The 71427-nt window shown below is 41.2% G+C and overlaps 4 protein-coding genes across 8 annotated transcripts in view; all 4 read right to left on the bottom strand.

Moving 5' to 3' along the window:
• Positions 1 to 20247: 20247 nt before the first annotated feature.
• Positions 20248 to 22159, bottom strand: LOC131878633 (cysteine-rich motor neuron 1 protein-like). The gene is made up of 3 exons (XM_059224697.1): positions 21026 to 22159; positions 20724 to 20953; positions 20248 to 20659 (listed from the first exon to the last, which is right to left on the bottom strand). Exons 1-3 carry the CDS (start codon positions 21331 to 21333, stop codon positions 20319 to 20321), a joined length of 879 nt encoding a protein of 292 aa, XP_059080680.1. The 5' UTR covers positions 21334 to 22159; the 3' UTR covers positions 20248 to 20318.
• A 193-nt stretch (positions 22160 to 22352) lies between these two features.
• Positions 22353 to 44036, bottom strand: LOC131878629 (ras association domain-containing protein 8-like). 2 transcript variants are annotated; one of them, XM_059224690.1, is made up of 10 exons: positions 43635 to 44036; positions 38603 to 39207; positions 25738 to 25848; positions 24413 to 25168; positions 24242 to 24331; positions 23552 to 23946; positions 23303 to 23459; positions 23063 to 23192; positions 22987 to 23007; positions 22353 to 22770 (listed from the first exon to the last, which is right to left on the bottom strand). In XM_059224690.1, exons 2-10 carry the CDS (start codon positions 38672 to 38674, stop codon positions 22670 to 22672), a joined length of 1833 nt encoding a protein of 610 aa, XP_059080673.1. In that variant the 5' UTR covers positions 38675 to 39207; positions 43635 to 44036; the 3' UTR covers positions 22353 to 22669. The 2 variants fall into 2 exon arrangements, with proteins under 2 accessions (XP_059080673.1, XP_059080674.1); XM_059224691.1 differs by lacking the exon at positions 22987 to 23007 and having other exon boundaries at positions 43635 to 44023.
• Positions 44037 to 51427: 7391 nt separating this feature from the next.
• Positions 51428 to 53354, bottom strand: LOC131878634 (uncharacterized). Its single transcript, XM_059224698.1, has 5 exons — positions 53080 to 53354; positions 52736 to 52847; positions 52476 to 52654; positions 51703 to 51778; positions 51428 to 51636 (listed from the first exon to the last, which is right to left on the bottom strand). The coding sequence occupies exons 1-5, from the start codon at positions 53139 to 53141 to the stop codon at positions 51586 to 51588; spliced, it is 480 nt and encodes a 159-aa protein (XP_059080681.1). The 5' UTR covers positions 53142 to 53354; the 3' UTR covers positions 51428 to 51585.
• A 7250-nt stretch (positions 53355 to 60604) lies between these two features.
• The window catches only part of LOC131878630 (glycoprotein 3-alpha-L-fucosyltransferase A-like), a 24812-nt gene continuing 13989 nt past the window's right edge, over positions 60605 to 71427 (bottom strand). For 2 of the 4 annotated variants that reach the window (XM_059224693.1, XM_059224694.1), the window contains exons 2-4: positions 66602 to 67966; positions 63347 to 63518; positions 60605 to 61530 (exon numbers count right to left, since the gene is read on the bottom strand). In XM_059224693.1, the coding sequence (XP_059080676.1) occupies positions 61186 to 61530; positions 63347 to 63518; positions 66602 to 67809 (1725 nt within the window). In that variant the 5' untranslated portion in view covers positions 67810 to 67966 and the 3' untranslated portion in view covers positions 60605 to 61185. The other 2 variants (XM_059224695.1, XM_059224692.1) reach the window with 2 other exon arrangements.

Below are 71427 nucleotides of genomic sequence, written 5' to 3'. Positions count from 1 at the left end.
TTGGTGATTTTGTGCCCTCTTCAACATCTGCTACTGTTGAAGAACATCTGCGACGCCTTCGTGATGTAGTTGGACCTTTTTCCCCGTTGCCTACTAGCCGCCACTCGCCGGTCATTGAACACCGTCCAAAAGACCTTAACAACGCTCAATACGCATTTGTACGAAGTGGGCCGCATGCAGGACCCCTCCAAACACCATATCTCGGCCCATTTAAAGTTCTGAAGAATGGTTCAAAGCATTTCACCATGGATTACAACGGGAAACGAGAGGTGGTCTCCGTCGATCAATTAAAACCTGCCCATGTTGATTTCTCCATTCCCGTCCCAACGGTAGTTCCTATTCCCCCTGGCCGTCCTCCTAATTCCTGCAAACCCAATGCAAACCCTAATACTCACCCGGTTACAACCCATACCAAACCACGACGAAACCCTCATCGCAAGGCTCGTCCTAATGACTATGTTGATCCATAAGTTTTTGTTGTCTTTTTGTCTTTGCTTGTTTTTACTTTTTGTTCACGTCAATGCCCTCTCTAGTATTATCGTTTGAGGCCACTTTCTTTTCTTTTATCTGCCGGCGGCCTCCACACTGAGGGGGCTTGTGTGGCGGCAACCCTGGAGAGGCTGGTGAGAATAAACAGATAGCTAACTACTCTTCAAAGGTATCTCCCTCAATGACCGCACCTCCAAGTATTTTTGTCAATATATGGCTCCCACCCTTGCCACACACAAGAGAGTTGTAGCCAGTTCCATCTTGTTTCCCAGGCATGCTTCAGAACTTGCTGTCAATGGCATTTCTGATCAAAACTTGTATTGGCATTCTGGAAACACTTTACCTGGGGGTGAATGGATTTCGGTTGACCTTGGACAAGAGCATATGATATCACGTGTGTTATTCTTGGGCAGATTAAGTGCTATTCATCGAAATAATTGGATCGACGTATGGATTGGAGGAGTGGAACCGAAGGAACGAAAATCCCTAGACACTACTGGGAAATCACTTCGTGGCTTTTTTCCCTTTCAACAGCACAATTCGCAACTGAACGGAGTGACCTGTTCAAGTGCAATACTGGGGCAACTTGTTACCTTACATAATTCGCCCATTAATAAGTATTTTCAATTAAACGAACTAGCAATTTACGGGAATAGATAAATTTTGATACTTTATTGAAAGAATATGGCTTTTCTTTTATTTTGGGCCATGTTTGTTGTAAATTAGATGTAATTGCGCGAAAAAATAGAATTTTATTGGAAAAAAGTTGACGCAGAAAAATATGGCGTGGCATCAAAAGAACCGGAACTAATCAATAGTAAACGGTGCCTGTGACCAAAAATGCCAACTCAAAACAATTACACATAAACCCTTGACAAAGTTAAAACATTTCGACGATAAGGGTAACTTCTCACAGATTAAAGGCAAGTTTTCTCAACGCTGGCATCTCTGAGAAACACCTTCAGTTAGTAAATTTTCATGCAGTATGGCTTCGAAGCATCTAGCTCCGAGATAAAAAAAATCTTGCCACAATTTGTTTTCTGCTACATGAACAACTGGATACTAGTCTTTGTCAAATGGAAGTGACCTCTACCATTGCGTTTTCAAGTAAAACTTTGGCTTCATCAAACGAGTATTCCATAGCAAGATGGTTTTAACTGCTGATTAGACTTCTTTTTTCGACAAAATATTTTTTGGGGCTTTTTGAAAATCTGCCCCTCACTGAAAAACTGGAAAACCGAAAAGTTTTTCGATTTATTTCCCGCCTATTCAACGGGCTCAAGCACTCCTTGAGTTCCATAATGAGAAAATGTCGCACTCAAGGCTGTGATTTAACATTAGGAAAAGGATTAAAACGAAAAGGACAGAAATATTAACATTAATGTATATACGGTTTTGCTATCCAAAACATGCCCTTCAAAAAGTCAATTAATATTAAGGTTTACGGAGTGCCGGATCTGTCTTTTTTTCAAATATCGTTGAAAAATGAAAAAAAATGTAAAAAAGACCATTATCGGCATAGATGAAATGGTCCTCCATACCGAAGTCAACTAGAAATAGGTAGAACTATAGAACTATGGCACTAGGTTTTGCAACGGTCTGAGAACAACGTGTGGTTGTGGCAGAGACTCGCTCGCATTATTGAAGTCAGCTATCTTAATTTTACATTTGAAAGCAAGCAAAAGTATATGAACGGCAAAATGAGGTGCTCTTTCAAGCGGCAAGGGCTTTAAGGTCCCAGTGAAGTACCCAACACACTTCCCTCTACTCTGATAAATTTTTAGGTAATTTTTCGCAAAAGCGAGAAGGGGCCCCTTTTTTCGTTTCGTTTTTTTTGGTTTTGTATTTTTCGGAAAAAAATAAAACATATGTTTGCCCCTCAAATTGATCAATATGTCTGAAAGTGACAAAGTTCTTGTTGCTTTCTTAAAAATGCACGCATGAAGTTCAGCTTGTCCAAGTTCAATTAGAAAATCGTTGAGAATGCGGCTTCAAGACTAATCTTCATTAAGTCCAATTTTGACACTTGAGATTGCAGATCCCACTTCAAGCTCGAATTGACCGGCCCTAATCTTAAAATGAGGATACTTACTTTCCATTTTCACCTTTGACGAATCAATCACGAATTATGAAGCTTCAAAGTGGCGGCCGATTTAAATGCCCCACGCTGTAAAATGCAACCTCGAAAACTTGGGAGGGATGCTGCCCGAAATTTCAAGAGCCACCTTACCTAGGGGGATTATTTTCATACAAGGACAAAATGTCATGGATGCAAGCTTAATTACAATGGCATTCTTTAAGCTTCCTTGTTTGTAAAAGCAATATTGATGAGCCACTTGAAAAAGTAGACAGTGAATTAACATTTAACTGAAAAATTGCGACAGTGCGTCAATCAAAATAAAATATTTTCTTCATTTCATGATACTTTCCATGTTTTGACTATTGATGCTGGGGTGAGTCTGGGATAAGTTAAGTCAACTTTTACGATTTATTTAATATTTCAACCTTTTAGTGGACTTGAGTGCACCAAAAGCCTAGTCCTTTGACTATTTATAAATATATTGAACGTAATAAAAGACCCAAAATACAAGTCATCAGATACGACATAAAAAATTCCTTAGGTTTTGAAAAACATTAGTAAAAATAGAAAACTTTGAAATAGTAAGGGTTTTTTTAAACGATTTTCTGATTTTCCGCCGATACAAGCAATGGAATCCCTAGTAAAAAATTATAAGATATGAATTGACCACGGGATAGTTGTCAAGGTCAAGCACGGTAAAATATCTGATCTTGCAATGAATTAGAATTGGCAGATCGAGATAGGCCTTGAACGTAAGGCTGGTCTGGAATTGTGTTTAAAAACTTATCTAAGTCGGCATTGCATTAAAAGATGGCATTGGATCATCTAATCAGTAGAACTGCGGAAGGCCGGAGAGAAAAAGCTCATATGGGCTAGGAACTCTATATAGAATAAACGAGGATTTCATGGTTTTGACCCATCTAGTTTCATTATGACTAGACTGTACTCTCATCTCACCCATTATACCCCTACAGTCATTCTCGTTAGAATTTATTCCCGGATTTGGGCATCATTTATGAATGCATTTAAAAACATATACAAGATAAGATAAAAATGTATCTTTCACATCTTCGTTGAGTACTATAAAGTCCTAACTGTTTTAGCTTCTCCCAATAGGAGAAGTTATGCATGTCACATATACTTCGTGTAAAACTTCGTTGAACCATCTCTATTCTTTGAAGTCCTGCAGAGCTCATTCATTGGTGCCCGAACAGGAGATGCATGGTACCCGAACATGGGGTTGGACAATCGATTTTTAAAGAGCCAGCTAAAAGGCCAAAAACTACTTTTTATGTTTTAAAACATGTCTTGTGAAAATAAAACTGTAGCTTTTATCCAAATACATTGTTAGCTGAACATTTCTCTTCAGCAATAAATGACCTGGGAGTGTAATTCAATCCCTTAACAAAGAACTATCAAGCCCAAAAGTTCTAACGACCTCCCAAAAATGTGAAGACGACATCTTCTTTTCCTGCTTCAATTTCCCATCATCTTGGAAAGCACCGCAAGCGATACCAATTGTTGTCTCCGAGTCAAAATGAGCTAACACTGTCTCTTTACCCAGAATCTTTGCTCTATCGAAGGTACATTACTCCAGCTCTTCACACTTCCACTGTTCTTTCTTGTCAGTTTGTACAACGATTTGAATTCTGTGGAGATGTTTGACAGTAATTTCCCTTGGAACTACATGGATACAAAGAAGTTGCTCATAGCACAAAACTTGTCATGTAATGAATAGTAGGGGAGCACAAAAAGCATAACTTTACAAACCAGTTTTATTTCCACCGTAAAAAAAAGAATCACATCTTCATTCTCCAGTAAGCCCTTGAAGACGACCATGTTCGCCTACCCTTCTGGCTTTTTTTCAAATTCTTAATGGTACGGTTAACCATGTCGTTCACATCAATGTGGGTCTCTCTAGGAAGGTTACAAGCAATATCACAGTGCTGCGGTCAATTCCATTCAATGTTCATATCGCTATGATCAGTAGCACGCCATTTGTCTCTGCCATAGAATGTCAATAACCATGAAATGTTAATCAAGTGTAAGTCATTGCATGAGCAAAAGTACGCCAAGCTTTTTTCTCTTTCAGAACATGCCTCGTTTAACAACTTCGTTAATCAGTCAATAAGTGGAATGAAAACCTATGAATTCAACTCTCTTACACTTAGAGTAATAAATCAACCTGATTTATTGGCTTGAAATATATAAAGAGTCACCCTAGGGTATTGATATAAGTAGTCAAGGAGAGGAATTTGTTTCTATTCTGCAGCAATCCCCCAGGGCCTGCCTTAAATGAATAATTTCTAATAAAAATGTAAATACTTGCTTGGGGTTTTTTCTAAAACCATTGAAACACAAGTTACTAATTGGATAGGTTTCTTCAATGATACGATATTTATCGAAAGAAAAACTCAATTTAAAAAAAAAGGTTGCCAAACCAATGTATTTTTTATAAGGATATGTTTTTTTTAAAATGTCAATTTTACGAATGCTGTCTTTGAGTATAGTCCTCAAACCAGGGGGCGCCATGGGGACGTTTAGGCAAGCTCTGGCAGGTTCGTTTGTTTGCTGGTACCAGTGTCAGCGATGCAAGTTTGGAGCTTCAAACATGTTTTTGAGAAGCTGACCCTTCTTTCACATTACTATATGAGGAACGGTCAGCTTCGTTAAAACCAGTTCGAAACGCCAATTTTGCATCACTGGCTTTGGCAGGCAAGTTTGTTTGCTGGTACCAGTGCTTGCCTAAATGTCCGAATTGAACAACACAGTGACTGATATTTTCGTTAAGTTCTGCGTCGATCGAAATTCTCAACACTGATTGGTTGAAGCATAAGGCAAAGCGGCCAAGTTGTCAAGAAGATAAGCCACGAAAATATCTGCTAGCTATTTACTCCTCACGGGAAAGATAAAAAAAAGGCGAATTTGTTTTTAAATTTGCTTTAATTCAATATTCAACATGGCAAGAAACGTTTATCAGAGTGGCTTGTCATTATCCCAGTCAACTGGATTATGTAAAAATAAGATCAATAAATAGTAAAATCTCATTTGGGACTGCGGGACTTTCATTCAATTGTTGTCGGAAACAATTTGAACATGGAAATGACTAGGGCTCGGACAGAAAAAATCTTTTTGATGGCCAAATAATCAGGTATTTTTTTAAAAAGCATTACGTGATATTTTTTCATAGGAAAAAAATTCTCAAACGCAAAGAGCTTGTTAAAAAAGGAAAAAAGAACGTAAAAATACAACACAAAACTAATTTTGAAAAAGTTTGAAGCAATTACTAAAGGCTTCAATATATTTCACAATTTCAAAATCTTTGAAAATTAGAGTTGTCTCCAAGCCTGCACCCCCAAATTTGTGCCCTAAACCCTGCAGGCTTCTAGATCAAATTGGGTTGCCTGTGGGTTTTTATTTTAGCTCTCTCTCAGAGTGAAGCGACCTGACCTAAAATACAAATATCTTTATATTTACTTTTTGTGTGTAAAGTATTGGACTTGTGTTGTATTTTCAGAAAAACTGGAGCTTTTGCCAAAAAAGCAAGCAAGAATAATGTGAGAGTTAGAGAACTACTACTTTATTGCAAGAAACCGAAAAAATTGCAACAGAACAGTATTGAGAGGAGGTGCAAATGGTATCTTTTACAATACATCTCTATATGTATCTATGAGCTGTTTCTTCAACCAGGTTTTTGAGTCAGTTGTAATGAATGTCAAGGTTCACGCTTTTGAGCCCTCCAAAAAATCCAGGTTAGTCAAAACAATGAAGTACTTAATCATCTTACAGATTCCTTCAATGTTCAGTTGCCCCTCTCCCCCCTCACACACACACATGCAATTTTTCATCACAGTTCCAAGAAAAAAATGTTTGCCAAATAAAAACCTCCAAAAAGTTTAAAATGAATATAAAATATAAAACAAATTTCTCCGAGCCCTAGAAATGACAAATAAGGAAGAATCGATTCGAAGGTAATTTTGCCGCGTATGTTGTAAAAAATCTTCAAAAAGTTCTTGAAAATATGCAATGTGTTGTTCCTTTATGAATTCAAAATTTTACGATTTTTTTTGTAGATACTTTTGCTAATCGTTTATACGTCGCAAATATCTGGATATCGAATCTGAGCGCAATGTAAAACATAATTCTTTATTGATTCATTGCGAACCTGCGGTATCAGAATCTCAACAACTTTTAACTACAAAAACATAATGACCTACCATTGAAATCGCGAGTCCTCCAGACTTCCATTGGTCAAGAGTTACAAGCAGCAAGCATTTTTTCTACAATATTTTTTTTCTGCTGTATTATGCAACTTCTCTTTCATTTTCAAGACACAAAGTCACAAAATATCACTTAGATTCAAATATACTTTTTTTTATCGGAACTTTATCTACAAATTTATTCACATTAAAAATGTATTTTGACGAAACGCAAATTTACCTAAATTTCTTTCAAAACTCAAAAGGGCAAAAATTCGTTCAAACTTGTTCAAATTGCAAAAAGTAGCATAAATCCCGTATCCCTAGAGTCAAAAAGTCTCTCGGCAGTGAATTAACTCCGTGACGAACCTTACTTCAAAAGAGCAGACCATTAAAATCAACGGCATTGATTCAATAAATTACTTCAGTGCCTGATATCAACTCCAACCATGAACACTGACCTCTTGTGTACAATTGGTGTCTTTTTCTTCGTCCAAATTTGGTCAAAGGCTGCAAGTATGGTAGGCAAAAGGTTGACCCGTCTCTCTGAAATTCATTGTGCCCTAGCTTGCCGGGTGGACCCAAACTATTTTGGCTACTATTTTGAAGAGTTTAACGCGAGTCTTCATGATGAAAAACTCAACCAGAGTGCTTTGGGGAATTGTCTGCTTCTTGAGCGCCAACATTTTGATACTCAAACACCAATCACCTACCCTAAGTTAGCCAATTCCATCATCAGATGTGTGATCCAAATTGGAGCACAAATTTACACCACGTCTCTGACACCTTCCGTACGCAAAATTGTCGAAGTTTCGAAGATCGGCTTTGACAAAGTCATCAAGATGGGCAAGGATATGGTTTTCTTCAAAGAGATCGTGTCTCAAACCGATTATTTTGGGGCAATGAAAGCATGCCTAAGTGAAGGAGGAATACTTCCGATGGAGGACAGCGATGAGTTTGTGGACCAAATGTCGATCCTCTATGGTTATGCCATAACCCCTCGCTTCATATCCTTGGCTCAAGAAGTAACCTTAGATAACACAACCAAGAGCTTGGTTTGGACGTTGGGAAAGAGGGCTTGGACCGTCGGAGAATCCGTCTCAAAATGCCCACAATGTGTAAATTGGGATTTCGACGGTCCTCGCTATCCAGGCGCCAAAATTGACCCCGTCAGCAAACTATATGAGCCTTTGACCTCCAATGATGTGGTGGCAAAGTTCTTTTGTCAGTACCTGGGTGGAAACTTGGCACTTGACAAGAACGTTATGACGAGTTCTCAAGTAGATGGTGACAATCGCGGTGGGAAATGGGTTGTGGATGGGATTGTTGGTGAAAGTGAACCCTTTTGGCATTCGGATGCTGGATATGGGCAATGGATAACTATCGACCTTGGAGCGGTGTTTGTTGTGAGGAATGTCGTTTTTCTTGGTAGATTGGACGTAGTTACCTTTCGGAATCGGAACATGACAGTGTGGATGGGCCAAGCATCTACAAACTCAGGAGCCTCATTGAATACAACATCGAGAGTCTTGTGTGCCTCATATCCGTACGCTCAACTTGAAAAGCAGCTGAGTGGGGTGACATGTACATCCATTTGTAGGGGACAATTTCTTACCATTCAGAATGACCAGCAGGCATTTGATTTCATGCACTTCGCCGAAATTGTTGTTTTTGGATCAATCGAGAATTGACGCGGTAGGTTTTGTATTGCCATCTTGCCACAATGCCTTACCTATCGTTGCAAATTTTCAAACATCTTCAGCATTTGATACGGTACTTTTTTTTTCGTTGATCCATATCGCTTATTTCTTTAAAAAAATTGTCTGATGGCATAGATGAACAAAAACCTAGATGTCTGAGTCTATCGCCTACTTTGGTCACTATCAACCATTTCGGCCAATGTTCATTTTTTGCGGACTTCCTCACCGCTGCTGGAAACAATGCCTAGGGGGATCAAATGAAATGAAAAATGAAACGTTGATATTCTTTTTATCGACATGTTTTATTAGCATTTACTATGCTTTGGTTTACGATTGTTGTCTCAAAGTTAAAAATAAATTCAACCAAGCTTGATGTTATTTTGAGATATCAAAAGTTTGTTAATCTTGCGTACAAAACATGCGGCTACTAAACATTGTGAACTGTTATCAACAGTCTTAGCCAAGGATCTGGTCGGCTTTGAATTCGTACGGGAAACAATTGATACCTACTACTTTAGCTACCACTTCCAAAATAATCGACTTGAATTATAAGAGGATCAGCTAACCTTTTACATTACGATGGATAGGGTGGTGCTTTGACTTTCTTGATTTTGTAAATTTATTTGATACCATCACTACTACATCCACCCTACGAATATTTGAGGGCAGCAAATTAAACAATGAGGGAGCCCGATAAAGAAGAGAGTTGGACTTCATTGTTTTAACTAGCCTGGATTCTCGAGGGCTTGAAGGTGCTCTCAAAACGCACATTAAGCCTCTACGTTCACTAAAATTGACCCTAAATCCTGGGTTGGGACAAAGCTCATGGATGTTTTTGAAACGTACAGTATCAGATACCTTTCGTACCTTCTCTGAATACGGTACAGTCCCAACCTTTCAAGCCTCTGCCAATACGAGAGCTCTCTCATACCCTCAATGCTCATGGTACAACATCTTTGGACCTGCTTGAGCTTTTGCAAACCGGCTGAACTCATTGGAGCCCAGATGGGCAAGGCATTTGTTAGCATCGTGATACTATCTCTGGACGTAGACGTGCGACATATCCAACCACATGATTGAAAATCTTTGCCAACTTTCAACGGGATATGCTCATCGAACTTTTCTTCACCTAAATCCTTCATGGATGAGACTTGTTGAATGCCCTTACCTTCATCATCAAATAGTGGAAGTCGACCCAAATGTCATTGAGCAGAATTTCATTCCATTCAGTGCCATGTTACTCGCAGCAACCCAGGAGTAGATTTGGTCTAGGACCTCTACCATACAACCGGAATTCTAACCATTCCTTCCATACACTATTTTTGTGTCATCAGCACAGTAAGAGATACTAACATTACTAATACTAAGCTACTGGAGCGGAGCAATGAAGATGATGAAAAGGAGAAGACCCAAAATGGAGCCCTGAGGAACACCCGACATGACATCATGCATGTCACTAACGGATACCTCAAACTTAAGCAATTGCTTCCCACCATTAATAAAACATCTTAACCAATTGAGAACCTTGCCTTGGATCACAATCTCATGGAGTCTGTTGACTAAAATGCCATTATCGATCTTGTCAAAGGCCTTGGCAAAGTCAAGATAAACTACATCAACTGACTCATGTCTCTCTAATTCCTCAATAATTAAGCATTATGATCAAATAAAGATGAATCGGCCCTATTGACCCCATATTTGATGGAGGCTAACTCACAAAACGCCCTCTGAATTGCGTAACGGAAACCATTTTTTTGCAGCGCAAGATGCCTATTCAAATGATTTCAGTGACGCCAAAATTAGCTCAAATCCTACATCCTTTACACCAATCACAGCACTGATGGGATCAATCTGGATGCGACGCAAACTTTCAAACCAGTGCTGTCAAGTTTGATCAGCAATGGATTGAAAGTTTGAGGCGCTGGCAGATTCAAACGGACTTTCAGAGCCCGATTTTGGTACTTTAGTTGCGTGATTTTCAATTTGGAGCATTGCGTTACGGAATCATCACTGCCATCCTCAACACCAAGATTCACCCAAAGAACATCACGGACTTTTTTACCCTTGCCTTACATGCGTCTCGTTTTTTGATTAGATAGGAATGGATTGAGTAGGGCTCTGAATCTAGAAGAGAACAAAAGTGAGATCAGCGCACCATAGGAATTTAATTTTAATTCCTTGACAAAACAATAAGTTTAACTGGGCCCCAGATCCAAATCAAACGCGGTTACATAATATTCTCTGATTCTACTTGTCAAATACGGCTTTGGCTACCCTTCAGGCACCCTTTAACGTACTTTTAATGTTGCAAATGCCAGTTGTTGAGCCACTTTCCATATTTCTATTTGAAAAACACTTAGTTTGAATCTGGCGTTGCTGTGATTGCAGATAAGGATGCCTGAAAAGTAACTTCAACCTTAGAACTAACTCTTAAAGCAGAAACATTTACAAAAATGTGTTTGGTTTGGATCCGGGATCCATGTAAACTCAATGTTTTGGAACAGAATTGAAGGTTCAAAATTAACTGCAATGGTGCTCTGACCTCACTGTTGCACTCTTTTAATACAGGGCACTAGGATTGAGGGCAAAGAGAATGAAACTATGTAAGACCAATATTTAAATGAGTGAAACAGGCCAAGCTGAAATTTCTATGAGATGTTGTAAAATGTGACAAGCACCATTTTCACATTTGTGAATTAACTTGAATGAAGTTTTACTCATTTCACAAACTTAGAATAGTTGATAGCTTATCAAAAATCATTGACCAATGCTACATGAGCAAACATATCTAAAGACCTTTGTCTTAGGAACCAGGTGAAGAAAACCCTTTTCATAAGTCCACAGGGCTTAATTGTATGGCTCTTGTGCATATACACATGCATGAAACTGAACATGCCATATTCAGCTTTAAACAAAATAATTGTCCATAATCAAGGAACAAGTTATTGACCCCTCGGTTCCTTTTAGCCTGTGGCTGGTTTGGCTTCGTCGTGTTATATTGAAAGTAATAAAGGTGGGGCTTCATGAAAACTGTTGAGGCGTGCATCAAAACCATCCATCAAACGTAAAGCCACGTTTTTGCAATCACGTGACTAAAGTACCAAAATCGGACTCTGAAAGTCCGTTTGAACTGGCAGATTGTGTGGGTAAACTTTGAGGTTTTGACCAAATAATTATGTTCGAAACCCTGAGGTAAAGGCGGTGCTTGAATCCTCGGGATTAAGTTCAAGCTCTCCAGCAGAAAACAATTCCCTGCCCAATTGACATCATTTCCGTCGTCAAGAAATGCCTCTAAATCTTTGAAATATCCTGAACAACGAGGGCTTGTGTGACAAATTAATGAGCACAATGGTTCAGAATGAGCCATCAAGGCACTTGACTCCACCTTTGAAAAGGTTAAAAACGAAAATAGAATGGGCATCTGCCTTGTTAGTATTGTTCAAAATTGCAAGGATCAATGATTGTCACTTTTTGTTAGGTGAGGGAACGAAGTAGGAAAGAAGAAAAAAGGTAAAAAATGAGGTCCCATTACATTGAGTCATATTAGAGATATGCAGGGCAAGGTTCCAAGCCAAAATACTGAACGTTCCAATCTTGACCCTATTCAATTCACCAAAGAATTCATTTTCAGAGAGAGTTCCAGAAGGAATATTAGCACAAGTGGGGGCTTGGTGGTGTCGTGGTTACCACAGTTACCTGCCATGAGACCCTCCTTCCAGACATTTCTGTGGCATATTGTTAGACGAACATATATTCCTCACGAAACAGACTGAGAACCGATATAAAACAAGAATCCCTTTGCTTACTTGAAATGTTTATGAATAATCTTATGGCTGGCTTTGTTTACCAGACGAGTGTCAACAATCGGACATTAGCACCTCCATGGTAAAAAAAATTGGGAACAAAAACTCTTGTTAGCAACAATCAAAGCCTTATTCAACCCTTTTTTATTGCACTCTTCATGTACAAGTGAATTGGAATATGAAATGTAAGTATAATCTACAGGAACCATGCAGGTTATAAAAGAGATATAAAATTTTCTTGGGTATGCGCTCTTTTCTAACCACTACAGAGAATTCATTTTCACTCAATTATCATTTTCTCTCAATTAGGTTTGGTTTTTCACGGCTCTTTGGTAAGACGTAATTACTTTCAAACCTAATAAGTTTATTGCTCATTTATGTTTATGTCTAGCTTTAGCAGTTTCTTTCTGATTTGTAGTGTAGTTTTTCTAGTTCCAAATCGTTATGTGTAGTTCTTTAGTTTGATTGTATTGGTCCTTCAGAGTTAGAATTTATTGTTCATTACTGTATTGATTTTATTTTGTGTTAGACCAGTTTGTTGAGTTTATTTCTGTGTTTTTGTGTGGTTTTCCTAGGTTACGTATGTTCTTGATTCCTTGCTTTTCTCTGTCCCTTTCTTCTTGTTTACTATCTCAATCTTAGATTTGTATGTTTAGTTTGATGTCAAGTAGTTCATTCCTATTTTGCTTTCTTATCCTATACATCAGGACAAGATTGCACAACCCTTTAGTTCTTTTCATTCTCTTGGTCTCTTGATTTTGCTGCTCATAGATAGTTCCGCCTGCATTCATCATGGAAGCTATTTTTGGAAAAGTCAGCAAAGAGACTAGACAATGTTTGGACCTGGTCTTAGCTGGGAAGGATCCTTCTTTAGTCAATAAGCCGTTTATTATAGAGGCTTTAGTTGCTCTGGTCAATGAAACCAGGGTGCTGCTTGAAGAACAGGATCACGCAGTAGTTGAGAAGTCGACTACTTAACTAATTTGACCAACGTAGAGGTTGAAGTAGTATTTCCTCTTGAAAAAGCGCAGGAAAAGACAGTTATGGAGAAAATAGTCTGTCCTGTTTATCGAAAGCAGCCTTGTCCTGAAGAAGGAAAAGGCTGTCAGTTTGACCACCCTAAATGGTGTCAAACACTTCTTAAGTTCGGCCTTAAGAAGTACAATAGGGAAGAAGGGATGTTCAAAGGTACATTGTCCTTTTTTTCACCCATACATGTGCTGTCAGTCCATGAGACTTAAGACGTGCTTTAATGTACGGTGTACCTCCGTCCATGTAGAAGGGACGCAAAGAAAGGCGAGAAATAGGATAGCTCAGTTTCGTAGTTTTAGAGCTGACCCTATTCCTAAACCTAATCCCACCCCACCCCCTTCCTTAACCCATTTAGCTTCCTCCCTCCCTCTCCTCCTACCCACCCTCTCTCCCAATTCCCTCCTCTTCCTTCAAATACCCAATCCACCCCTATTCCTATAAAAACTCTCCTCCCTAATATTCCTTGCCCCACCCCTATTCCCAAAATACGTTCCTATTCAAATGTAGCTGCCCAACCCATTCCACAAACTCAACCATCCCCATTAGCTCATGCTTTGCCTCCAGTAGAACGTAGCTTTGTTGATAAGAGGGATTTTTTACGGTTGGAGAGGATGGACCAAGATCTTGTGAACTTGGTCCGTCAAAAGAGAGGCCCGTAAAGGGGCCATATTTGAACGTGCATTGTCTGATTTCTAAAAAAGACAGCACAAAAGTTAAGATCTTAGAAGAACTAGCCGTTGTGAGAGAGATTGCATTCATCTCTATAACAGAAACCTGGCTTCGGCCAGGGGTCTTAGATGACGAACTAACTAACCATAGTTGGTTTCAACTTAGTTCGTTGTGATAGGATACGCCCCTGATAATCCCATATTCCCACATGGGGCGTATGCCTATATGTTAGGAATGATTTGCACATTAGTCATGTACAAATGTCGAATGGAGAAGTAGAGGTCTTAATTTGTCAAATCCGAGGGCTTGATCTGTCTATTGTGAAAATGTATAGACCCCATTCTTGTTCAGTAAGCTCTTTTACGTCAGCTCTCCAATTCACTGGAAATGAGTTGGATCTGGCAGTTTGCTCGAAGGTTTTCTTTGTAGGGGACTTTAATTTTTCTGCTAGCGTTGTAGAGTGGGAGGTTAGTCCTGATGGGTATATTCCCATTTCGAAATCGACATCTCAGTCGTTCGAAAAGCTGGAAGAATTCGCGATCTTGCGCAATTTCTCCCAGCACGTTGGTGTAGCCACTAGAGAGAATAGCGTTCTCGACTTGGTCTTTTCCAATGACCCTGATCTGATCCAGTATGTCCATGTGACACCTACTAATCTGTCAGATCATCATGTTCTTGAGATAGGGTCGACCATTACTCAAAAGCCGGCGTGCTCTAGAGTAAAACCGGCCAAAAAGGTCGGTTTGGCTAAGTTCAAGTTCAAAGATGAACATTGGCCGTTGATTATAGAAAGATTAGAAGAACTTGACCTGATTTCAATTCTGAAACAGGAATCGTCCATAGATGCAGCCATTGATAAGTTAGTTTCAGTTTTTAAGGAAGTTTGCTCCAGTTTAGCAATCTCTGAATGTGTTCCGAAAGGTGGTACACGGACAAAAATTCCAAAATATAGGAAGACTTTGTTCAAAAAGAGTTGCAAACTAGCAAAAAGGCTGAAGAGCACTTCGAATCCAGTAATTGTGGCTAGTCTCCAAAAAAAGTTGGACGTAGTTCAGGGTAAGATTAAGGCCTCCATCGAATATGACCAGTTACAAACTGAGAGTAAGGTGGTTCAGGAGGTCAGGTCGAATCCGAAGGCATTTTTCTCTTATGCGAACTCTAAGAGAAAAATGAAACACTCTGTTGGGCCTTTTGAGGTTGATGGGGCAGCCATTAGCAATGTAGAGACTATGGCTAACATGCTTGGAGATCAGTTCTCTAGTGTGTTTTCAACCCCACTGAGTTCGGAAGCAACAGCTCATTGCTCTGAAGATGAGTCTGTTGAGATTGACATGGTTAGTCAAGCTGAGCGTTTAGATGATCTTGTAGTCACAGATCAAGATGCTTTAGAGGCCATAAGGGACTTGAGGCTTTCCAGCTCTCCTGGTCCTGATGGTGTGACATCTCAGTTTCTGATGAGATGCTCACTGGTTCTCGCTCCTGTTTTCTCGTACTTGATGCGCTGCATCTTGGATCAGGGCAAGTTTCCATCTTCACTAAAGTTAGCTCATGTTGTTCCAATTTTTAAAGGGGGAGATAAGTCGCTCCCCAGTAATTACAGGCCGATTTCTCTCACTTCGAATATTGCGAAGGTGTTTGAGAAGATCATGAAGTTCAAACTTGTTGAATTTCTTGATATTCATGAAGTCCTTCCTCCTAGCCAGCATGGGTTCCGAGCACATTTTAGCACGGTTACCCAACTGATTGAACATATTGAGCGGGTTATTGAGGGACTAGAGAGTCATGAATCAGTTGATGTAGTTTATCTCGACTTTGCCAAGGCCTTTGACAAGGTAGATCATGGGCTTTTAGTTAACAGGCTCCATGAAATTGGGATCCAAGGCAGGGTTCTCAATTGGTTAAAAAGTTTCATTTCTGGTAGGAAGCAATTGGTTAAGGTTGAGGGATCCCTTAGTGACATACATGATGTCAAGTCAGGTGTTCCCCAGGGTTCGATCTTAGGGCCCCTCTTGTTTATAATATTCGTTGCCCCGCTTCAAAAGCTTAGTATCACTGCCAGTCTCTCTTCTTATGCTGACGATACAAAGTTAGTTTCTGGTAGGAATGGCCAAGATTCCAGTAGCCTTGCAAAGGACTTAAATCGAATCTACTCTTGGGTAACTGAGAGTAATATGGCCCTGAACGGAATGAAATTCCGCTCAATGACATTTGGGTCAACTCCTTTAAATACTCCACTCGTAGATAATGGAGGTAAAGATATTGAGCAGGTCTCATCTATGAAAGATCTAGGTGTAGTCCTCCAAAATAATGGAAAGTTCGATGAGCATATCCAGCTGAAGGTGGGTAAGGCTTTTCAAATGTGTGGTTGGATATATCGCACGTTTAAGTCCAGAGATAGCATCACGATGCTAACTCTGTACAAGTCGATTGTCCAGCCACATCTTGAATACGCCTCACCCATTTGGGCTCCAATGAGTTCAGCAGGTTTGCAAAAGGTCGAGCAAGTCCAAAGATGTTTCACTAGGAACATCACAGGAATGAGAGAGCTCTCGTATTGGGAAAGGTTAGAACGGTTGGGATTGTACAGTACTCAGAGAAGGTACGAAAGGTATCTGATATTGTACGTTTTCAAAAGTATCCATGAGCTTTGTCCCAACCCAGGGTTTAGGGTCAATTCTAGTGACCGTAGAGGCTTAATGTGCGTTTTGAGAGCACCTTCAAGTCTTCGAGAATCCAGGCTAGTTCGAACAATGAAGTCCACATCTCTTCTTTCTCGGGCTCCTTCATTGTTTAATTTGCTTCCCTCTGATATTCGTAGGGAATACGTAGGCCTTGTTGATCCGGTAGCATCTTTCAAGTCAGACTTGGGCAAATTTTTAGATAGCATTCCAGATCAACCCTACATTCAAGGACTAGCGCGGTCTGCCAACTCAAATTCGCTGGTAGACCAAATATCATATAAAAATTGAAAGGTAATAAATAGACGAATTATAACCTTTCATTTTAATAGTACTGGGGATTACATTCCCTGTAGCGGTTAGAAAAGCTCGTGAAAAACCAAACCAAAAAAAAACCGAATGTAATCCCTATTGCTATTAAGATGAAAGGTTTGTCGATTTATCAACTTTCAATCTTCATATGATATTTGGTCTACCAACTAGTTTGACTTTGCAGACAGCTAGTCCTTGTTTGGCGTGGACAATTCTAACTCTTTTAAACATTCAACTCTACCAATACCGTACTCCAGCAAGCCTATTGCTAGAGTTTCCGTTTTTCATTTTGCGCATCTTGGTTCGATCCCTGGCATCATTAATGTTGACTGTAATGACAATTGGGCCACCCATCAATCAGATAGTAGGCCGAGTAAGAGAGCTGCCATTTAACTTCGTAACAAGCAAAACAACTGCAGCATTATTTGATCAATTATATGAAGTCTTCCTAGTTAAAACATGAAAAAGGATATTTTAGGGTCATGTGTCCTTAAACGCTACACAATAGAAAATAAAAAAACATATGCAGATGTTAACCTTGGTTATGAAGGTGAGTTTGTTGGCTTTAGTGGATCTTTTAAGGCGTTACTTAGTTTGCTTGTTTGGCCCAACATACAGTATCTTTACTTCAATTAATAAAAGATTTGTAACCTGATTAAAGAACGATTGCCAATATCTAGCAAGGCAATCAAAATAACGAAGCCAATATCTAGATTGATGATTGTGATAATTCTAAAAAAAACTCCAGACTTTGAGCGCAATAGCTTACCCCGCTTTGCGACGAAACGAAGAAAGTATGTTACTTCATAACCAGGCTTTAGGGCTCTAAAAATAGGTTTATAAAAGAATAAAAGATCATAGCTTCTATACGAATACGATTCAAAATCATTTATGCTTTATTTTTCCCAATAACTATATCAAATAATAAACTCCTTATTTGAGTGCCTTTTTTGTTTTGAAAAAGCACAAAGATTAGACAAGGCTAGGAAATGGTTTTTCATAAAGTAACGTCACATTTTAATTTGAATATTTGGTAACACTGAATCAACAAGACTTTTGAGTCGGCCATTGCTAGTGCAAAAACGATTGACACTGGGTCAAGAAATCATTAAAAAGGATAACAAGTAGTTAGTGCTGTTGCTCAGTTTGACTGGAATGTGATACTTGAGACGTGAAGTGTTGTGAAAAGCAAATCAAACACCGAAAAGACATTATGGAACATTGTGAAAGAGTCAATTCAAAATTCTCAAATACTGCACCCAACTATCCTTTCCCAAAAGGTCAATCGGTCCTTTCGGCCGTTTTGGTCCTAAAGAAGAGTCAACTAGTTGAGCAAGAACTTCAAGGTACTTCAATGATATGAGTCTCCAAATGTTTAATCAGTTACAAATGTGCTGTTTGTAGGTAGATGAGGTCTTGTGGCGGCTCAAAATAAAAAAAATGGCCTCGTTCATTGGGAAAACAACTACAGTTTCTGGAACCTTTTTGAACGCGACGAAAAGGTCTTCATGTGCATTTTATCCTCATCAACAATTTGCCTGGGAACTAACTAAGGCGACTTGCAAACCAAATTGTAGAGGACTCTTTTTGGCCATTCATAATTCTGACCGAGAACATTATCCACATTGTAGAAATTACGGTTTATGGATTTAAATGGCAATGAGAGAGATTCCTTCAATAATTCTTCAGTGTTATTTTTGTTGTGCATACTAAATGTACCTGGCAAATAAAGCACTGTTGAAGGGCCTCAAGTTACAAAAACACCATTCAAGTTCATACTTGTTAATGAGTGTTCCTTGTCCGACGACCCTCATTCCTAGGCCATGAAAAATGTGTCTATGCACTAAAATAAAGTACAAAGTTCAACACTTCGATGTCATCTCGAAACCAAAAAGTAAACTAATTTCGAGCAAGATACTAGGGAAATAAAACGTTACTAGACAATTCTTCAAGATTCACGGCCGAATCTGCACCCGAGGTTTTCAGGTTAGCAAAAGGTCGAGCAAGTCCAAAAATGTTTCACCAGGAACATCACAGGATTGAGAGAGCTCTCATATTGGGAGAGACTAAAAAAGTTGGGACTGTACGTACGTCTTCAAAAGCATCCATGAACTTTGTCCCAACCAAGTCCCAACCCAGGATTTAGGGTCAATTCCAGTGACCGTGGAGGCTGAATGTGCGTTTTGAGAGCACCTTTTTTTTCTTCTTTCTTGGGCTCCTTCATTGTTTAATTTGCTTCCCTTTAACATTCGTATGGAATACGTAGGCCTGGTTGATCTTGTTGCATCTTTCGAGTCAGACTTGGACATTTTTTTAGATAACATTCCAGATCAACCCTACATTCAAGGACTAGCTCGGTCTGCCAACTCAAATTCGTTGGTAGACCAAATATCAGATTAAGATTGAAAGGTAATAAATAGACGAATTATAGCCTCTCATTTTAATAGTACTGGGGATTACATTCCCTGTAGCGGTTAGAAAAGCCCGTGAAAATACAAACCAAAAAACAAAAATAATTCCTTTTCCCTTACCCCAGTCCTTGGTTGCGATTGTCTCTGTGGTAAGAAACAGAGACTATGATTGTATTTTTCATAAATTGTAATTGTGTCTTCCACTGTAACTCGAAAACCATTGACGGCACATTTTTTAACTGCCTCTTCTCTATGGCTCCAAGGCGAGGGAAGGATTTGGATGAAAAAACAGGCATGATTTTGAAATTCTCCTTGGTTTATAACACTAATCTTGTTTCATTTTTCCCCAAGGTGTAATCAAGGATCAGTTTTTACTTATGAATGTGGAATATTATACTACGTAAGTGGAAATTTCGAATCTCCTGAACGGCTCATTTTTTCCAAAATAAACACAGCACGTACAAACATATGACAAAATAAATATAATTGACCAAGCTTGGACCCGCAGTCTTGATTAGGGGTTTCAGGAGAGCTGATCTGGGTCATCTTACAGTTTCAACATAAAAAACTGAATCGCCTACTCTTGGTCAGTTACATAAGCTTTTGCTAGTGTAGCTTTCCAACAAACCACTCCAAAAGTAAATACGATTACCTTGCTTGCCCGTTTATTGTGATAAAGTAAATTGCTCATTCCATTCTTGTACTATTATCAAAAGTGCCCCACTGCACGGCCAGAGCATTGTGAGCGAATCCATCCATGCTGGGCAAATGGGTTTCAGAATTTTCGCCATCATTCTTAATTCAACAAAACAGGTAATATCTTTACTGTCTTTGTTTCGCCTTGCGAACCATGTCGTTCTTGATTATTAGGCGTGCATTTTTTTTAATCAATTCAGTTTTATTGAAACACATTTTTTATTTGGCCGAACAACAAATTGCTTTCCTTTAGAGGCTGGGGATAAATAAAATACTCTCCTCGGCTTCCGTCTCGCAAGCCTTATTTGACCAAAATCTACCGGCGGATTTGGACCATTGGACTTCGGGAAAGCAATCCTGGGTTGGATTAGACGGATCCGCCACGTAAGATAAGAAGCACCACGTCTTGAGTTCAAAGTTGACTGAATCGTCGCCGTTGCTATTGCTGGGCCGGCATTCTTCGCCTTTGGCGCATTGGCAAGTCTCTTCAACGGGTAGGGTTGTACCCGGCTTGGGTGGCGAGCAATAAGGCGCCACGGTGGCATTTTGAGCACCATCGTCGAATTGTTGTGGTGTTTTGGGTGCCCGAACTGGAGGCAAGATTCATTGCATGTTTGTTTTCATAAGTATTGAAATATCTATTAGCGTTTTTACCATTAGTTCCTGCCTCGAGTCGAGCTCGTTCGGTTTGGTTGACACAAATACCCTCCATATTGAATAGCTGCGTGTCGTCACACTCGAATGGCATCCCGGGGCAGCCCTCTTTGCAATCGGCCCATTGTCCTTCAATGACTTCATCCAAATCGTTGACTTCGGTAGCGCACCAAAGCTTGTCATTGGTGCTCTCAAAATCGGTGCATGCATCGAAGACTTGGCCTTTAAACCTAAAAGACAAGACCCCTGCTTCAGTTAGAAAGGTTGTGTGAGTTAATTTTAAGCGTTGCGATCTATAATACTTGAAAGGGAACACGCAATGCTGGTCCTCAACTGTTTTACAGTCGCACTCTCGATGGCAAAACAACCCCTCATTGCAAACGCCCGAGGTTCGCCAAGGCCCTCCGCACACGCTGCTTTCCGCTTTGGCACAAATTTGGCAACATCCACAAACCCCAGGGATGTAACTCCCACTTTCACAGCAAGCTGGAGTTTCACAAGGACTTTCTTGGCATGGAAGGCAGGATAGTGCTTGGGATGGGGGGAAAAGTTGGGACCCGATGCAAATCCCTAACAGCACCACTGCGGAAAGAGGCAAATTTTGCTTCATGATGATGGTTCAAGCGACACGTTCACTTTGATTTTCGTTGCTCTCAAACAACGTTGAAAGGTTTTTCGAATGCCGGCGGAGCCTCAGAGTTCATTGAGCAGGGTTTGACACTGGGGTGAATAAATGGGATGTATTCTTTGATTTTGTCAACTCGTTTTTTCGGGAAATGCCGTTGTGAAAATTAGACATTCATTTCTCAGGAATTGGAGGTCTTGCAATACATCTTGTTCAGAGGGATTTGCCTTGTTAAAGAACGAAACCAGTCTCAATATGTGAAATTAACCCTCTTGTTATAGCAGGAAAAAACCCAGAACTTAATGAAACTAAATCGGAAAAAGGATGGAAATCTACTTATCGAGACTGCTGTACAAATTCAATGTTCAATGGCGTACAGGAGTAAACCCAAAAAGGATCGCTTGAAAGAAATAACTAAAAACTTCGTTGGTTTTCGAAAATTAAAATCAAAGAAAAATGATGTACTTATTGTAATTTTTCATGCACATACTCACGATCTCAATGCCACAAGTACTTACGAAATTCAGCGATACTTTTTCAATTCAAAACGTTTGAAAATACCACATGATTTGGTTTTTCTCTGATTGTTAACCAAGTCATTGAAGCCACAAACGAGCAAAGCCTCCTCGAAACCCGAGCTGTTTTGTGATTCAAGATGGTATCTGGTTGCTCCATCCATCTTTTTCTCAGTGGTTGACATGAATTAGGATTCGAATACTGTATTGGAAACCAGTTTTGTGGGTCGACTAAAAAGCTCCACCTTCCATTGCCATTGAAGATGAAGATAACAACATCCGAGTTACGGACCATATCTACTGACTGGATATTGGATGGTATCTTTTGGGCTTCATTATTGCTCATTCAAGCGGAAAATAGAGAGTTCAACAATCTCCAACCACAAATGCCGATTTTATTATCAATTCTTGCGGTCGTTTGGGACTTTTGTTGGGCCGTTTATATTGAAAAAAAGAAGAAGCTTGGCGAAAATAAATAGAACACGGTCGTTTTTGGACGATATGGATGTTTAATGGTGATTTCGAAGTAACATAACTGGTAAATATGAGCATTACTTTTTTCTGAACCAACAAAACAAATTGTAACCTATAATCTGAGAGACCACGTTTCGTCTTGGTAAACTGTCGATTTTTTGTTTCTCATTGGAAAAATAGAGAGGATCAGTTTTGTGTTTATGGCACGGAGTGGTATAGGAATAAAGTCTTCTTCATTGTAGCGGGGGATCAATGAACGATAACGATAACAATAGCAAACGAAGGCACCTGGGTTCCTCAATACGTATTCCAATGTATTGACATGATATCTATCACACCCACACACCATGAGGGTTTTTCGCTGTGGGAACTGCGCTCTCCAAGGCTCTAGGGCTACTCAGCATCTTCCTTTGAGAACCAGGCTTCATGGGACCTAAATATGGGCAGAAAATAGAGTGACGTTATGCATGAAGTGGCAAAATGAGAGTGGGGAAATTTCATTGAACATTGAGGAGTCATGCAAGGGGGAATGATGGGTGCCTTGTTCCAGCCATGCTTTATTGAAAGATTTATGTTCAAGGCTAGCTACTCAAGTTAGAGAGAACATGATCCACTTAGAGTGTATCCATGCGTAGAGATTATCGATTACCTATGCAATAGTTCAGATACGCTGCATAGAACAAATGGGTTAGTGTTGGCCGAGGAAATCACGTGTTAGATCTTACCTTCAACGAACTGTTTCGACTCCTCTGGAGGTGAAATAGCTAATGACTCCATGTTTGCATCCCTCATCTCTTTGATCAGCTTCTCTACTTCTGCTTTTCTTTGAGAAATCTGATTCTCGACATCCTTGACCTGTAGAAAAAGAACAAAGGTATCAAATACTTACGTCCCCAAAAATGTAAAACGAATGTGAAAAAATGCCAGCATTGATATACATTTCCAGTCACACTGAAAAAACCCACCTCTTTGCTCAACTGTTGACTGAGGGTGGCGCCCTCTTCCGAGTTTCTCTGCAACAACTTGATCTCGTTATGAAGTCGCTCAATCTCTTGGGAAAGTTCTTGCTCGCGTTGCCGGTTCTTTTCCATGGACATTGACCGCATCTCATCACCGAGACGCCTGGAAAAGACAGATGATTGCTTGAGTCTAGTTTCAGGCGTCAATACAAGACTAATTGTCGATCAGTTGCTACAAAGTTCATTCACGCTAACCTCAAAGTATAATTGGTTTTCTGAAGTTCTTGATCCGTTCCGGCCAGTCTTTGTTTTAAATGGGATAGCTCACTCTTGATTAGGCTCTCATCATCCTTGGAGTTACTCATTGACTTCTTGCCACCGCCAATTAGCTGATGGTTACCATCTACACTCAGAACATGGAGCTCATCCTCATTTCGTTGGGCGACCTCTTCCAGCCTTCGCACTTCCGAAAGAACCAGGTCAATCTGGCCTTCGGATTGCTGATAAAGAGAGCCTGATGACATCGACGAGGGCAAGTTTGTTCCATTTTGTATGGCTAATGGATTCCGAAGGTTCGATGTCGAGGCAGACTGTGGAGGAAGCTGTTGCTGTTGATAGAAGTTCTCTAGGTACGTAGTTTCGGCGTCACACTGAAAACAAAATGGAAGCCGGTTTTAAATTTCAGGCCTTCATCCTATTGAATAACTAATGAAAAGCTACTTGAGGCTTGTACATGACTGAGGTTCGTGAAATACCTATAAGAAAAAAGTAAAGGCCCTAATGGCGTCAAAAAGATACGAAATCTCTATCCTGAATTGGTGAAAACAATGGCCAGCACGGTTGCTGAAGCAGCTACATGGCCAAAGGTTAGCAGATTGTCACGACTCACTAATTCAGACAATAAATTATCTGCCTAAATATACAATTATCTTTGATAGATCTTACTTGTTTGATCTCAGCTTGTTGAGAGTAAAGGGTGGATTGTTGAGCAGACACCAAATTCATTAACTCATGGAGGTCCGACGGAGGGAGTCCCTACAAATAATGCAATTGCAATAACATTCCATTGCCCAATGTATGACAATGCTCCCAACTTATCCGCTTCTTTGATCATACCTTGTACTGATTCTGGCGATGGTGCATATTCGAACTAGACCGTGAAGACATTGGTCTGGATCCATTGGGTGGTGCGGGTAGTCCATGCTGGTTCATACTCCTCGTTGACGACCCAATCAGTGAAGACCTCGAAGGATGCCGACTTAAAACGTTGCGATGTGTAGGAGGAGGACTGTAGTGTGGAGGGCGGACCACACCCCCACCCGTTGGCGCCACAGGATAATTGGTGGCACTTCTATAGCGAGGCGGTGGAGGTGGGTTCCGGTAAGGGGGCGGAAACTCGGAGGCTGAGGACGAAGCGGCTGGACTAGAATTTCTTGGCACGGGCTGGGGAGGTGGCCTGTACGCTGGAGGGTAACCATTACTGGTCGGGGGTGGACCACTGGGGTACCGGTAACCATTCATGTGTGGAGTGGTCCCATTGGGGTTGTAACCCGAATAAGGATGACCTTGACTAGACACACGTCCACCACGAGATTGCTGTTCCTTGTCACTGTGGGAGGTATCGCTCCCCACTGTGCGGTCTGAACCTCGTCCTGAATCCGGGGATAATCGAGGATTAGCCGGCGGGGGCGGTTTCCAAACCGCAGCAGGCTGTTGCTGATCTTTGGTCATTGGTTTTCGGTTGGCAGTGGGGGAGAACGACGCTGCAGGAAGGGACCCCGACTTGGACCCCAAGGACGACATATTATCCAAGGCAGACCGCTGTAGAATAAACTGGACGTCGGCCGCATATTCACCCCATTTTTGAAGCACCTATGACATGAAAGGAATACTAGATTAGAACTTGTTGGGAACTCATGCGAATTGTCACTTATCAAAGGAGATAGGAAAAAAATCCTCGTTTTTGAAACCAGAGACCCCAGGCCTCGCTCGGGATCTATGCTAATTTCCTGAGGAAACAGTGTCCTCTCATCTTCTCGGCTACACTTTGAGGTATTTGGCAGGAATCTATTGGGAAAGCACTCACTCTCAACGTGCGATTTGCCAACAAAAGTTTGTACTTTCATCTACGTCACACTCTGTATTCAAATGTCTTCTTTCTCCTAGGTGATGTTCAGGTCCTGAAAACCAGACCCCTGTGTGGTTCGCTTGAACCAAACTGAAAGCCCATTCCCCATAAAGTTTGTTTTCATCCTCGAGACACTCTTCCGTCCACTTGTGATAGTGGAAAATAGAAGGAGCAAGGCATCTGGGATGCTCAACCATTTGAGATGTTTTCCAGGCGATAATGACGCCAATGGTCGTGAGGTAGGAAATAACCCAACCAGTAATGTCGTGGAACGACTAATTCCTCGTTTCGCTCGAAAATTGGGAACACTCACCTTCAGTGGGTTTTCTTGAGGAGCCAAGAGCCTTTCGTTGTTCCGCCATCGTTCAATTAATGTGAAACGACCCGTTTTTCCCGTTGCGTGTGCCAAAGCATACACCACATCCTGTAATTGAGAACACATTGCATCTTATTTGATCGCTGAATGGGGGTAGGTAATGATGATCTCTTCGACACTTTGAAAACAGTCTTTTTTAGATTATTGCAGAGTTCCTAGATCCATTTTGTTTGATTGGTAAAATAAAGGTGGAACTCGAGAATATGCTGAGTCGGGTTCCATTGACGCACACATTTAGAATAAACAAAGAGATCTCGTGGAGAGCCCGAGAATTGACGGTGGATCAATCAGGAGATACCACTTCACAATACCAGGAACCAACTAACCGACTCGGCCCATGAAATATTTGCCGACTCATGGGTTTTCTCATCTGATTCACCCATCCTTCAGTTTGTTATCAGACCACTCTATCTAAGACCAACCAACCAACACAGGGAATGGTGCATTTCTATGTTCAACCATTCATTTTTGTATTGGGTTGAACATTTTTTTTTCAAAATTAGTCCTGTTCCAGAGGACGCAATGCGCCAGGAAACGACACTCGTTTTTGTGGGCACACATTTCCTAGATTGATCTACGGATTTCAGTGTGTCGTTCTTTAGGGTCTGATGGTGTTATGGAATCTCATTTGGGCACGTTTCATTTCAAAGTATTTCTTTCTCTATCTGTAGTCTCGACCTAGCTCCCCGTCTGTTTGCCTTGGGGATAATTAATATGCACGTCATGACTTTTCTGGGTGAAGTTTCATTTCTTCTTCATCTTGTGGAATGGGGTCTGCTCTGCTCTTCAAATCTTCCAAGAGCCGTATTCAAAACAAAAAGATAATTGATTGTCGAACCGGAGAGCTCAGTGAAATGTGGTGATTTTCAACAAGTCTTGGAGTGCATAAATTAGACACACTTTGGACAAGTTTCAAGTCATGGCGAGAAACATTTGGTTCTCCACTCCTTCATTTCTCCACTCGATCTTCACACATCCCTTTCAAGGCATGTCACCCTTATAAGTCCCAACCTGGATTTCATGGACTAAAAGTTAAATGCCTGAGAATTCGGGCACTTTTGGTCAAGAGCGTTCGAGAACAGGGAGAGAAGAGTGCCCTCTGTTCTTCGCCTTTTATAATTGAATTTCCCTCGATCTTCTCACAACTTTCTTTCTCACTCCCATTAAGACTGAATTGACATCCAATGGAACGATGGTGGCCAAGTCAAAACTTAACTTCTCGACCCATTTGGAATGACGTCACTCCACTTTCGACAACAGAACGTCAGCTAGCCATTATTTTCCCTACACTTCTTAATCGAATAGTACACTTCTTAATCGAATAGAAGCATCTAAAATCAATTTCGTGTTGCAAGTGAACTCCGAGTTAATGATTGGGCCAATCAATTAAACGTGATATTTGAAATATAGCCCTGGCTTGGAAGGTTGTTGGTTGTTCTTCTCGAGAGTCTCCAATCAATTTTCCACTCCCGCTAACCATTATTGTCATCATTATTATCATTATTAGGAACTCGAGAGACTCGATTCGCATCGACCAATGCTCAAGTAATAGGAGGTTTACAATTGGAGGCGAAGAGGGGAAAGGATCTCTCTAAAGGCCATCATCATTGCACAAAACGGAACCGGGAACTTATGGAGAGTCGTCACAGTCGTCCATCCGTTGGCTCGCTCTCTTTGTGTGACTTTCTGTTGACTTTGTCCAACTTTGACGGACTTCCGAATAATGAGAGCTCCTGTCAAAAGCACCACGGAACCCGAGTGAAAAGGAGAGCTTTGGATGAAATCTGGACGGGATCAACTAACTTTGTCCTGAATGCAGACGGGAGAGCTCCCCCGAGAACCGGGTCGATCCCCGACATGCAGATCAACGCTCAATCAAGGCCTGGGTGGAAATGATTTCGTTTCAAAGTGGAGTAGTTTTCCTATGAAGAACATTGGGTTTCAATTACTTGAATCGCTCTTAAACTTTGATGTGATAAGAATTGCTCCAAATGCTTGGACGTGTTGTTCCCAATCTTACCTTGAGTTCGTGGTGAACACGTTTATTTACGCGCATTCGATTCAAAAGCAACCATTTCTGATCAGTAGTGCTCCATCAAAAAAGTGTGCGCTGTAACTTCTTTACAATTGGACCAATTCGATCAAATGAAGTGGAGGGAAAGCGTCAATGCGAAGTATGCAGTTAGAATGGCTTGGAGCAAAGAGTTTACACTGAAGGAAAAACCATTGATCTTTGATATAGGACTAATGAATCGGGTCAATAGGTTACGAATCTCCGGAAAACCAAGAGGAGAAAAACCTTTTAGGAAAACCTTTCATAAGACCTCGTTTTGTTTTTGTTTGTAAGCACCTTGCACCCGCTCACCATAAAGAGCAATGAAATACCCGTGTTTTTGTGGTTGCACTTTTATGGCTTGCTCCTTAAGACCCAAGCATGCACTTATGAATTTCCAACTGCATTTCCGACGGAACCGAACGCAAGCTTTTCAAGGTGTAAACATGCAACAAATCTATATTTATTGCTCTCCCCTCGGTTTTCTTGAAAATTGGAATTATAACTCAAGAATGAAAACAAATTCAGGTCTTATCCTTCAAGAAAACCCCCAAAAATAGATTATTGATCCTTATGCTCTCCCACGAGCAGTTTCACGGCTTTTCGGTCTTTTCAGTGGTCGTTGATTGGAACCAACAACAATTCATTCCCCCTGGTTCCACCTCAATGAACAAAGAGATCCTTCCAATTGGCATCGAAGAGAGCCCGCGGCAAAAAGCCACTATCTTCCATTCCCAATGGTCCCAAGGGCCACTCAATCAGAGAGGTCTTCTCCCATTATTATCCATAGCGTACCAATAATGGCGTGTGAGCTCTCCCCTTTTCCAACTAACAAGTTGACAACGTCAAAAAGTCAATTATTGGGCGAAAAGGGGTTTCCTGTTTCTTTTGTTCAAACCCCTTACTCGCTCAAAGGTATTCTGTTCCTATCCACAAAGACCGGGAAAAAGGGATGGTCCTTTGGTGCGTGTCCCCAACTCTAAAGAAGCCAATTAAAAAGTTTTAAAGCCTTTAAACTTCAATGGCGAAGGCCAAGGAAAAGGAGCGACCTTCGTTTTCCCCACCAAGCTCGCAAATGCGTTGTATCTCTTGAAATGGAGAAATAATCGAGTCACGCGCACAAACTCGAACGAAAGTCAAAGGTTGACAAGGCAGCTTTGAATATTTTGGAATCAAAACACGGCCATAGACAAAGATAAGATAAAACAAATCTTCCCCAAAAGGAAGGGGATTTTCTTGGCTCGAAAATCCGTGGGATTTGTTTTGTGGCATTATGACTAGCTTGATCTCTCTCCAAATGACCTGAGACTAGAGGAACAACTACCCATTCCCAATTCCATTGACGAGCAGGAAAATGTGCGTAAGGGTGTATGTGTGTCATTTAGGCCTGGCAAAGTTGCATCATTTTTCACTGGTCTTTAAGCCTTTAGTTAAACACTCTAGGGGACCACTAACAAGTGTGGTGTTGAGCAAGGGGGTCTGAAGTGGTCACCCGGCACGGAATTCCTTCCATGAAGGGCAGGCGTCTTTGGAACAACAATGGCTCTCTCACCATGAAAGAGCCGGTGAAAAAGTCTATTTGCTCTGTGTCAACATTTGGGACCTAAATCCAAGGGAAATCCTTTTTCATCTCGAGCTCTTGCCTCTCATTTTGGGGGCTCAGAAGCTCCAACTACCCAATCCACCCATGAATGTTGTTCTTCCGTCCCAAGGGCGGGTTGAGAGTTTCAGTCAGTGCCATTTTCTCACTCTTTTCGATCAAACGGGTTTATCTTAGAGTCAGGGTGACGGCATAAGGCAATGTGAAAAAAGGAACATTTCTTCCACTATTCGTTCCTTTGTTTCAATCATATTGGTTCCGTGAGAAGAAAGATACTATGACCAGAATACCCTCGCCTAATGTGATCAGAATGGGATTTCATTCCTTGCTCCATTGACCCTAAATGGCCCAGCGAGAATGAAAGAGGCGAAACTTTTAAATCGGGGCAACAAAACTCAATCCATCCAAAGGCGATTCAAAGTTTTTGGCGAGGGAAAAAAGTGCCCTCGAAAATTTATTGGCGGGATCGAATTGGAAGTAATCCCGTCCATCTGAACGCATACTGGCCAGAATACATAACTTTCCTCCATCCTTTGGACGACCCACCAAATAAATTTGGTGGCATTAGAGTAAGCGACTCCAGCCATCATTCTCTGCTGAGATTTTGGATACACCTCGGGTTTTAATGAGCCTTTCATGTAAATTGGCCTATTTTTACGCTTCATTCAAAGCGAGACTCGAGTTAGCTTCAACCAACCAGATAACCTGTTGAACTCTACGAGATGCTGCAATTACGGGCAATGAAGATGACAAAACAAGTGATCGACCATATTATGTCTAATTCTTATCTAACACAAAGCAATCAAGTCGTATTGCTAGGGCTCAAGCCCTGAAGACATACCATTTCTCCCAAACCACAGCTGATTATCAGTACCGAGATAAATCGGTATTAACACCAATCCGTTCATCGCTAATCAGAAAGAAAGGTAAATATGGTCAAATAGATGATTCCGTCCTCCCCACAAAGAATCAGAAAATAAATCTCGAACGGATTTGACGAGGACATCTGGATTCTCGCTCAAAATAGAGCCCAAAATTCTCACGACAACGCCTAGATCGAATACGGCTTCCAAGATTTTTCCCTTGTGATTTGGGCGGATTCTGTTGAGAGCAAACGTTGTACCTCTCAAGCTTCTTGCAAAAATGACTTTTTAACATAATCCTCCTACAGTTCTATTATTTCATTCATGGTCTTAGTTTAGTTCCACATTCAACGAGTTTGTTGTTCGCCTAGAAATGAACCCTTGGCTCGAACATATGACTGTTCTGTACCCCAACAGAGCAAACATGGTGTTGATTGAACGCTTGGCCATTGCAGTTGATACACCCACTGAACTAATTCTCTTTGGGGAACCTGTTCTGGGGCAGTTCGTCCACGGACATTATCTGCATCTGCATGATCGTAAAGTGACTCGTAGCAAGACAAGTTACACATGAACAACGGGAGGTCACTTCCAATGGAGTACGAAACTCGAGATCTCTGTTCACCTCAAGTTAAGAGTTTGACGAGGCCATGCAAAGCAGGCCTCATCTTTTGTTCTCCAGGACACGACCGTGTTCCACTTGAAGACCTACCATCTCAAAATACTAAGGAGACCAAGCCAGCATCCAACTTTCCTTGAGGTGTCAATCAAACGGGAAGATCACTCATATTCAAAGAAGGATGAGAGATGGCTTTCCAACTTTTGATCACCTCGTATGTGAACATTTGTGGGAGTGTAATAGAGTGTGAGTCTATCATTCCATCTCTCCATATGGTTGTCTATCTGTCTCCAGCCTGACTTGGAACAGTTTGTGGAGCATAAATAACAAAACTTGAGCTCCAACAGATCCTCCTCATTCCATTCACAGGAGTGGGTAAATCAACGTACCCCATGACGGTTTTCCAAGGAACGGCGGGAGGTGGGAGTATATTGCTCTCAATAGGAGGCAACCTCGTAATCGTGCCATGTTCCTTGGGACCACGTTTGGAACGCCATCGAAAATGATACCTATTACAATCTACACATGTTCAATCTGTGGCATAGATAGGCATAACCAACAAGTCTGAGTCCCCCGCCTTGCCTTAAGGTCCTTTTTAGGACAAAAAGGGTCGAGGTCGAGGACGAGAAGGTGAGGGGAAAATGTCAAGTGTTACACTCTCTCAATGGAACCGGACCTGGTTCCCCGGGGCATCTTTCGTCCTCAAAGGTGGCTAGGTCTACATACATACATTTATAGGTTCCTTTTCGCTCTAGGAAAGGATCTATGCTTAGCGGTTATCTGGAGAAACCTTAAGCATTGCGCAAGATTTATTTTCAGTCTTAAAAGTACTTTGGTAACGATGCATTCGTTCAGATATGCAAAAGGTCAGAAATAGGGAATATTCTCCTGCTGCCTTGGCTCGTGGATTAGAGCGAACCGAGATAAATATGCGATAGAAGAGGAAGGCATTTGTTCCAGAATGATCAAGCATCTCCAGTTCTCCAGAGAGCCGTTTCGTACCATAAATTCTCGAGGATCCCTGTTCGTGAATTTCCTGAACAAATGGTAAAAAAGTTTGCAAGCTTGCGATCCGTCGAGAGAGATACTGTAATCTTGGTCTTTGGAGATATCTCACACCTACTTTTCAGCTCCAAATCTGAATTTGCGCCTGTTATTCCATTTGTCTTGTTGTTCAAAGTAAACAGATCTAATTTTGGCGATCTAATGCTTGAAAGTCAAGAAAACATAATTTAGTGTTATTTTTCCCGTTTCACTCGGAGAGCAAGCAAACTCTTTTCTTCGATGATTTGAAGGCACGGACATCTTTCTCTCCTTCTACTCTCCCACCTCGAATCCAATTTCTTTGATAGCTTCACATGTCTTTGGCCAATTTTCTCCCAAGACAGTTTGTTGCTCTCCGTTTCTTCATGGCCCATAAAGAAGATCAGCAGCAACAGTTCCAACATTCGCCACCTCAGAGGGAACTCAAGCAGTCTCTTTTTTATGGGTTCATTACATTCAAAAAGCTCCAACGGGGACAATTACGGCGGCAACGACGACGAACATTTGTTGACACAGAATTGATGTAGGAGCCCAATTCTACTTGCATGAGCGATTGAGCAATGAGCATCCCTGATTGTCTTTCTTTCAGCCGGCTTTTCATGGTAGACGATAAGTGTCCGTTCTGGTTGATGGTCTGACTGAGTCTTTGGGGACAAGGACGGAACACTCTTGAGGGCGATTGCCAAGTCACTTTTTTCCGAGAAGATTTCTGGGAACACACTCTTTGGCCTCTCACTCGTCCATCTCAAAGTCTACACACACCATTACCTTAACGAGTCCAGAACACTTCATTAAGCCAGGTAGAGAAAGTAGAGACAGAGGGAAGAGTGAGCCGCCTGTTGTTCTATGTATAAGGGTGACCGAACGAATTCAACTCGTTCCACGAGGATACAGTTCCAACGTTCCATATGTTACCAACTAAAAGCATTCTTGAGAGGGACAGAGACAAGAGGTGATGTGGCCTTGGCACGAACTGTCAAGGTTGAATTAAAAAAACACTCACACAAGCACATGCGAAATGTATCGTTCCAAACGCTAGGGTTCTTCTTCATCAGTTGAATGGGACCTTGATCCAATGCTGAAGGAAATGCAAAGATCTCTAGGGGCTGGCCTTTACGACTGCCTGCTCATCTCGACGACCATTTGAGGGGTCAAGCATCAATTTTCTACCCACTGGCAACCCTGAGTGCATGTCCCAGTTGGGAATCATTTTGGCCATACCCCCGAATTTCCAGATATGGGACTTTGTCACGAATGACCAGAGAGCCCTGGTCGGCCTTGGCTAGCTTCAGAGAGTATGAAGTCGCGTGTCCCTAGCGAATTGAACCTTCATCATCAAGACCTTTCCCGTGCATGATGTGGAGGAAGCGGCTTCAAAAAAGGCCACAAGGATAAGGAGGGAACAGCTAGGTCACTCACCGGGGGAAAAGCGTGATGATGACGACGATAACAAGCAGTGACAAGTAACCTCGGAGTTGATTCGATGCACTTCCTCCTTCCCGAGTTTCGCAAGTTCACCATTCCATCCTCAAATCTCGAGTGCAAAAGCAATTTTCCACGTTGTCACGGCTCTCCAATCAATTTCAATTCCTTGACACGGACACCCAAACACTTCAATAAGGACACACACTCATTGACGCCATCTTGTCCAACGACCTTTACTAATCGCTCTGCTGTTCATTTTCCCTAGCTCAATAACATTCTTGTTCGGGGAAAGTGAGCAAACACGCTTGACCAGAATCCCATCATGGACCGATTGGTGGGACAGAGGACACGAAAATGGAGCCCTTGAGTGGCGACAAGTCCGATACTTTTTCCCAAATTGACCATATATTGACCGTACACCCCAACCATCACAGATACGTCTGAAGAGGAGCCGACATCAGCCTTTCTCTAGAAATTACGCCAAAGAAACAGATGACCCAATCATCTCATCTCCATAAGTACCTAAAAGTGTCGCTTTCGTGGACTGAGATATGTACGATTATTTCATGAGCATAACCTGTTTCTCTACATAATTCAATCGCGAATATGAAGCGATATTGCGGCTGTTCAGGGAGGAGCTACGACTCGATTTACCGTCCATTGCACTCTCCATTCTGTTGAGCATGCTTCTGGTTTTGAGGCGTGTCCTTGGCACTAGTAATACACGCAAAAAGCATCACTCAATAGACCCCAAGAGAGTTGGTTCAATATTCGGCGGAGCAAAAACAAAGGCTCGGGCGTTAACAAGAAGCGTGAAGTGTATCCATTACGAGCTGGCTGGTTGGACTATGAAGACGGCAGAGAGAAAACGAGAGGCAAAATACCCTCCCCAAGACCCATCTACCACCATGGACACACATCTGGTTCCGAGAGATAAATGGTTCGAAAGGGACTTTATGGGCTTTGAGAGGCCGACAAACCATTGTTGTACTTCCAAGTTTCTGTCTGTCCAACTAGGTGACAGCTAAGGAAGAACAGGAAACCAGCTGGATGGAGTGCCTTGGATTGGGCCAAAGAAGTCTGCCTTCCTTTATGTATATACTAATTGACGCCACTCGGAACTCAATCATGATATCAAAACATGGGCTCGTATTGCTAATTAGACTTCAGCTTTGAAGCTAGAATCGAATTTCTCAAAGACCCCTGTATTGTGTACGCATCAACAGGGTTGACCTCAAAACGTGGTGCAAAATCTGATTGCCAGAAGGCGGGTTAGAAATGGCATTGGTGCTTTGGTCGTTTGTTTTATTTTCCTATTTTCCTTCGTGTCTTGAGTTTCGGCTAATAAAGCCAGGAGATTTGATCTAATGGCTCATAAATCAGATTGGAAACGCCAAACTTGCGAGCAAACGAGAAGAGACCTCGGGGACTCGGCTTCAATTGGTGGTATGATGAATAGAGCTTGGATAAATGGAATAATAACAAGGAGTGCAATTCTTCGATCCATTTGAAATGCTGGGTGTCTCTGTTTGCCAAAGTAAATAACAATCTGCAGATATGAATTGTGTTCCTCTTTGAACACCAGCGTCATGATATTATGACCCGGAGGCCTTGGGAGTCAAAGGGAATTTTCAACCAGTCACCATACGTTCAAACGCTTTTGAAAAATTCTTTTCAATTCATTGGAGTAGAACGCTCCCAATGTTGGTTCGAGTCCTTCTTCTTCCACTGTCTTGTTTCCAAAGACCCTTGTCATGAAACCCTGGTCACTGGTATCGTATTTTTGGCACGACATGAAATATCAACAAAAAATGCCACCACCATTTAACTTTCTCCTCATTCATCCCAAAATTGACAACGACGTGCACTGGCAATATTTTGGACTGTTTCCAATCATGCCCCGGGAATTAGAGTAAAGCCCTCTCCTGATTGTTCTTCCCGCTTCTAAATGTCACGTGTCGTCTCTAATTGGTACTGACATTTAAAATTGTTCTTGTGCACTTGACTCTTTGTGTTCAAGGATGCGAAATGTCGTGTCAAGTATGCTTCTCTTCATCTTCCTCGGGGATTTACCGTCCCGATATCAGCTGGAGTTCTCGGGGTCTCACTTCGTCTGTGTTTGGTCCTTCCAAGAGAAACTTTTGAATGCCCGAAGCGACGAATAGTTGCGCTAAAGTTCTGCCCGACATCAACTAAGGGTGAGTATGTGAGTACGTGTTCACACAGGGTTGAAACACTTTGCCCGGAAATTGCTCTGGGTAGAAAACCGATGGCAGGCACGGAGGAATTGCTAGGGAGTGGTGCATCGACCAAGACAGAAGACACACAAATTAAAACAAATTTTTATGACACAAAATATGTGCCCGGGGTAGTTGGGTGCGGAGGGGCATTCTTGGGCAAGTGAAAACTTATAATTACTCCTTTCACGAACCACATAGTACTAGAACATATTTTTGGGGGCAAGGCCCCCCCCCCGAGGCCTAAATGAACATGAATGCGTATTCTCATTTGAAGCTTGGCAAGCTCACGGTAAGGTGTTTTTGGAAGGAGCCTCTTGAATAAGATTAGTGAGAGTGATATCAAAGAAGGAATGCCTTTTCGTTTTACAGAGGCAAGGAGACTGAATTGTCGTCTTTCCTTTCGTTTGGTCAAAGTGAAAATTAATTGCAAAGCTAACCTGGCTCAGAGGCATCTGTGACGTGAGTCTGCCTTCAAGGCTGGCCGGTCTTTCACACTTTTCCGCTCACAAATGCATCCCATTTCATCTAAGGAAATCTCATCACAAGTACTTACTCACACTGACAAGTTGGTTCACCAACAACACTTCAAGTTTCAGCACTGACAAAGTCAATGCTTTTTTTTTTCAAACAAACCGTGGAAGAATCTTGCTCACTAGAGTGGCTGATAGACCATTTGGTCTCTAATTCTGGTGGATACTAATTGATTCCAAAGAAACCGTCACGATGTCATAATGTTCTGGTACGTCATTCCTTCCATGCTTGATCTGATGATATGATTTAGTGATCAATCAGAAAAGGGTGGTCCATATTCGGACTATAGTGGTTGTACTTTGTTGGTAATCAGGTTAGGACTATTCCTGTCAGTGCAGATTCAGTTTTGTTTGAGTTTCAACTCAAAACTCTCCTCATCCCTTGAATGCAAAATGCAATTCATTCCCAAGCTTCGGACCATGGCGAAAAGCAATGAAAGAGCCAACCGAGTGGGTCGTCCACCAATGGTAGATTATGTATGGAGTAGTGGAATGAAGTGATAGTAGGCCAAAGAACCTGTTGCCATCATCCTTCAAATGGAAGAAGCCTTTGCTGGCTAACTGAAAGAAGGGAAAATACGACCAGCAGATTTACATCTTCGGACTCGGGGAATTCGAATGTGGCAGCAGCTTTGGCGAGGAATTTCTCTTTTGGCACTCATTCAACTCCAATAAAGTGTATAATGGACGATAATCCTGGGCTACCATCCTCCTCCATCCCTGCATTATCTTCTGGGTAACTGGTTTCCAGCTCTTCACTTGGCCGTTGGTAAAGCCAACATCATTGATCCTGAAGGTGCCGCCAAGGTCTGTCGGCACAATGTGAAGCAGGGAGGTAATGAATAACTATCATTCATTTATCTTTTGCTAGGAAAACGCCCCAAAATTGAATGCGTGTGCGTGTGTGTCGACTCACTGACTGACTGCCTGTCAAGCCAACGGGAGAAAATACCACTGGCGTAACGAACCTATGTACAAACAGAGCATTCACCGCACGTACAAACACATAACCTCTAAACCTAATTAAGTTCCACATTCATCCAGGTCCTGACATTTTCACCACACTAAGGGAAAATGTCAAAAGTAAGGCCGCCAAGAAAGGCAAAGGTTCGTATACGTACAGTATATATACCTACCACATATACGTACACACCTTCATGTTGGCCGGTTTTTCCGTCTCCTTTTCCACTGCGCCTGCCATTAGCTGCATATTTTAAAGCACCATATTGTTCCAAATTGGTCGTTGGATCGTCGAGTTCGGGACTTGACAAGCAGAAGCACAAACCACCCGCTACACTGTGGTCCCAATCTAACTCCGGAGAGCCCAAGCTCGTAGTAGGCCTCCAAGGGAAACTCGGAAAACGAGCGAGTGTGTGACTGGGTCGTAATCGAATGGGGTGGATTATCAGCTCTATGAACTACCATATGAGCTACTTAATGGGTTGCATGCATGCACTTAGACCCACAACAAAGGGTTTTATTTGGCCATTTCATGCTCCTTCGGGTATTATTGCACGACAAACGGCGAAGGAAGTGCATCCATCTTACATCCATCCACCTCCGCCAACACATTCACGTGTATACTAATACAAATAAAGTTGGTTGAACCTTAAATAAATCCCCCCCAGCCACATGTTGCTGGGCTAACGCGAGATAATGGACCTTCATGATATATGACACAAGAGAGTCTCGGGTCCCTCTCCAGTAGAAAGTTTCGTCTCGGGTATGGAACACAAAAAAGAATGTTGGCACCCAAAATGCCATCCTGCCTCGGCCCAATGCATTGAATACTATGTATAAGCATGGTTGGTGCTCAGAAGCAACGTCAAGTTGCATCAATCATGTATCGAGAGTGATGTCAAGTTGTCCGAGCTGAGACCGTATTTGCAAAATCATTCAATATGACCTCGTCTTGGCGGAGGTCGGGAGGTTTTTTTTCTTTTCTTTCTCCTCTTTTCTTTTGAATTCCGCTCTCAAAAAGAGCCCTTGAGAACTCAAATCTCTAGAACAAGATGAGTGTTTAAAAGCTCATCTCGGAGAGAAACTAACTGGTATCTCGAGATGGAGTAGTGAGAGTCTCGGATTTCAGTTTTCAGTTTCAGAGAGTGGGGGAAATCGTAGTAATCGTCTTTGGCTCGAGGGCTCGAGATCCTCGTCGTTCTGTTTCCGAGTACTGTCTTTGTCCTCTACTCCACTCTACTCCAAATAGTTTCTCTCGCTGAGGCGACCAAATGGCCCATATCCTCTCATTCAAATGACTTCTGAATGTAACCTTAATCACATACCGTAGCATTACAACTACTTCTACCAACCACCTGAGCTCGTTTTGAAGCCTGATTGGCACAATGGCGACGCCACACCAACGAAACCACGAACCTGGCATTTCCGAATACAAAATCGCAGATCCCTAATTCACTTCCTTGCTTACCTGACATGTAGTTTTCTCGGTGACTCCACACACAATCCGCTGGATGCCTTCCACCCACACTTTGAGCTCCATTGTGTCTCGAATCACTTGTTGTATGTAGGTTGTAATTGAGTGTAATTACTGTGTCAATAACGAGCCACTTCACATGTTTCACACCCGGGCAATCTCAGCTCCTTCTTTCAAGCAGCTTTCCAGGGTGACCATTGGCCATTATCATTATGATATTATCATTGGTGTTGTGGAATGAGCTCTTTGCCACTGACTCGCCGAAGAGTGCTAGACTCTAGTCAAGTGAGGATCTAACGAACTGCTTGGTTGGCCACCACAGAAATATGTCAACGTGATCGGAATTTCTCTGGTTACCAAACCAAACTTTTCGCTCCCACGAGCGAGGAGGAGGCCGAATAAAAACCGATCGGCGTTATTTGCACGTTGACGTTGACGGCATTCCCAAGGATTCAGCTCGGTCTCGTTCTCGGTTTTGAAGACATACTAAGCGCTGGCTTCACCTCTGAATGTTCTCTACTAGCTCTCCTGGTTCTTCTTGGGTGTTTTTCCTTCTTTTGGAGGGGCTCGTTCGGATCTCGGATTTTTGCCTGGGAGGTCTGAAAATGGAAAATTTGAATAACGATTAGGCACATGGCAAAAACACGCGAGAGAGCACGTCAAACGGGAGCAGATTTGTTGAAAGGCAATTAATTTTTGGCCAGTAGAGTTCTCCTCAGGCTTGCTGATTTGTATACTATACAGCCTATTTGCGAATACCTTGAGCAGTCAAACGACAGAACTTATAACGAACAAAATGATTCCTAATGTACCCTACGGCCAACGAAACGCCTCGTTCCGCTCGATTAAGACTCGGGATGTTAATGAAAAAGGATGAGACCCAAAAAACTTTGTATATATCTATTCACTAATGAGAACAAAAACAACATTTCCAAGGGAGCATCCGTCTCATTAGTGGCCACGACTTGCCAGGGTTGCCGCCTTCGGGTCCCGTCTTGTCCGACTTCCCCAGCGTCCCTGAGATGGAAGATGAGCATCCCTGATAAACGCTCTAGGCCTGAATGAGTACTGCGAGTTTGAGCGGTGAGTGTGTGGCATTGTGACATGGACAGCGGGTCAGACCGTCATGGTAGTGAGGTATCCACGATCCATCACCTTCTAGATAAAAGGGAATATCCATCAATTCTTGAAAATACTTGGGAGACCCCCATTCAGCCGAGGCTTTGGACAAGCGAGAGCGAAAGAGAGATGGCCATCCACATCATCCACACAAATCACTCAACAGTGTCAGGAATCAAAGCAAAACTTGTCGTTTCAAACACCATGCGAGGAAAACAAATCCCGGGGTTCTTTGACCGAGTCTGGCTGAAAAAAAGGTCTTAAATCCTCGGGTAGAAAAAAAAAGATTCATTCTTTCATGGAGAAAGTCCCTGGAGAAAAGCGCCTCAATCCATTTCATAATCGGAGATGAAGGCGAATTGAACGTAGATCGCTTTTAACGTCACATGTTTTTTGTTTGTCCTCAAAGAGGTCCAAGGAGAATGAGGACCAAACGAACGAATGAACGAAGGGGGGAATATTCGCGAAAACGAGGCCAGATCTAGGCCAAGCTCGAGCAATGAATTGACGACGAAAGATCCACAAAAGATCAAGTTTCCACATGGACAGCCAAAGAAAACAAAACTCAAGGAGCCAAGAAGCTCTTCAGATTAAATTGGTTACCCCTTCCGCTCTTTGGGAAAGAACCGCTACGGTTCGTTCTAGTTCTACTTGTCTACTTCTACAATAGCCAAGAACTCGAGCAAATGCTTCTTGGCTTGAATGGATGAGAAGAGTGCATTATTCTTCTTTCCGTAGTGGGCCTGGCTCCTTTGAATAGACAAATTTTGGTGGCTACGATGCATCATCAGATAACAACCAGCCAAGGGATGATGGACGAGTGGTCTTGATCTAATTTCGTATCGCTTCTCCGTTTCACAACTTCAACGAACCTGTTGTCTTTACCGTTTTCTACCATGCATCCAGATCTTTTTTTTAGATGCACCAACCATATTGGTTGAGAGCCTCCTGTCTCCTGTCCGAGCGCAATTAGAATAAATCTTCAGGGAGGACATCCCTTAAATGCTTTAACATAGATAGTCTCAATGACAGCCATTTTGCTTTTTTTACTCGTCCCCCACCACAACAAAGGAAAACCAATCCCGACCAAATGAGACGATTAGACAAGAGATCAAAAGTCTCCTTTTTGAAGAACAAAGCGAACCAGTTAAATGTGTGTCGAGCTCATCTTCCGAGGAATTGATCTTTGGGAGGTAGCAAACTTCCCTCCAAGGCCAAATCATGTCATTTGGGTCCTTTACAGCACTAGATTAGCATTAGGTGGTAGTGCAGTACAGTACATGGCCCCTAACTCGATGAATGGAAGGAAAAGAAGGATATTGGATCTCGCCAGGAAAGTGAAGCCAAGCAGTGAATAGCAAATGAAGCCCTTGTCAAACGTACAAAGCGCAAAGGGAAGAAAAATTATGCCTCGGACAGCCATGTCAAAAAACAAATGACCTCCCAGATAGCTACGTGGATAAGGGACCAGAACCGTCGGTGAGAGATAGAGAGAGAGAAGTTCAATTCCGTATTTTTACATGTACTGGCGTGATCGATGAGTTTTCCATATGGTGTGCATTTTCATTTCCTCTGAAGTGCAAACACGCTCATGCTTCATTATTTGAACAGATTGCGCCCCAATTTTATGAGCTTTGCTTTGAGCCAATCGTCCACTGAATATTTCAACGTGCGTCGGATATCAAAGCTAAGCCCGGCATAATATGGCACATGTAAATACGTAAATATACATGTTTTCGAGGAGTCCAAAGAGTTCCAGCCCATACATGTACCTACGTACACTCATTCAAATCTACGATACTTTGGGGAGCAGCCAAGATAGTTCCAATTTCCTATCCAAACCCATTCAAACCCAGTGAGGGAGAGGTAAGGAACCAACGAACCAAGCGGAATGCAATAAAAGGCACATATTTGTGTGGAATGTCGCCCAATGTCCTAGACGAAATAAAACCTCCCGTTATTGATCATTCAAAGGCACTCCCAGTTATTGAGTGTTCGGTGCAGGATGGACGTGAAATAGGCAGATCCTCATGTCGTTTTCCTATGAATGGAATGGAGCTATTTACAGATCACGGATTTGCAATTTGCATTGGCCAGTACACTCGCAGGGATCGATTTCCAATAATTGCACCTCCACAATATATTTTTGGCACGGATCTGCTCTCTGGCCCCTTTTTTGAGGTGAACAATTCATTCGTTGGTGGCGATCAATATCTGAGAAGCCTTTCAGAGGCCAACTTGATGTTAAACCGGAACGAAAAGTATATAATCCACGACATCATTAGCATTCAATTTCAGAGGATTACAAGCCACTTGCATCATAAACAGAGTATGTTCACGAGCAAAAAGCTCATCAACGACGAACAACGACCACCGTGAAGGGCCCTCAACCATTAAGGGGCTGCTTGCTTTCCCCAGTCATCAACGAAGCACTGACATTGGTTCCTCATAATCAATCCATCCAACCAATAGACTACTACGTACAACATCAAAAATGACCCCTCATTGTTTTTCCTCGGTCTACTGAGACCTTAATGAGTAAGAGGGAAAGGAGGACGACGACGAGGAAGAGGCCGACGTGAGCCATACTTGAGTCTGATATCGATGCCTCAGTCTCTGGTGCACTCCTTTGGGCTAAACAATTGATGATATATTTATGTATGAACCCGGGCACCTTTGGCCGATGGAATGTACCATCCAGCAATCGTTTCAAGAGTATGCTGGGTGAGCGATCTTCAACGAGCTTTCGGCCCAAAAGTCTCGAGGGAGCCGACACCAACAATCGTAATGGTCATTGATACGAAGAAAAATGGGGAAAAGGGTCCAGTTTTAACAATGCTGCAGTTGTGAGAAAATTATCAACGAGGTCACGGAGCTCTTCCAAAAAAGGAAGTGAGACTTGAATGCAAGGGGGGGGGGCGAGGGATTGGAAATCGCGTCTTATTAACAAAGCACCTCCTTATAAGACCATCATGTGGTCTGTCAATTGAACGTCAGTCGCTTCAGATCTTCTTGAATGGATGGAGTTCAAGAAGCCATTTATCATGACTTCCAATCGGGGTCAACTAATGGAGCCGTTACTTCTTAGCCCGACCAAGACACACAGAGAGAAAAAAACACCGTATGCATCACTGCAATCAGGGTCAGCGAATGAGAGGTTCAAAGACAAGACAGACGCACGCATACAAGGGGGCTCGAATGTGAAGCTCATATTTAATGCCCTTTAGGTCATCTTTCGGAAACCTTTTTTGAATGGACATTGGTTATCCTTTCAGAGCCCTCCCTAATACCTCCCTTATGAACCTGATCCACACAATGGCATTGAGGAAAACGGTCAGATATGGAATTTCGAGATGAGCGACACGTGGACATTTGTCTTGGAGAAGAAGACATAAGGGTACACATCCAGCCAGCTCCGCTTAACTCCGAAAGAACGACCACAAAAATGTGCTCTCTCACACGATAAGATCCATAGTCTCTCTGATCTTACGAGGGAATGTTAAGCAAGCTGCGTTAAAGATTTGCGGTGGCAAAAGATGATTCCTGGGATTAGTCAGACCGAGTTCCCAGGGGCAAACGGGCCAATCTCATCAGGAAGCGATGTGCCATGACCAAAAAGTCTTGGAAAGTATTGCCAATCACGCCAGTCATGTGTGACTGAGAGCTTCGGCATATCGTGTGGCGACATGTTCTCATGACTCACCACCAACATCGACGTCGTCATCGTCATCGACGACATGGCCGTCATGGAGCAAGGAAACATGGATTGCACGATCGCCGAGACACCTGGGAGTCATAAAAACAAGCCACTTTCCACAGCTGTAGGGGTCTTTTTAAATCCAGAGACATAATCTCGCACTTACGTACTAGGGTGACTCGTCATGTCAGCCGAGCTTTGCTTGCTTACCGTAATCTATGTGGAACGAGGAAACGAACCCTATGGTCGGAGGTGTTCCTTCTGGAAGCTACACTTTAAACTAGGGCAAAAAACGAACACGAATGGGAGCAGGAACGGAAGTGGAAAAAACTGCCCCTGAGAGAGATGTTTTGTCCCAACTAGGACCACTTTGGCTCGAGCTTCAGGGAAGTCGGGCTTCACTGAGACGATAGGGATATGAATATTACACTTCGGGCCACGCCATTGACATGATCTAGGTGGCCAGAACTCAATAATATGTTTCCGCCAAGTTTTGTGCACAATAATATCACTGGATGGAGACGGTGGTAGACGTTAGCGTTAGCGGAGAGGAATCCGCTGCTATTTCCAATGGATCTAAACTGGCCAGGGCAGATCTGGAAGAACTTCACTTTCACTCCAGACCTCTCTTCTTCCAAAAGAGCGATCTCTTCAGCCGTGGTAGCAAATATGAGTGGAGTGAGTGTGAGTGAGTGAACTGGCAATGACTTCAGGAGTTCTTCACATTCAACAGCACCTGAGCTTGTCCGCCCAAACGGCCAAGACGATCGAGCAGCTCACTTGCACTCTTCCAGAAAAGATCTCGTTGGCCGCCCCAAGAAAATTGGCCCGCTTCGAAATCCTTGGCCCTCTACTGGCAAGTCCTCAGTACAAACCTCGGTGTGCAATTGTTCTGTCTTTCCAAACCTCCGTTCGGTTCGTTCGTTTTCTACCTTGATTCCTATCCTCCATTCACCGGGACGGCGGCTGGACTGGGCCCAGAAACGAACGCCGGCCCAACGATCGCACACCTGTCTCAGCTGACGGCGAAGAGGAGGCGGGCAGAACGCCCTCTGCACCACCCCTTGTCCAACAATGCCCTTGGGCTGGAACGAGCGCTCACCTTGATTTCCTGCCCCCGCAGAAGAGGCAGCGCGCCCGTGCTCGTGTTCGTTCCTCAGTAGCAGACCAGTATCTGCACCACATTGACTAGAATCAAGGAGTTTGAGGTACAAAGGTGAGCAGAGCATGGAAGGGCCAAGCTGATTGGCCATGGCACCTGCCCGACCTGTAACTTGGCCTAGGGCAGCCGATTTCGAATTTCGGGGCCCTCTTTTTTTTCTAGAGTACCTCTCGCGCTCCCAAAATATGACAACAAAGATGATCTGGGAGCCGATCCTAGAGAGCAAGTACAACGACTTGTGGCGCCACATCTCGACATAAAAGATAGGGACTGAAAGGTATATTGTCTGATTCAACTGCGGGTTCGACTGTGTCTACTGAGTGACATTGGGGGAAACTGTGTTGAGTGTGGAGGAGGGCTCTCGGAGTTCCACTTGAAATGATAGATAAAAAGGACCCCCGTCCTCTCTCGCACGTTCAACGGTGCGATTTTTATAGCTGAGCACTTGCCTGAAGTTGGAGACGAGCGCCCTGAAGATTTTTTTTTTTGCGAGAAGTAACATTGAATGGGGATTGTAATTGATAATGAACAATTATCGTGTCCTCTATGAACTTGGACGAGGATTGAGGAAGATTAGTTTGCTGGAGAATATAGTGTAGGATGTATGTTGACGATGAAACTCTCGGCATAAACATTGATTTCAAGTATGAGAAATGCAAAGTCCGCTGGAACATGTCGGGTTTGGTCTTCCCATTGCGAGCCTGAACTCTCTTGAGAGCCTTAAATCCTTTTGCATTCAAAATTCCATTTCCTTTGCCCCTGAAAATGTCTGCAAAACTGAAGAATTTCATCTTGGTCTCTAGTTTTGTGTTTCCTTCGCCACACAACATTGTCATTGATTTATTACAGGGCACCCAAACCCTAGAATAAATGCGAATTCTCTTTTTGAAATATGAAGATAGCCATGGTTGATAAAGTTCAAACGCAAACCAGGTGGTGGCTGTGTCGAGTTCTAGGTTCATTTTTTTTCTTTACCTACTAGACGCCATTTAATGGCAGAGTCATGAAAATCAAATTAAGCGTTTCAGGTTTGTCACGTCTCGCGAAATGGTGAACCTTTTAATAAATAGGAAATAGACTACGTAGCACAAAAGTGGCGGGTAGGCCTTCGCCTACGTTGCCAAAAGACCGGGCCAGATTTTATCCTTGTTTATCCGAACCCATTGTTCACAAAATTCTTTCCAAGTCATTTTCTTTCAGCCATCTCCAGACCCTCCTTTATATCCGTAAATGTTCAATGATGGGTTAAATTAACTTTTCCTCCATCAGTTCGCAAGGAACTGATAAATGGCAGAAAACACGCCGTGTGCGCTCCAGACGGACTTGTTAGAATAGGATAATCTTGTGAACTTGCCACAAATCCACTTGTTTACATTCCATACAGGAAGTCTTGATGTGGGTCTTTGATTTCCCCATGGAAACCTCTGAGATTGGTTGGTGAAGAAGGCGCGTGGAAAAACTTTGATCCCAAACCAAGCTTCTGGTCTCTCTTACAACCAAAGAATGTGAGAGAGCATTTTACTAATAAAGATTGTTTCGAGCAGTAGCAGGATGAAAGAAGGGATTCATGTAAAGTTATTGCGTCACGAATTGAGGAAACGTTTCATTCCGGATTTAACTCGCAAAGTGGTTTGCAATCCCAATTGAACATTAAAGAACTTTTTTCGATAGTTAGTTTTAGAGCTCGGATGAAGGTGGAAAGTGAAACCAGAGTCAAGTTGATTGAAAAATAGTGCCAATTTTGTCACCAGAAATAATCACTTTAGATCACGTAATAAAACGCTTCTGTCAAAAAGAGCAACTTTTTCCGAGTCCTAGATGGCATGGCTCCCTCGATCGTCGCTTTCAGTTTTAAATTATATACCTAGGTCCAATCTTCAAATAGGATCATTGATCAAACAAAGTTGTTTTCACTTCACCTTGTTAGCGCATGCTTACACGTTAATAAACCCGTTCTCTTGACGGTTGGAAAGGAATGCATTAGATTATCATTGATTTTGATTAATTGATTAACATGTGGGAATTTGTTCAAATGTGATTGATATGAAATGCATTCATGGGTTTGGACAAATTTCAAATAGAAATCTGGTTGTGATTGAAGAATGGATGCCGACGTTTTAGAAATTATTAACAAATGTACAACAATTTTGTTTAGTTTGCCGAATAGGTTACTTTGATACACTCTCCCTCGAGCAAGTGTATGTATAACCCAAGACATTTTCATCAATTTGTGACGAAGTCGTGGATGACCAATTAAGCAACTCCCGTAACTTGTTTGGGATTCTGAGAAACCTTAATTTGAAAATGCTGAAGATATTTTGAAATGAGGTCACGTGTCTCTCCCAATTTCTTGGTAAGGCGGAGTTAATTTGAAGTTCAAAATGAAGGACGAAACTGGGAACTCAAAGAGCAAGGGCACAAACACTTGACACGAAGTTAACGAGGATGAAGAATGTCCTCACATTTTGGTGCTGTTTGGTTACGGTGAGATCGCACCTAATTTGGTTACATGCAAGTCCCTTGATTGAAAAATGCTACGTATAAGGTGTACCAGAATTTGCTTAAAGCGTCTGGAATGTCCAAATCAAGGTACCTGCAGTTTTTATGACGGAAACCAAAGTTGGACTCCCTTTTAAATTTCGTCAATATTTGATCCTCTTTCAACTCAATCAATGCAATATGGACATTTTGCCTTTTTATTATGCTTGCTTTAACGGCTTAATTAAAACACGTTCAGACAGGAACAGGTAACCAATAGCTAACTATTGTGGCTGTATTATGTTTTTTTAAATTTTATGTTTCTATGTCTTCTTGTTAATATTAAGTTCAAACAAAAAAAGAAAGGGGCCAAAATTTTCGCTGGTTGTTAGCTTTGCGGTTCAACTTTTGCCGGGAATGAAGTTTCCGTTATTGGACTTGAAGGGTCTTGCCAAAGAACTCATCTTATCCTCGACTTTGATCTGGATGTAGTTTTCTTTGGCATATTTCATAGTTACAACTGAATCGAACCGTCTGTTGTTGAGAACGGTACTCAATATCAATTCACGAGGTTTCTGTCCATCTTTCTTATCGCTGACCAAATAGATGACATGAAACATCTGCTCGCGGCCAAAGCTTGAGAGATAGATCATGCAAATAAGTAATCTGTTCCAATTCCTCTCTCCAAAACCCTGAATATGTCTACTTAACCTTGGCTTCTTCATTATGATAATAATGTTGCATTCATATGCCCAAAGAGCAGATTCAAGAAGGAGGCAACTTTAAGCAAGCTGCATACAAACAAGTAATGGTCGAATGGCAGAGATGTGTGTTTCTAGTTCAAATTTGCCTTTGTCCTCCCAGTTTAAACCTTCTTTGTTTGGATGGAGAAGCTAGACGACAAAAGGTGCCAAATTGACAAATCGCTTCGAAAACCCTTTGAGCCCACTTCCTGCTCGCATTATCAGCAATCAAGCACCGTGGAAGCTATAGGGTTGACTGATATTCACGAGTCACCACTCAAGAGAGAAAGCGATTGTTTATGGCGATAGGACCGATTTTGATGGGCAATGGTCTTGCATCATTCATCCGTTTCGCATAAAATGCGGAATGCATCTCAATTTCAAAAAGTGTTGGCAAATAGAGCAATGATTCAATCCAGTAAATAGTACAGTCCAAGGGTATTGATCCCGTCACTTTGGAAGAATCAGATCATTCATCTGAAAGATTCTATTTCAAGTGCAACGGGTAATGTGAACCCAAATGTGTGAGTCTTTAATGTTTATATTAAATGGATAACTTTGTTCACGAACTCTTTGTTACATTTGTACTGCACAAAAGCAACACAAATTCATTTTACCACTTTAGGGAAAAATTGCCTTAATGGCATATTACGCGGGCATAGCTGAGAACCTAATTACGAGAACTAAAGACTTCGGATCAAATTGTCCAGTCAGCTTTGTTGGAGCTTCGTTACTTGAACAAGTTAAATTTGCTAATAAAAGTATGATATAGTTTTGATGATTGTGGTGCATTTTTTTTCATTTTCCCCCCGGATTCTCACAAGTAAGGGTGCAAAAATCTAATAATAATATTTGCCAGTTTTTCTACCTTATTTGCCACTTTCTGGAACAAAGGTCGAATTGATCAAATTCAACGAGTATGCTGAATTAAGAAGTGTTTATTATGAATTGAAAATGTACAAACCTCTACTTTCATGTCTGTTCTTGCTTAAAGGCATGAAATAGAATATTAAATGAGACAGTAAAAGTCCGCCAATTCACATTGTCCTCGCCCAGAAGGGATTACTCTCTGACTGAATGCATGTACATTCTTAATTTTTGTAAGCAACCTTGTGGAAACATAAAGCCTCCAAAAACTGATCCACATTTTTTAAAACAACTTGATTTTAACAAACCTTTCACTTGATTAGTTGATCATGGTGGTAGAAGCGGAAAACATTTTCGCACTTGGCATGTCATAATCACCTTATTGAGCGATATGACACTGGTCGTACATTGTTTACGCTACCAGAGTTTTCGTTAAAAAGGGAGCCATTTATAGTTAAATTTCCAAAAAAAAGGTGTTTTGTCAAGGGTATTAGGGTATTGGTAGATTCACGCCGTTAACTGATTCCCCAACCCTAAGATTGCTTGGATACTGAAGAGTTTCAAAAGGATATGGTTTCAAAATAATCTTAATATGTTGTTAAAAATAGTTTTGGGTATGATGCAATTTTATTGATAGCATATTTAAGGCATAGAGCTATCAAGTGCTAATTCTTTATCCCTTCAAAACCAGTCCATCAGAACTACGATGGGTAAGTCCAACTTTCAGCTACTTGTTCTATTTTCATATTTTTAAAGATTATTCTTTCACTTTGACATATTTCTTTGTCTTAAACAAATTGGCAATTAAGACAAAGAAATATGTCAAAGTGAAAGAATAATCTGCTTGACTACTGTTATTTTCCATTTTTGGCTTAAAAGAGCTGTTTTACATGCACCCCTTCCAATAAGCCTTGGGGCATTTTATTTTGGGAAATGCACTACTGCTAGTTTGAGTGAGGAGAAGACAAAAGCGCAGAAGATTCAGGGATGTAATGCCTGAGTAATTTCTTAATCATTTCAATCCCAAAGGAAGGATTACGCCATGAAATTGTAATTGTTTGTTAGGAGTGGAATTGATTTTATATTTATAACGAGCGGTTTTGGCTTCAACCTTGATATTGTAAAGCGACCGCTTTTGCTTGCCCACTCTCCTTTTTTTCACAATATTTGATTCATAGTCAGTCACTATACAGGATATGTTAGCAATATTTAGTTTACTTTCAAACGTTTTTTGGTCGATATGATGGTTCTTTTTTTGAGGAAACTTTTGATTTGCCAAAGGTGAAAAATCAGAAATAGACAAGTTGGATACGTAAACTAACTTTGGCATTTGTTGGAATTTTTTGAAATGACTTTATATGAGTCTACAATTCCTCCTACGTATAATGTGCCCGTTCAACGGTAAGACACTCTGGAGCTGACACTCATCTGCTGACAGCGGTCGACTCTTGGATTGACCTTCAATTTCAATTTTCCATCTCTTCTTGGGGAAACTAGAGCCACTATAGTAGAACTATACTATACAAACTATACTATATCCACTATAGTGGCTCTAGGGGAAACAATGACATGAAGATAGATACAGAACAATTTTTGGGTATATTTCAAAGCAAATCGGATTTATTTACGGATTCTTCATAGGGGTCTCAAAATTGAATGAATGAATGGCTCTAGGATGGTTTAGAAAATTTGAGATTTTTAAGCAGATATTTCTTTCTCGAAATTTCAAGAATGCTGTTTTCGATTGGCTTCAGCACTTAAATTTTTTTGTACTTTCTGAAACACCTACTCACAATGTCCTGAGGTTTGCTGAACAGTCGAATACAACTGTGTGATTAACTCCAAGAGACCATCTTGGTTTGAAAACCGGGTGATCGGTCATCGGACATCCGATCAAGTTTAGGTAACATAGATCTATTTTTGTTTACTTTAACCATATTGTCTAAAAAGCCCGCAACTTGTCAACTCATTCGTTTACTTATTTTCATGTCGTAGTTTCCCCTAGAATCTTCTTATAAAGATGGTAGTAAAGTGACAATGAGCGTTTTCAATTGTCAATAAAACTAGCTTTTTAACTGATGAATGTGCTCTTTCCACCAACATAACGTAATTTCATCGTTGGTGTTGTTGCTCATGAAATGAATTGGGTGTTCTGCCTCTGAAAGTACCAAAAAATCGAGGATCAAATTGGCATTTTTGTGCTTGACATCTGGAGCAAGACTAATTGTGAAAGCGACCGAGCTAAAGGGATGAGGCGATCAGTATCTTTGACCAAGCCGGTATTGTTTTTCTTGCCCTCTCAGCACCCAATTAATGATAAAACCTATCCCAATCCCAACATCATGTAAGATTAGCATCTGTATGTTCGCTTGATATTGACCTTTGGAGCCAGATGTGTTCCAAATGTGAAAAGAAAGTATAAAAATGAAGCTGATTCTCACATAAAGACCACTTGGTCCCTTTTTCCCACTTGCCTCAGATGGGGAATATCATTTCAAATATTGGGCTTTCATGAATGAAAGTCAGGCACTTCGGCCCCCTCGGTAGAGTTAGAAGCGAAAATTACCTCACCAATTTTCCGATATCGAGCCAGAATAGCACCTCGGCCGACCCGTTATCAAGTTTTCTAGATGTCTATCCATTACAGCATTATATTTCGAGGACTAAGGCAAAGTAGAACAAAGTTTATAAGAACGAAAATTTTAAAATCTCAAGAAAATCGACAATCACTCATGAGTTTGTCAGTCTTCTTAGATATTGACGAGATAATAGTGTTTTTAAATTGCATGCAAGATATACAACTTCGCACTGCATGTTTATTGACGTTTTATAGTTTAAAGGTCGATGGAAGGTGGAACAATATATATATATATATTTTTGCGGAACTTTGGAAATTGATCAATCATCAACCTCACGAAACACTTCCGGAATCTTTTCCATCTGTGCCAAATGGACTACGAACCTAAATTGAACCACAAAATTGTAAACAAATATTTAAAGCCCAAAATCATAAAAGATGTCTACTTACGTTGTCCCATTTGTACCAATTAGGCAAAGGTTTAGCCCGTTCAACAACACCAAATACCACATATTTGTGGTCATATCTAAAGGCATAAATGACATAAATACACTGTAATGGCAACAGGTTCAGAAAAAAACAGACATGTTAAATAATTGTCATATGTGGTTGAAATGGTTGAAAAAAGATGTTGGTTTAAATGGTTTGTATTCTTTATTAAATTTCTTCTCGTAATATCAAGTATGCTCAATTGATATTTATCGTACACAGGTTTAATATCAAATGGAATTGCACTGGATACCTCAAACAGTACTGTTCAAAGGCTGTGTGTAGTTGAATAGAATATTGATCAAAAAGGTTTAAATTGCAATCACAATAGATGCACAGCTTTTCCCACTTAATATAATGGAACTTGAATCCGCCAAACTCAATTGTTTCAAAAATATAAAAAACTATGGGTCTTTCCATTTGGAAACTCTGAGCTTAAGCGGTTTGTTGTGGCTCAATTCAAGCACAGTTAGGCTCAAGAGACCATTCTTGATCTATTTCTAAATTATTCATAGATAACACCCACTCCTCCAAGCATAATAAAGCTGAAATTAGATTTTTCAAATTGATTTGTAATATCCATAAGTTTTGAAGAGAAATGTCTTAAACTTGTTCAAACACAAACGTTTCCTGTTTTTTCTTTTTCTGCCAGTTTCTGCCAGGCACTTGAAGATGCCTTCTTCATCATATCTTATTTTTCATTTTTTTAACAGTATCTAGATTGAGAAGCTTACTCGGATGGCGTGTCTTCAATGCCACCATTGGGTTGAATGTTGGCATCTCTGGCCCCTTTCATTAGAAATGTTCGTTCCACCTTTCTAGGTATATCTTCAGTGTAGTTTTCGCGATGAATTGTCCGGTCATCAATTTCACCCTCACTTCTTAAGGATGGTCCAATCTTTAAAGATCTTCTCTAAAAGCACAAATGTTAGTGGTCCTTTAAGTGCAATATTTTTGGTGCTCTATTATGCTTTTGAAAGAAAGTCTGTTGTACCTTTTCAACGTGAATGGCTTGAAATGTTTCAGTTTGTTCCGAGACATGATCAAAATCCTGATTAGACGCTCCCAGTACATCCGGAGGCCGAAATGGATTGCTTCTGTAACGACTGGAAAAGAAGCGAGTTTGGTCACTTGCTCGTAGTTCCATTGACCTAAACGGAATGAGCACATGAAGCCCCAGATCCACGCTCAATGGGGGTCCATTGTCATGCGTATAATAAATGGACAGTTGAATGAACAACCTATTCTTTAGAAAACTCCTAATGAAAGGACCCTTATATGTTGAAGTACGTAGTATTTTTCGATCTCACAAGACTCGACAGAATCAAGCTCACTCACTTCAATGTTCTATCGGTTGGATCAAACGAGTACTTTCCGATATCAAAATCAACACGTGCCATAATTGTGAAAAACAAGGGAATAACTCTTCTTTTCCTTGCCAAAGAATATTTTTGGAGGGCCAATGTCTATCTGTGGAACTTGCAGAAAACACAAACATGCAACGTCAAAATAATCAATAGTTGCCACCTAGAAGCATGTAGACTTCTTAAAGAAAGATCCAGGTGTGATTATTACAGTAGTAACGTTAAACCACACTCAATCAATGGAGAGGAATCTGTCACGAATGAAAAACTTTTTTTCCAGGTCACATTTTCAATCTTACATTTGGGGATATTATAACAAACATGTAAAATATAACATTTTTTATGAAAACTGATTGAGTTGTTTCCAGACCTGTAGCAATTCCATTTTTAAATGTAAAAAAAATGCAATTACAGATACATTTGTTTCAGATGTAATTAATTGCGACTTCTTCAGTTTGAAATATAATTACTAACAATTGCAGGTAATTTCAAATTGTAAACCAATAAAATTTTATTACAATTTAATTACTTTTCAGAACATCTCTTTAGAATTAAAGGATTATTCTATGTTTTTTTTAAACCGATGCTTGCAATAGTTAATGACGAATCAATACCATATGAAGGGTATAGCCATGTTCGATAAAAATATTGATCCGTTTACAAGTTTATGTTGGCGGATCGCGTTTCTCCCTGGACTTTGGGTTGGTTACGTGTAGTTTTAAGAAATAAATCTAAATCATATTTGAAACCAGATAGTTGGTCAATGGCTATATAAAAAAGCCTCATATTGCCAGGCAGGAAATTGTACAAGGTAGGGCCTCTAAACAATACGAAATTTGATTTCAAAGTGAAAGATAACTTGCTTTCTCTATGGTTAACCTTCAACTGAACATCGCATTCATGTTATACCTCGCCTGTCATTGAGACTGTACTTGATCCCTGCATTAGAACACAGGCCATGAATGTTTTTAAAGGCATAGACAATCAGAAATCAGACATCCCTCATATCTTCGCGCTATGCTGTACAGCCGAAAACGTTGAAGGCAATACCACTAATTAAAGCCGTTCATACCAACAATCACGCTGATGCAAAGCCAAATTCCATGGCATTATCAGGTTTTTCCAAATGCGAGATTCAGTCATGTCATCCCTTCAGTGACATCCAATTGGGATATGTCGACAATCAAAACACCAAATTACCAATGACACAACTTGGTCACAAGCCCACTAATTCTCACTGAAATTTTAACATTTTGCAATTGGCGGTTGTTGGGGTTGATTTTAGCGGTGAGCTTTACCGGCAAGCAAATTAGGCCTTCATACTTTTTTGACAGTCAAAGCCACATTGACCAGTATTAGATAGGTCGTTTTTCAGAGGGTGAGGTCAGCATCTATTTTTTGTTTCGGAAGGGGCTAGGTGAATCAAACATGGAAACTTTCTCCAACTAGGAAATTGCATCAAGAACTACTTCACATCTCCTACCTTGAAATGTTAATTTCCCACCCTAGGATTTGAACCAACGTCATCCGTGAAGAAAATTCTTGGATTGTTTTGCCTTTTACTTCGTTGCATATTTGTCGAAAAAAATGAAGTTTTTTTCACACCTCTGGCCAAAGCCAAAGTATCAATAAAAATATGCAAAAATCATAAAATTTGCTTTATTTACAACCCGACATGTTTATACCATAAAACGGATAACACTGTACTTCAGCTGTCTCTATTTACTACTCAAAATAAATCCGTCAAAAGCTTTGGCTATGCCAATGCATATTTGGCAATATTTTTCATTTCTAGTTCAAAACATTAAAAGACTCAAATTATTCAGAAGGAATAATACCGTAGAGTTGAATCTAAGTTATTATAACTGGTTGCTAAAGGTTTACAGTTAGAAATCGAAAAAAGGCACGATGGCGAAGCAGTATCAGAAATTACAAAACTTGTAACCTGTGCACACACTATAACTCACAAAAATTGGGAGAGTTGAACAATTTGATGTCGCATACCCTAGGCAATGGACGACTTCTTACTAATGAAGTTCTTAACAGGCTTCGAGGAGACTAACATATTATCATGGAGCATTTCCAAAAAAAAAAATGATTGAAAGCTACGAAGACCTTCAATGTCGTACAACCATGTACATTTTTTAATCCTAGCCATTCCTATTTAGAATCCATTGCAACCCATCCATGATGGTCATTCTGGAACTTCGGCTTTCGGCAATTATTGGCAAGATTGCCCCAAAAAATGCAAGCTGCCTTCAGTAACCAAGAGAGAGAAACAAAAACTATCCAAAGGAACGAGTTTTTTGAGACCTGGCAAATACATCATCTTAAGCATTAGAAGCTGATTTATTTAATGAAAATAGGAACAAATAATTGTAATTTCCTTTCATGTCATTCGATCAATATCACCCTAGATATTAGAAAACTACCATAATCTTAAAGATTGCTCGAAGGATGAAGAACGCTTTTGCTTTTTAATGGTGTCCACGTTCACGTGTACAACCCATATTGCATTTTGCAAGCATGAAAGATTCTAAAAGTTGAAATTAGGGGTCCAGAGCATGGTCAAGTCGTTTGTTGTGTTTTGTTGCCAGAATAGTTTGATAAATGAGAACGAGAAACATTCGGTGGCGTCGTCAGGAGAACTTGGAACTCCGTGTTGCAATATCGATCTTCAACGAGTCCGTCATCGCTTCGCCAGTCATTGTCTACAAATATTCTTCATATCGTTTCCAATGTGGATGTGCCCTATTAGAAACCGAGTAGGGAAGCAATCTGCTCATATGGTTTGTGCCCCACTTGCAACAAGTTAGAAAAACTGGGTACGAAAGCAATTCAACCTGGTAATGGGTCAGTTCTATTTGAACCATTTCCTCGTTCAAAAATGGCTAAATGATATCATTTTGGAGAGCACAAATCTACTAATTGCTTACTACTGCCTTCTATGGTGTGAGCCTAAACGTAACTGATTTCAAACTCAGAATCGATGTTCTTGATTTCGAAATTTATGATTTATACTTAGAGGATATTTCTTCAGCCATTCCATAAACAAATGATGGTCGTATTCACACTGAGAGTAGGGTCATATTCAGATTGTCGCCTAGTATTACATAGTAATATGTACATACATTACATAGTTGTACGATCCTCTGTGAACTTGATATCCGTATCTCAGTAAGTTTTATGTCAAATTGTGATGGATATTTTCTGCATTTCCTAAATTCATTCATAGACCAGTATCAAATTTGATATGATATTTTGCTGGCGCGGCTTGTCGATTTATTTCACTTTCGAACTTTTGCACTCAAGTTCACAATCCATGTTTGCCAAGTCACCAACACAGCTGGAGGTCGTTTGATTATCAAAAGTAGCCATTTGGAGGCGATTTCCATCGTGCTTTCCGTGACACTAAGTAATTGTAGGAAGTTGGTTGTCATTTCGTAGTTTCTCTTCTTTTCCATCATTTTTTCCGATTACCCGTTTCTACATTAGTAACATTTGTGAAGATGTACATGATCGCACGTGCCGAGACATGCGTATATTTGAGACAAACGACTACATTTATCTCGTGATGACATTAATCATCTTTAGTTTTCGCCTTTGTGTATTGGTGTCACATGCCGCGTTGGTGGAACAAACCACAAGTAAAGTAATTAATTGCTTGGCTTAATTGCTTGGAACAGTGTGAAATGGTACCAAAACAACGAGGTCAATCTCGTTTCCAAACTTAGGTGTCTACGTGGACAATTGCGATCCAAAGCCAATCAATCGTCTGTAAGGTGCACAATTTGGTCAATTTACCAATGGACATCTTTCGCACTCATTGCATGTAAATTATACCCAAGCAGTCTAATTTTCCTGTGAATGAAAACTGGAGAAAGAAAGAACTGCTATAAAGAAGTGACAGGATGTTACAGGGAAGGTAACGAATGAATTCAATTCATTTGAAATAAGATAAAAATTCCAAAGAGTGGAAGGTTCCGTGAAAAAGATGATCATTCTTACGTGTGTGGTGTCGTAGAAATAAGGGCCGTAACTGGAGAAATTGACCGAGCTTTATTCTGCGAAGCCACTCCCAAAAATATACAACTGACCAGAACACGCAGCTGACCCCTCTCCTCTTTCACCCACTCATCCTTCAAAGGACACGCGGGAAAGTCGAATATGCCAGTCTCTACACGTTCATGAATTATGAAAATGGGGATTTTAGGTGAGGGGAAAAGTGTATCGAGTATAAGCAATATACACCCGAATTTTGGGCATCTTGTGGAGGGCAAAATGAACGAAGCCGCATTCGACAGCTGAAGCAAAGTTCTCAAAAAAAAAAAAGCGGCACCGTCTGACTCAAGAGTGAACTAACATCTGCTCAATTTCCAAGAGCTGCAATAGTGATTCTTAAAAGAAAAGGAAAAATTTTATTACGAGGAGATAAAGAAACGTATTGACTTTAAGATCTTGATTCTTCTTATTCATATCAAGGTATCAATTTGTCTAATTTTCGAAGATTACATCACTTGCCTCTTTTGATACTGGCACATAGTCACACAATATACACAGCAATACTTTATTGTTGTAATTCATCATTCATTTGACTTTTAAAGCCAGATCTTTTGGCCTCACAAGTGTTTTGCAAAATCAATAAATCTTTTATCGAAAATCGATTTTTATGGTAATGCTTTACTGCGTTCAAAAAAATAGTTTGTCCCCTATGTTTGAATTAGGTTCACAATTCCTCAGCTACTGCTGTTATGACGTTAATTTTGTGGGTTATTTTGATTAGGTTGTAATAGTAACAGAGCTGCTAGGTGGCGCTTGGGTCAAATATCGTCATTTTGATACCCAGCGCTTTGCTTCACTGGATTCAAAAGCTTGAATCGACTCATCAGCAATGGAATTGATGCTCCAAACAGAGAGTAACAGGTTGAAAAATAGTGACCAAGGGTCCACTTTGGAAAATCACAAAATGGGGTAATTTTGGTAGTCAGCACAGTCAAAGTCCAAAGGAAAAATTGGGCATTGTTCCAGAGTCTCGTGCCGAGTTCAATTTTTTCGCACCTTCAATGTGAAAGAAAAAATGAATGAGAAAATAAGTTTTCTTTAGTATCATTGCAACCGTTGGGTGATCATTCCCTAAATAAGAAACATTACAAATCAAATTTGTTCGTGAGATAGAGTCGACCATTAGCCCATTACTCAAAAGCCGGCCCGCTTCAGAGTAAGACGGGCCAGAATGGTCGGTGTGACGAAGTTGAAATTCAAAGACGACCATTGGCCTCTTAATTGTTGAAAGATTAAGAGAGCTGGTCCTGGTTTTAATTCTGGAACAGGAATTGTCCATAGACGTAGCCTTAAGCACGAACCTTAGGTTAGATGAATGTAGCATTAGATGAAGTATATTCAGCTCTTTTATCCCTCAATGCGTTCCTAGAGGTGATACATTGGCTAATAATTCGAAGTTTAAGAAAAATTGGGCCAAAAAGAGTTCCTAACAAGCAAAAAAAGAACCACACCAATTTGAACCCAGTAGTTCGGTTAGCCTTAAAAAGTTGGATTTGATTCAATGTAAAATCATCCCCTCCATTGATAATTATCAGTTTAAAAAGAAGAGACAGTATGGAAGGTCAGGTCGAATCTGAAGGCTTTTTTATTATGGAAACTGCAAGCAGAAAATCAAGCAACATGTATGACCTTTTGGGACCGATAGTGCAGCCATTCTGAACGTGCGGAGGATGAGTTCTCTAGTGTGTTTGAACTCTTCAGAGTTTAGCAACGACACCTCATTGCTCTCTGACGACGATTGTCGGGAAATTGGGCGAAGCTTGTCAAGTTAAGCGTTTAGATGATCTTGTGGTCACAGATCAAGATGCTTTGGATGCCATCAAGGACCTGAGACCCTCGAGCTCTCCTGACCCTGAGGGTGTGACATTTCAGTTCAGTTTATGATGAGATGCTCACAGGTTCTTGCTCCTGTTTTATCATACCTGATGCGTTGCATCTTGGATCAGGGCAAGTTCTCATCCTATTCTCTCTGAAGCTAGCTCATGTTGCTCCAATTTGGAATGGGGGAGATAAATCGCTTCCCACTAACTATAGACCCATTTGCCCAACTGATTGAGCAAATAGAACAAGCGAGGTTTTAAATTGGTCAAGAAGTTATATTTGTGTTTGGAAAGCAACTATCTAACGTTGAGGGATCCTTTCGTGACATACATGAAGCTATGTCGGGTGTTCCGCAAGGATCCATATTCGGTTCTTTTCTTTTCATTAACCTCATTTTTCAACTTCGAAAGCTTTGTAGTAATTGTCAGTATCTCTTTGTAAGCTGATGAAATATGAAGGGATCAAAATACACCTTCAGACAAGATTCTCCCGGAATCATGGGTTTTTGGCTCAACTTTTACAAAGAAACAAGTGCTTGCTAATGGGGTACCCCCACGTGGTTTCGTGAACGCAAATTTTGAAATGCGACAGTACTAAATTTTACCCAGTCGCATTTCAAAATGTGCGTTCACGAAACTTTCTGATACTCGCAGTAGGTGCAACTGGGTACAAATCACATCTCAAAATATACACTTACGAAACCATGCGGGGGTGCCCCATTAGATAGATTTCAGACCATGGTGGTTTTGTCTATCTCTAAGCCAACTCAAGGGAAGAATCCTCGATTTTTGAAATTAGATACATTGAATTGTAACTAAAGCATAACAACAGTGATCAACCTGTCCAGAAACCTCAATTTAATCCTCACCCTGACCCATATGAGGCTGCCTCCCATATTGACACATCACCCTCGCCTTATATCTTTTATGTTTCGCATAATTCAGTTACCCTGACGCAATGCGTGGAGCCATTCATCTTAGTTTTCGTTTCATTCACCAGGTAGAAGAATCTTTAAGTTGAAAAGAGGATTGGATCTGACAAGAAGTCAAGGAAGACCTGGTAATGGAGTCCGGCCTCTATGACCTTGCTTATCTTGAATTAGCTAATCGTAAGTGAATATACAGCAGATAGACAATGTGACAATTGAATCCCCCCGGCAGCATGGGCTTCTTTTCCAAGAAATCCTAGCTCCAGTCTGCATGAGTATTTTTCTGCTTTTTCTATGGTTTTATGCTGTGGAAAAAGGTGCCTACAACTAGCTAAAAACTAGGTATTAAAAAAAAAATCAAGGACCGCTCTATGGGCAAATGTTATTCAAAAGCGAATTGTCATTTTGTCAGTGTCATATGCCACCTCTCTCGCTCGTCCTGCCATGTGAAAATGGTGGTCTTGGTGAAGGGAGAGTCGGCTTTTTTTACTACGACTATCATCAGTTCTCACCTGACCCCCGGGTAGGATCACAAGTTCGACCTTTTAAAGTGGCAAAGCACCAAGTTATGCCATTGTTAAATAAAACACTAGAGGCACAGGACAAGTGTAAGATATTTTTGAAAATTACTAAAACCAAGAATATAATCTAAGCAGATTTGGATATAACAAAACGGTCTTTGACTTGCTAATTTTTCTAAGATTTATATTTTCTTATTCGGAATTTATAATGTTCACCTTGAGTGGATAACAACAAACAAGGACTCAATGGAAATGAGTAGGGCATGATCATAACATAAAAGCCATCAAACTCTAGCATGAGTCTGACTTTCAATCTATGAATTGTGCTAAAATAATATAAAACAATGAGTGATATCACACAAGTAGAAAGGAATGATTCTTTTGCCAATTACTGCTTATGCCACAAGCATTGTGGCGGAGTAATCAAATTCAGAATGAATAACAAAACAAGGAACAATCGGAATCTCAGCAGAATTGTTGCTATTAATGTGAGTGCTATGCGTATCTATACTAGGAAAACTAGAATCAATCACAGTTGTGGCTTCATACATCGCCTGAATGCATATTCACTGAACTCTATGAGGCCCTCAACAGAGCTCATTCTCAGTCAGAGTGTCGGTAGGTTAAATCTCAGTGTACTGACACCAATACAGTCTGTTCTAGGTGTCCCCAAGGACTGACCGGGAAACAGGATCACAGTTTACAAGCATTAGTTCATTGACACTCCACATCGGGATTGGGAGGGGTGTTATTGAGCCCGATTCTCTTGGTCTAATTTGGTCTCCAGGACTTGAGCTTCAACTATTTGGGGTACTTCTTCCGCCAAAAGAGGTGCTCGCTCCTTTTGCTTCTCCTTGTCTGCTTGCTGGATCTTGCGTTGCTTTTGGCTCTCTTGGCGTTTGGATTGTGCGTCACGCTCCAAAGCCTCGTAGAACTTTCGCCATGATCCATTGATGCAGGTGCCAGGTCCTCGCCACCATTCATTAATATCCTTGTAGTAAGGCTGCTCCGCTTGGTGGTCCACTATTTTCGGGTCATGGAGCATAGCACACACCCGGCAAAAGAACTTGGTGTTGATGAATTCACCAGTGCCCTGGAAAAGGAGGAGGAAAGTGGTATCAACTTGATGGATCATGGGGAGGTGGGTCTTGAAAGGAGAGGGATAAGATAAACGGCCTCGAGGTCTCGTTGAAAGTTCCTCATAAAGTAGTCAGTACATGGCATTTCTGGCGTGTAAATGCCAAGGAAAACATGTGCGTGTGTGCATTTTGTATAATAAGTATTCAAGCTTTGATGTCGTGCGAGTAACCGTTCCTCCTGAAGGTGATAAAAAAGAGGCATCCATGATATAAATATTGAATATCGAAGGAAAGGATTGAGTGCCCTTCGCAAAGTCGAGAAGCCAACTTTTCCATTTTTTTACTTTAAGCAATAGTTCTTTGATCCTGAAAATTGCTAAGAAAACAAAAGGTCGAAATAAAGTCCAATTCGATTCGATTGTCAACCAAAGGTTGTCATTGCTCAACAAAAGACAAAACTCTCTTTTTGATTCTTTCCAGCAACAAAGTATCTCAAAATGGCAGGTAGTAATAGGATTCTGACATCTTCGGTTTATCTTTTCAAACCAGAAAAGCCAAAATTGAAACCAAAGATCGACACATTTAAAATTTGCCTACCAGATCAGCATTATTGTATACCAAAGAAAATCCCTTTTGGCGTTTTAGCTTTCAGAAGCATCTAATTGACAACCCATAAATAAATCGTGCATTTAGAATCCAAAAGAGATGAGTGCTCTCTGTAGGATCCTTCTTTTCAATGTCAGATCATATTCAGATCAAAAATGGTCTGAAATTCCCTGACAAATCGAGAGACGCCACTCTGTTTGATATAATGATGATGCTTGATCCAGCTCCTTTTGGGTCGTAGCCTCTTTTAGGGCGTAAAATGGAATGTATGCATCTCCAGGGATCTTTCAACAGGATCACCCCATCAAAAAAGGACCTTCCTCACCTTCAAAGGGGCTGGGATAGGCTTCAATGTCAAAGGGAACCAACTGGTGCCAGATCTCAGTCATTTGGTTCTCTGCAGCTGTGAAGCGCTTGAGCACGCTTGATCAATGTTCCTTTATGCTGTGCCGAGTTCCCAACCCAAAGATGGACGAATGAAAGGCTAGTACCAAGACTCAAAGTGTCATTTATCCTCCCTTCCTGGAACGATGAGTAGGTGCTATCACCACTATACTGGAGTGCTCTTGAAGAGACGTGGGAAGTTTTGAGCGGAAAGTTATCATCAAATTTGACAAATGATTCGACTTTGGGAACGCGAACTTCTCCGCACTCTCCAGGGTCTCTTCCATCGACTTAAACCATGGCATCTTCCTCCAATTCTCCGAGGGATCAGAGCAGATCTGCACTTTACGGAACAAAGCATATACTCACGCACTCTGAATGAAGACTTGATCGATCCATGTACGCTATTTCCAATACAAACAATATAGTAGCCATGAAGTGCGGCTTTCTGAAGATCCAATGTCAATGCTTGCTGAGGCCAAAAAAGCGAGACTTCCTCCGAAGTCGAATTGATCCCAATTTATCGTTGGGTGCAATCCCACTTCAGTCCGCGCCCTGTTCTTTTGTGAGGCATTGACGGAAAAGACGATTTATGGGGGAACCAAATTGCTTTGCGAGATGTTTTCCATCTCCCCTAAAATCGTGAGCCTAGCATGATCAAGTCGAACTTAAGTCCGCCTAACCCCGAGAGTCAGCCTTCATTGGTCTTCGTTCTCAAGGCGAGGGAGTGAGCTTTGCATATTCATGAAACAATTAAGGCCAAACCCCCTGGTTGGTTCAAGGCTTAAGGGACTAGTCACAATCCAATGATCTTGGCTCATTTGCACGCGAATAGCTCACCTTCCATTGGAAGTACTCGTTGTAGAGATCGTCATTTTGATCTAATTTGTGAAGATATTCAGCCAACTTCTCGGGTCCGTCAAAGTCGTCCACGTGAATGAAGGAATGCTCGGGTGAGCTTCTTTGGTAGTCTTGGGGTCTGGCACCCATCACAATGGGCAGGATGTCATGCCTTGAATGAGAGGGAGAGACAAAAATTAATGGATATGGAACACATTCACACACACACACCTCAATCTTGTTTCCAGTTCTGCAAGCTTTTCTTGTTCCCTTTGGCAACACTTCTCTGGACATTTTTGTTTCTCACTGTCGACCAAAAACTTTTGGAAGGAATCTTGAGGAAACTTGCAGAGCGTCCGAATTTTTGAGGAAATTTAATTAGGAAGAGGGCTTTCTTCCCACGGGTAAGGAAAAAAAATGTCTCCGTTGCTTTCCCAATTTATTTCTTGCTGACGAAGAATTCATTGCCACTTTTGTCCTTTGAAAATGGCCATCCTTGAAAAGATGCTTCAGGACGAAAAAGGGGCTCACTTTCTATTTAAAAGGAAAGACTTTCAATCCAACATTTCTCTTTTGGTTTATATCATCCGCTTTTGAGTTGATATTGGTGTTTTTGAAGCCTTAGTAATCTTTGCACAATGTAATTGCAACAGAAATCCCAAAGGGTTTTTTTTCGAGTGAAGCAGAAAATTCCCAGAAAAGTGAAACAAGTGATGTGAGGAAAATACCTCGCATTGACGATATTCGTCACAAAAAGCTCCCCTTTTTTGCAAAAGCTGTTGTGAAATGGAATTCAGATGAAGAACACGAGTAAGTCACTTGAAAGAAGCTTTCTTGTCCGTAAAACAAATGTAGAGAATTCATGCTAAACTGAAATATGCGCTCTAGCCAATTTCCAGCAACAAGAAAGGGCTCAGTTGGGGGAATATTTTGGATTCTTTGAATAGAGCATTTACTGATGCTCTTTCGTTCTTTGATTGCTTTCAAGCACTTCTAGCACTCTCGATGTCATAAAAAGACCATTTATCTCCCAAGCAAGCTTGCAGCCAGCCAGTAACCTTTCCAGTCTCCATCCTTCGCCATCCTTCTCCATTTGTTGAGTTCCAAGCTCAAGTTTTTTCAATGCACAGCAGATTCCATCAAATTCACAAATGGGCAAGTTTTCATTAGGCTTAGACTAGGGTTTTTAGCGAGTCCTCAAAAATGGCTCGAGTCCTGACGAGTCCTTTGGTCAGTTAAAAAAAGAACTCATATATTTTTCTGACATCGCCATGAGAGTATTTATTGCAATAAAAGAACAAATTTGCAACGTTAGGTCTAATTCGATTGCTCCAAAAATATGTCTCCTGAGCCATATAAACAACTTGTCAAGTTTAAATTGTTAAAAAAAACTTGAAAAGAGTTGAGTCGGATGGGTTATCTAAAAAAAATACTTTACAGTTTTAGCTCACACTCAATGGTGTTAACAAGAGTTCCTGGTGAAAGCAAAATGGGTCAGAGATGAACTGATTGCGTGGTTTGGACCCAGGTTGTACATGGTTTCCACCCCTTTGAGGCATGGGATCTGGGAACAAAAGATCTTAATCATGAACCAACAACGAGCGTCACCCAAAACGCAAAACCCGTTGTGAGGGATAAAGAAAGAAAGTATCCTGTGGTTGATGGATGAAGCTTTGTGGTTCGGCCAAGCGTTATAAATGAATGCATGTGTGCAAAAGGAATGAGTAAAACAGTTTTTTACATGCTCGCCCCAGAATGTGGAATTTGTGCTTGTTTAAAAAAGCACTGAGCAGACCGACGGGATTGGATGCGAGAATCATTTGTCAACGTTGAAACTTGGGATAAATTCCCATGTCCTACTCAGAAGCATGCCATACATTCTCTAGTTTAAGGGGCAATAGCGTCGAATGAAATTAGCCACTATTTTCTAAAAGCTTTCATAGTCAACAAGTTATTTCGTTAATTATTGAAACAGAGGGCACCATTGAAGGTTTATAAGTCATTTTCAAGTTTGTCAATCTTGCTGTTCTAATTTATGAACCTTTGATTTATGGGCTACAAATTTTGAAACCAATCACAAATTTCACTTCATTAAACATTGGTAACAAGGTTCCAACAAGGTCTTAAAATCCAAATTTGACAAGAAAAAATGATTGGAAATAGTCATCCAACATTTGATCACATATGAAAATACATCACGAAAAAAGCCATTAATAAATCATTTTAAGCAAAGTGCCGTAAAATGAAGTACTCTTAAATATTTTGGCCAAATTTTATCATTAGATCTATACTTCAAATGTTTCTGGAAGTGACAAGCAATTTGCTGATAGAGTTTGATTTTTGTTCATTCGGAATTGAATTGTTTGATTCGGAAAGGGCTCTCATATTAAATTTCTATGGAATGTCTGCTTTGAGAGCACATGATTTGATCGCGGCAAATGAAAATTGGAGCAACTGTATTTGCTTGGCATACCTTTTATTATTGATTGAGTGTTTGATATGGGCTCCTCCACTCAAAATAGTTGAGCTCAAACACTTATCTCCAACCTTTTACTTTGCCCATTCTACGCTTTGGTTTTATTGCACCAGACTCGAAAAACTTTGCTTCAAACTCAATTCAAAATCTTAAGATTTGGGCGTGGTTCACTTAAAAATCTTTTGTAAATGTAGAAGAGCTTTTCCAAGTTCCTCGTTTGTGTATGTGAGAGGAAGGAAGAACCCTCCCTCCCCCCATAAGTTAATTTGGCCTTCATGTCAAGAAGTTTGGGGAATGATGGGACTTTCAAATATTTGAACTGATTCGCGTTGTTCCAAGAATCCAACCAACCAACCAACTCAACATCCACCAAACAATAAGTTTCCAGAATTTACTTTCGGGTGATTTTTGGGGAGCAAAGCCAATTCTGGTCCGTCGACTCAAATGTTGTTCTTTATTTGCGGTTACAAGCCCATGAAAGAAGATCATCAAAACACGTGTATGCTCACCAAGGCCTAAACCTCCCAAATGGTTGTGGCCTTTTCTTGGCCGTAAATAGAGGCACACCACCCATGGTTGTTTTCTCACAAGTAAGACTAAGTTAACAGACTTTCTCGGAATAGCTAATGGCGCAGCCCCCTTAAAAAGCAGTTTGCGGCCTCTTTGGAGGCGGGAGGCGGGGAGGGGGGGGGGCCTGCTACGGATTATTGTACGTTACGAAAAAGGGACGCTTCAAGTTGACTTTTGTAATTGAGATGGATCATAGCCAGAAAACTTACCCGAGACCGTTAACGAAGAACTTCTCCGTGATATAATCCTGACAGTTAGAGTTCTCAAAGGCCAAATAGAACTTGTACTGTTTGTTGAGCATTTCGAAGCAATTCTTGGATTGAGAGCGGGGACATCGTTTCGAGCCGCAACTCCCATAAATGTCGACTTGAATATATTTCTGAAGTTGTTTGGCATAATCGAGACGACCATTCCGAGCCCCACAATTCGAGACAAACCAGGCTACCGTCTTCGTTTTATTGGCGGCATAGTTCTTGGGCTGAACTTGGGCCCGGACGTTTTCGTTGTGGTACAACCATCGCTCGTAAGGAGCCACAATGGTTGAGTCAGAACGGTACGTGGAGGTCCAATTAAACACGTCCTTGCTTTTGAACATTTGGGTGTGGAGAGGGCATTCAAGCATGTACATCATCCACAACTGGTTCAATGGTCGTTGGTACGTTGGCATGGTGAAATGGTCTTTGAATAGAACCAAATCGGCATTCAACGAGTCCGTCCGCGACGTTGTGATCGCGCATGAGTTCACGGGACATTCTTGCTTCAAGAAGACCCCTCGTCCAGGACGGGTCCCGCCCCAAGAGCTGATCCCGTTCCACAGGAGAATCTTCTTGAGGGGTATGGATGTGTCCTGGAGATTCTCAGGGATATATCCATTTGGTGGATAGAACATGAGTTGGTCCAGAATTCGATCATTAGAGGTGTTGGCGTCCTCCGGCAGAATGGTGGCCGCTCGCTTTTGGGTGACCGGATCAATCACGCACTGTGTGGGCTGAACCTTGCCGCCAGACATGAACCAAGGCCGTTCATGGGGCTCGGGTATGGAAATATCACTTGGATCAAGTGGACTCAGATCCAACTTGCGTCCGGAATGCCAGGGCTTGATTTGAAGCGTTAATGCCTCACTCGTGTTCACCGGTTCGGAATGGTCCTGCTTGATGATCCCACTCACTGTTCCTTCATGCCCCAAGAGGATGTCCGTTTTGACTTCCACTGCATTGGCCCCTCTACCCTGTCGAGCCCACATGGCGACCAACCTTGAGCCTGTTCCCCCCGGCCCTGAGCTGGAAACACCGGCCCCAGACAAAGCCGGCCAAGCATTGTGTCCCATCAGGGTCTGATGAACATTCAAGCTCACCAAAACCACTGTGGCAATGGCCAAAAGATACATGAATACCCGACGGATGGACACTCGAGGCATCGTGTTGGTTCCTTGGAGGCAGGATGGTTACTGGAAGCATCAATGTCCGGCCTTTGTGTGAGGAAAATGCAAGCCAACACTACTCCAATTCGATCGTGGGCCTCGGCGTTGGAACTGGGGAGACGGCACCATCATTATCATGTCTAAGAGAACCGACCTGAAATGGAACGGAGATGCTGCGGATCATTATCTGGGAACCTCAAAAAAGGGGTCGAGATGGAGCCAAGCTCTGGTTTGTTAAGCTAACTAATAGCACCCAGCTGCTTTGCTATAATTAACCCATCTAGTGCCGCACTGTTCCATTAAATTGGAGGCGATGGGTCCAGGATGAGGAGTTGTCCCAAACTTGGCTCTGGACACTTTTGATGTCCTATCGGATAAAATGCTAGCAAGCAGGATTTTTGCCTTAAGCCATCTTCACCTACCTCGGCAAAGTTGGGATAGAGGAAAACTGGACCGTTCCAATACATGAGTTGTGTACTAAATATTTGAAACCATTGATTCTAGAGAATGGTCCATTGAAGGAGTCCCTTCACTATCTGTGCAAGATCGTTGAATGGACAATGTTGCCTCCACTTTCAATATCAATATTGCAGAACAAGGCCTCTCACCATGCACCAATGGCTTTTTCTCGCGGTTGCACTTGTGATGGATCCGATAAAAGACAAGAAATGAAGGGCCTTTCATGGGCAACTGAACAAGTTGTCCAGAGAAAAGATTATCGAGTACGTTTGTTCAGACAAATCTCTTATCTTTTCACAACAACGTACACTCACCTCACCCTCTGATAAGCTCATTTAGCGATCTAGTTACCTTGCGGACAGGTGCAAATGTGAAATGGGCTAACGTGCGATAGTCACCTACCCTTGCCAGATCAGATCAGATCTAAAGATGGTTGGATATGAACATGTTTTAGAAAACGTTCCTTTCTCGTTCCCGGTTTATTCACAACATTGGAGTGAAATGGCACTGGATAGCAATGAAACTCGGGAAGAAATGCCAAGAATGTGAAAACCAAGAACGCCTTCAATGGAAGGGCTGGGCCATAAACATTGCTGTTGCAAGGCACGCAGCTCAAGCCTCGAGTATCTGTTGTTCTGGATCACCAAGACCCCATTGTTTGTGCCTTTGGGATAGTAAAGCGATAAAATGGGACCGTTCTTCAAGTATGGGAACCGGCCACAAAATCAAGGAGGGATTTGTAATTTCTAGTTTGAGTTGTTACACTTTCTTCCCTCTCATCCCAGAAAGTTGAACTTGTTCAGAGTTCAGAGGGGCATTACCTTACGTATTGCTACCGATGCTGAAAATATGGGGGCTTTGGATGGGGCGAATCCTCCCTTATTGGGAAAAGAGAACTAGGAAAGGGAGGAACAAGCACAATGAAGACGAGGAGGGTAAACGGTTTGGGAATCTGGGTCTCTCGTCCAGTCATTTACAGCGCCTAGCCTACTTCATCTGCTCTCAGCTAGATCCCGGTTTAGTGCCATTTGCAGATTATTTACATCCTCTCCCTTGTATGTTGTGCCAACTCAGAGTTACGTTCATGATCCAGTGGTTGTAAAATGGTTTAAGCATAGTCACTTTTAGATCTGGGCAAGGGAAACGTTTTAGACAAAATTTTGCAAATATAAGTTTAAAGTTTAATAAGATTGAAAAGGTACAAAGAAGTTTTACAAAATCGTTTTTTATCAACAATCACAGACCAGCCTTTCGTTCAAGGGTGTCCTAGAGCGGCAAATTCGAACGCATTATTTGACCAAATATTTTATTCATTATGACTTATTGGGAACTCATTCCCCTGTATCGGTATAAAAACCCGAGAAGAATATTTCAAAAAAAAGTAAAGATGGTACCAAAGTTCGGGAGTGAGTCTCAAAAACTCTACTAGATAGAAGTTGAAAACTGTTCCAATCGGACTGATACGAATGTGGGGTCCATCATCAACCCACATATCTTTGACCAACCACAGTTTCGAGGAAGTGACCAACCATTCAATTACACGCCTCACATGAATTGGTTGGCGAACAGTCGTAAAACAGGCCATCCTCATTTGGTCATCTTTTCATCAGATGTTCCACATGGAAACAGTGTTCGGCTCAGTCTATGTTCGATTAAAGTAACTATTCCTGAGATAGACAAGGTTCCACTCTCTCTCTCCCTGTGAAGGATTGGAAAGCCGTTCCAATTTCTATCCAATTTAAGGGGCCATTGCTTGTTGGGAACCATGGATCAGGCTGCCAAAAATCTCATGTTCCAGCTACAAGAAAGATTGGTCCTCTGGCAATCTGGATCTGATTGAGACCAGAAGACCGAAAAACGAACAATGTCATGTTTCAACTCTCCAGGGGCGATTTCCAGAAACATGCTTGTCTCGCCAATCAAAGCTAAAGTTTGTTAGGCTGCCAAAAGCATAGGAGAAAGTCCTCTACAAAGACGGCCAGATGGAACAGAAATGTCGGAAAAAACCATCGAAGTTGAAGGCTTATTCGTGAACGTGGATGTAGTCCAATTGATTAGGGACTGTCTGAGGAAGTGGTAATGGAATTTGAAGGCATTTGGAACCTTCGCTTCCAATAGGATTGCCCTTGTCCAACCTTTTTTGCAAAAAACAAGCCTGGGAACGTTGTTTGTTTTTTTACAGTGTATCTTAATAAAATGGCTGAGCCGTCCATGACGAACAACTGTGACCTCTTCGAAATGGGTTGTAAAGCCTTTCTGAAAAGAACCCTTCAAGCTGGGTGAAACAAACATAATATCGTACAATGGTGTATGCTCATAAATGCAGGCTCAGGTTAGCTAGAGTGGATTCGACATTTCCATTAATGAGATCTCTATCTTGGGACCACTTGTGCCAGACCTATGAAGAGCACACTCGCTCATACTTGTGTAGAGTAGTACAATGAGCTGAATGAAGGCTTCAAGGTGAGTGCAATGAAAATGTCTTGAAGCATTTGGAATATAATTTACAATCTAAGGATAGAGCTGCCGATTACAAATTTAGGTCAAAGGACGAGCAAGACATGTAGGGGTTATTACTGAGTAAGAAACTATTCGATTTATCTTAGATCTTAAAAATATAGTATTTTGTGAGGCAACTTGGAATTTTGCATGATATTGTGACTTTGCGTATTAATGTTTGATTCTCTAACTTTGGCTAGTGAATATTTACTTTCTCTCAGTCAGTCGTTAAGAGTCAACTTGGAAATAAGGTTTTCAGAAATGACATTTGGTTTTCTGTGGTTTGAAACAAGCAGAAATCATGCTTATGAACTAAGAATTTCAATATCTACATGGTTAGATAGTAATATCTTTACCTTGATATTCCCTACAGAATGGTGAAACGAATTCATTTGGTTTCATAGAAAACGACAATCTTCAATATTACTCCTACTTCCTCAACTAACCCTTGACGTGAAACAAGCTTAGACATGTTTTTACATTTCCAATATTTAAGAAGACCATGATTTACTTATCATGTCATTCACACGTACTCATCAAGTATTTGCAGTACAACAAAATAGGGTCTAATTATTCGAATCATATTTGTCTTCACAAAATAACGTTTGCTTCTGTCGCAATTCGTATTAGGTAAGAATAGGTGTTAAATATCCTCCA

Source organism: Tigriopus californicus, chromosome 3 (assembly GCF_007210705.1).
Source record: "Tigriopus californicus strain San Diego chromosome 3, Tcal_SD_v2.1, whole genome shotgun sequence".
In the NCBI taxonomy this organism is placed as follows: Eukaryota; Metazoa; Arthropoda; class Copepoda; order Harpacticoida; family Harpacticidae; genus Tigriopus; species Tigriopus californicus.
The sequence above is the reverse complement of the archived record's forward strand: the minus strand, read 5'-3'. Positions and strand labels throughout refer to the sequence as shown.

Coding starts and splice junctions, on each gene's coding strand:
- LOC131878633 (XM_059224697.1), bottom strand. CDS start 21,333: ATGAAGCAAAATTTGCCTCTTTCCGCAGTGGTGCTGTTAGGGATTTGC. Junction 20,954..21,025: donor CATTGCGTGTTCCCTTTCAA/GTATTATAGATC, acceptor CTTGTCTTTTAG/GTTTAAAGGCCAAGTCTTCG. Junction 20,660..20,723: donor ACTCGAGGCAGGAACTAATG/GTAAAAACGCTA, acceptor TCTTGCCTCCAG/TTCGGGCACCCAAAACACCA.
- LOC131878629 (XM_059224690.1), bottom strand. CDS start 38,674: ATGGAGCTCAAAGTGTGGGTGGAAGGCATCCAGCGGATTGTGTGTGGA. Junction 25,849..38,602: donor CCGAGAAAACTACATGTCAG/GTAAGCAAGGAA, acceptor TCTCAATTACAG/GATGTGGTGTATGCTTTGGC. Junction 24,332..24,412: donor ATCGCCAGAATCAGTACAAG/GTATGATCAAAG, acceptor CATTATTTGTAG/GGACTCCCTCCGTCGGACCT.
- LOC131878634 (XM_059224698.1), bottom strand. CDS start 53,141: ATGGCACGTGTTGATTTTGATATCGGAAAGTACTCGTTTGATCCAACC. Junction 51,779..52,475: donor ATTGAAGACACGCCATCCGA/GTAAGCTTCTCA, acceptor TTATGCCTTTAG/ATATGACCACAAATATGTGG. Junction 51,637..51,702: donor ATTGGTACAAATGGGACAAC/GTAAGTAGACAT, acceptor GGTTCAATTTAG/GTTCGTAGTCCATTTGGCAC.